The sequence below is a fragment of the Toxorhynchites rutilus genome, unplaced genomic scaffold (genome assembly GCF_029784135.1).
Source record: "Toxorhynchites rutilus septentrionalis strain SRP unplaced genomic scaffold, ASM2978413v1 HiC_scaffold_38, whole genome shotgun sequence".
Taxonomy (NCBI): domain Eukaryota; kingdom Metazoa; phylum Arthropoda; class Insecta; order Diptera; family Culicidae; genus Toxorhynchites; species Toxorhynchites rutilus.
Genome location: NW_026599960.1, coordinates 15,214 through 79,339, shown reverse-complemented (window position 1 = coordinate 79,339; position 64,126 = coordinate 15,214). Strand labels below are relative to the sequence as shown.

The 64,126-nt window shown below is 43.3% G+C and overlaps 1 protein-coding gene across 3 annotated transcripts; it reads left to right on the top strand.

The window, feature by feature from the left end:
- The first annotated feature begins 10,229 nt into the window (after window positions 1–10,229).
- On the top strand, window positions 10,230–42,752 carry LOC129782117 (integrator complex subunit 3 homolog). Of its 3 annotated transcripts, XR_008744385.1 has the most exons (12): window positions 10,230–10,249; window positions 10,317–10,737; window positions 10,786–10,960; window positions 11,019–11,173; window positions 11,310–12,116; window positions 13,513–13,670; window positions 21,212–21,356; window positions 21,458–21,589; window positions 28,137–28,281; window positions 28,383–28,514; window positions 38,268–38,444; window positions 42,454–42,752. XR_008744385.1 is itself a non-coding variant. In XM_055789528.1 (10 exons), coding segments are annotated over exons 1-10 (2,235 nt in total). In that variant the 5' UTR covers window positions 10,230–10,247; the 3' UTR covers window positions 42,517–42,752. The 3 variants fall into 3 exon arrangements, 1 of the variants encoding a protein (XP_055645503.1); XR_008744386.1 differs by lacking the exon at window positions 38,268–38,444; XM_055789528.1 differs by lacking the exons at window positions 28,137–28,281; window positions 28,383–28,514.
- Window positions 42,753–64,126: the final 21,374 nt, after the last annotated feature.

Genomic DNA, 64,126 nt, shown 5'->3' with positions numbered 1-64,126 from the left:
TTCTGGAGTTTCAGAACGGTAGGAACCCCAGTTTCGTCCATATACGCGATGCCGTAAAGTTGTATTTTTCCACCACAGCTGATAACTTTTCAAAGACTCCGTAACATTCGTCAATTGAATGACGTGGCTCGGCTTAGGCTTCCGGCTTCCTGATTGATAGCGTAGAATTCCGTCGCAGAAAATTAGTCAGCCATTTTGTCTCTCCCCAAGGAAGCTGGTTTCGGAATCCGAAACTTATCGGCACATTGGTAGGCCAAACATCGCACTTCTTTGTGGGAACATCCGAAACAGATCGCTGCCATGTGCAACATATAATGTGTTAACTCCTTTTCTTGAAACTCGGAGAACACTTTTCGTGTTGTTTTATATTCCACTTTCAGAACCTCGTTCGTGGGATTCTCGCCCACGCTCAGCAACTTCATTCGCTCGCAATATCTGGACAGAGTCGTTCGCTTTATATCGTATTCTCTTGCCGCCAAGGAAATACGAATACGGCTTCTCGAAGCTCTTCAGCAGAAGTCGATCCTCTGTTTGTTTTCCGCTTATACGTGCGCATCCTAAAACGAATCTATTGAGAGAAATGAGCAATAAAATTACAAACAAAGGTTTGTTTCATTTGTTACCTGTTGGATGTATCGTCTGGCCAAGCAGTAGTACCACTCAGGATACGGAAACAACGAGAAACGGAACAAACACAGCCGGTTTCTTGCCTATATTAATTTTGACATTTGTTTCGCTCCGTGCAAAGTATATTGAAATAATTTCCAGTTATGCTACATTACTCGATGCATTGTTGTGAGTTGTTGATATTCAATGTTTGTATTTATAATATTTAATAAAAACTTGATAGAACAAAACTACAAATATTATCATATTGCAAGTGGTTTGTGCGGTGGTTGGTATCAGGTTGTTTCGTCTCGATTACACAGGTAGAAGAGTAGAGTATATGCTTCCTATGTTTGTTTAAAGCTTGCGTAATGAAATGCGGCATACCTGAAAATGTTATATACGTTGCTCTCAAAAGAGCAATTTCTACAACCGTGCTATTCGTATGACCAACTAGGCCCGCTGTTATGACCAACTAGCCCCTCTATATATGGAAAAGAAAATTTATCAATTTTCAATAAAAAAAATTGAACAGCGATTTCCATTAACACTAATTCTTACAATAAACCTTTGTTTTACGTTTGAACGGAACCGCTGCGGAACATTTTTTCATCCTGTTGGCGTAGTTGACGGTTAACGTAGGACTCTCCTTGGTTTAGTGATCGTTTGTTTGAAGATGCATCTGAATCAATTCCCAATGAATGGATGAATGAATATTTGGCGCAATGCGAAAACGAGACCGGTACGCTGGAGACACAAGGCTTTGAGCCTCAATACCTATTTCTCAACGGAACGAAGTGATATGATTATCACTTCATTCGAAAGATAAAATGTCTACGAGTCTACGAGCTTTGAACGAAAACTGGTAGAGTCGAATCAACTGAAGCCGTTTTAAGTCTCTATATTCCAAGACAACAAACAATTATTGAGATCACAAAAATCTATAAATATGGGTATCTGCTTCATCTCAGTCATGATTAATATGTGTGATGCAAGACACGGTAAAGCAAAGCAAAATAGACGTTCGCTTTGTGCACGACGTCTGCGATCAAAATGTATGTAGCGAAGGCAAGATATTCAGCAGAAGAAGCAATCACGCAAACTGGGGCAACATTTATTCTCCCCTTTCTCATGTCACTAACTCTCAATTTCTTTCCCCCCTTCGCGTGTGATATAATTTGTATACCATTTCCAATAGTCAAAATATCTGTCACTTCCGTGATAATTTGTATACCATTTCCAAAAGTCAAAATATCTGTCACTTCCAAACAGTCTAAATATATTTTGCACTAACTCTGCTCTTCCTCAAAACACCCACTTTCCGTTTGACAAACTGTTGAGTAAACATCACGGCGATCGTCGAGCGGGAATGAATTGTCTTTGTCAGGATTCATCTTATACTCATAACAAGTTTCCGAAAAACGTAATTTCACATTGCATGTACTTAATTGAAGAAATTACAAAAATAATGTATCGGGTTTTTCAATAGATGGCTACAAAAGTTTTTTTTTTTAAATAAAACAAAAACGGTTGGATATCAATGAAATTCGTTATTCATGTGAAAGTACATATGATGCCATTATGTATGGAGCTCGATTTTTTTTTTGCATGGCCACCACGGGCACGCTTGCAGAAGTCCAGATGCTGAACCCAATTTTCGACGATTTTCAAGCATAATTCGGCCGATACTGCTGCAATTTCACTTTCGATATTCGTACGAAGCTCATCAATCGTCACTGGCTTGTTGGCAAAGACCATAGACTTGACGTAGGAAATAGTGTAACGGCTTCAAATCGCACGACCGAGGCGACCAATTGACTGGGCCATTTCGAACTTGGTTTTCAATGAATCGATTGTTAAATTCGCTGTGTTGCTTGTGGCGCCTGTTGACACCACATATTGTCCAAGTTTGTTCAAGTCCAGTTCGGGTCAAAAATATTCGGTTTTTTTTATTCTTTATTTTTTAGACATTCAGCCTCCTGGGCTGGTTCGTCTCAGCAAAAACGGCCGAATCCATGCAGCGATGTGCGTTTACTATAATTTATTTTAAATGCACATACGGATAAGCAATTAAAAATAAAACAATAAACAAAAAACAGATTTCGTCACGAAAGTTCCACGCATTTGAGCTTTTTTTTCTCTTGTCGTTTGACGAGGATGTCCGCTTACCATGGCCCCAGGCCACAGGTGGGGAATCCGCGCCGCTCGAAGATGCCGACTGTTCTTGTTCCGCTTATCGTGAAGGGAAAGGAACAAGGATCTTCGATTTGATCATAAGTTTTTGTTTAAATTCAAAAAAACAGATCGGCATCTTTCAAAAAACAGAGCAGTGCAGCAGTTCGTGAAGGGTCGTCGCCGAGCACATCACGAATGCTCCCGCTGATCCCGTGAAGTTCCGGAGGTTCTCGTACTTTGGGCTAATACAGACGATGTGTTCGACTGAATTGCGAACCTCGCACAAGTCACAAAGGGCATCCTCTGTCCTCTGTTGAAGTTATGAGACATGTTGCAGTGGCCCGTTTTAACCTGGATAAGATTCGTTGCTCTCTCATCGTTTTGACGTCTTCGAATCTGGTGATGGATTCTTTGATTCTCCGGAGGAACAGCGTCGCTTCAACGGACCATTTTTCCGCCCAAAAACTTTTGAAGGTGTTGGCGATCCATAGTCTGATGTCGTCTAGCGGTACTTTGCGCGTTAAAAATTGCCCAAGGTAACCGATTCCGGCAAAACGGTCGGCCGCTTCATTGCCCCTATGTCCGGGGACCCAAATGAGGACTGTATCCGGCAGCAGATACCTACTGATAGCTTGTATCCATAAGTGCCTAGTGATGGTCGCGCCAACAGCATCGATGACGCTAGCCGAGTCGGTAACTATCAGGATCGGTTTGCTTGACGGCATAGTGTCAGCTTTAAAGATTCCGGCAGCTTCGGCCGAGAACACCTGGCAAATGTCGACGAGCTTCTTGCTGTCAATAAGAGAGTTATTATGACCGCTTACCCCAAAACCAACTTCTTGCATCCCTTTGGAACCGTCCGTGTAGCGAATTTCATAATTGTGAAATTTTCTTGAGACAAGTTCGACAAAAGTTTGCTTCAGACCCACAGAGCTCGTCCCAGCTCGGAAGTTGTTCCTGATTGTATCATCCACTCGGACCACCGGCAACCTCCAGTCGTTAGTCCCAAACCAAAGCTGTTAAGCTATCGGTGGAAGGTTTGAGTGTGTCACCTGCTGCAAGATTTCGTTCGTTAAAATAATCAGGTGTGTCTCCTTATCTCCGCTGGTTTTAGCGAGGAAGCTCGCCGTTCTGGAGACTATCGCTGCGTCCACAAAAATGTTCTCCACAAAAAGGTTCTCCTATTTCGGCGCATACCGAGGCTGCTGGTGTTGATGGTAGCAGACCAGAGATAATTATCTCTGGCCAGGCATGTCACTTCGAGACCGTAGGTGAGGCGGCTATTGAGGATGGCTTTGGCCACCCGTAAACGGATCGTTCGGTTGTTACTCCGATGAGGTTTGGAGATGGTTTTTAAGAGGTTTAACCGGGTGGCACAGCTTTTCTTCACCTCGTCGAAATGGTGCTGGAAGTTCAGGTTGTAGTCAACCACCACTCCCAGAATCCTCAATGCTCTACGGCGGGGAAAGCGGTCGTTGTAGAGTTTGACTCCCGAATTGTGACTTCATACCACCATGTGACCACTCTTTTGCGCCGAAAGCCGAAAACCTCGTCCGACAGCCCATTTACCGTAGCTGCCTGGATCTTGATGCGTGGTGCCCTGTGCGTGTTCCCCACCACTACCAAAAGGATGTTGTCCGCGTACGCGAATACGAATACTCCCTTCGGTATAACCCGGAACAGGCTGTTCATCGCTATACACCAGTTTCTTCATGAAGGCGCCTGGAGCTGGGGTTCCCAACTTTTACCTTGAAGGTCCGGTTTGTTGCAAAGTTTTCAACAAAGTACAGCAGGTTTCCGTCTACCCCCCAGTCGCCAGTGTTTTAAGAACTAGTGGAATCCAGGTTCGGTCGTACGCCTTCTCTAGATCCAGGGCTACCATCTCCAGATGCTGTCGATTTTTTCTGGCCTCAGCTACTACCTCTCCAAGGGATGCGAAATACGTGTTTGTGCCCATCCCCGGTTGAAAGGCAAATTGTCGGCAGTCCAACTTCCTGTTTTCGGTCAAGTAGGTGACGAGCCGTTGGTTTGCCATCCTCTCTAGGGTCTTGGACGTACAGGAGGTCAAGGATATTGGTCGGTATCCTTTCACGGAGCAGCTGTTCTGGCCGACTTTGGGAATGGGGATCACAATACTATGTCTCCATTCCGCGGGGAAGTCGTGCCAGAGGCCATTAAAGATGGCAAGGAGGGTGGACGGAGACAGCTGCTTGATCATCTTATAACCGATGTGATCGGGACCAGTGGACTCCCCTTTGGTGGAGCGCAGCGCGACGATTAGTTCTTCATGTTCGCGGTGTCGACTGGATCGCTGTAGACCGTGCCATTCGCTTGCAGGATAGGGGTTTGGAATCTTCTTTTCCCATTCAGCGCGTTAATACGTCTACATAGGTCCGCAGAGGACTGGCTTTCGTTGATGGATTCCAGGAAGCCGGTTCAACTGTCTAGTTTGGCCTTTCTCACTAGTCGCCTCACGCTTATGAGCTGCGCTCGATATCTGTTCATTGCAGTTTCTTTCTCCGGGCCATCGTGCCGGATTCGTTTTACAGCACGCAAGAACTTCCTCCGTTTCTTGATTTCTTTTTTGATGTCCTCAGACCTCCAGTGCAGCGCTCTCTTGCCAGGGTTGGGCTTTGTTTTAGGGATGGCGGATTCTGCTACCTCGGTGATGATTTCGTTGAGCTTCTGCATGGTGGTCGGGTTGTCTCGGGCGATCTGGTGGCTGGAGGAAGCCCTGTAGAAATCCCAGTCAGCTTTGTCGAAGATCCACTTTGATCTTCGGGTGGATTGAGGCGGCGGTGTGTTGAGGATGATTGAAATCGGATAATGGTCACTTCCATGTAGTCTGCTTTGTTCCACCCCAATTTACCTACCAAATCAATGCTGGCTGTGGAAATGAGCTCCAACGATTCGAAAAAATCACTGATGATTTCCCCCCTTACATCCGTTGCTTGCATCCCTCAGTTGTGGTGATGAGCATTGAAGTCCCCCAGAACGATTTTAGGATCCTCCAAGTTTTCAAATACCTCCAGCAGCTTGCGTCTCAAATTCGGGATCTTGCCACATGGTAGATAAACGGAGACAATAACTACCGGAATTGAAGATTCTATTCTGACCGCAATTATCGGTAGGTCGGTGTTGATTTGAATGCGCTTATGGGGGATGCTCCTCTTGACGCCTAAGGCTACGGAATGTTGTAATACGGAACCCAGCTTTGTGTAACAGTGGTATTTACCACCGAGGATCTTCTGGACGTTCGTTGGAGACACTCTGTTTATTTCTTGAAGAGCGATGACTAAAGGACACAGTTCCCGGTCTAGGATCTCCAGCTCCCCAAGGTTATTATACAGACCATTGACATTCCACTGCAGGGCCAGGTTTGTTGATCTTGTGACTGTTGGACCTCGCTGGCGGTTGATGACGTGGTGGTTTGTCGGTGGAATCAAACTGTTGGCAGAGACCAGACTCGATGGGGCACCCTGGGTGGCCTGAAATATCCTGGAGTTCAACGGAGGTGAAGATGACAGGGGACCGGAGGACCCGGCTATAGCTGGTAGAGAGTCTCCAAGTCTTTGTCTCCATGTGTCGTAGGTGGCAGCATTGGATTGTGCTTCGACGGGCATGGACGGAACACCCGCGCTCAGAGTTGCCGAACGAGAGGGGTAAGGACGGATATCTCCCAGTGACCGTCCCCCCGACCCGACGGCGGAAAAAAAATCAGCGGCTTGGCCCTTGATGGAGGCTGTTGGGGATGGTGATGTCGAACGAGACAGAGGAAGGCAGCAGCCGGGTGGAATGGTTCCGACCGAAAGACGCCCGCATGACCCGACGGAAAGAAAAGGTAGCTCGGCTTTTCTGGGGCAACCGACTGTGGTGGTTGGTTCTTCGCAATGGCGCCAGGCAGGGTCTCAACGATACAGTTGCAGGACGATAGAAATCCCGGGTGGTTCGTCGGGGAACGAGCGTTTCCGCCCATGTGCGTCCCGAGATCACGTACGATTCCCACGTAGTCCGTCGGGGGAACGATCGTTTCCGCCCTTGTGCGTCCAGAGATTATATACGTCTCCCAAATTATCCGCCAGGGAACGGGCGATGTCGCCCTTGTGTGTCCTGAGATCTTGTTTTCCCGCGTGGCCCGTCGGGGAACGAGCGTTTCCGCTTTTATGCGTCCCGAGATCTCGTTCCACTATCGCGTGGTCCATCGGGGAACGAGCATTTCTGCCCTTGTGCGTCCCGATTTCTCGTACAACGGAAGCCACTTTCCCTTGGCGCCGGGGGTTATCCGCCAGTACCGGTGGGGCTGTAACGTCCGCACTAACGGTGTCTCGGCTGCAGAGGGCTATTGTGGAGTTCCGATTTTCTGCATCGTTTATCTGGTTCTTCGTCCTTGAGCTGCAGAGGTGTTTCAGTAGTTCCGGTGAGGGTGTAACGTCCGCACCACTGGTGCCCTGCATACCCAAGGTGCTGCTACTCGCATCATCCTCAGGTCGCGGCAAGGGATGCCGGAGGTTGTCCGAATATTCCGGTTGGGCTGTAGCGCATCTGCGGGGCCCGGACTATCCCTTCCGAAGAGGAGGCGAAAATAATGATGGATATCCAGGTGGAATAAACCTGCTTTCAAAATCAAAATTATGAATGAAAATTTACTTTAACGTATCGAATATTTATTTTATGTCATGAAATAAGAGGTATTTTTTCCGATAGCGCAGGGACATATTGAACGAAAACTGTGTCTAATGATGAGTTTATATTATAATAATTATTATTTGTGGAACAAACAGGAAATGCATCGACAAATAGTTAAGTGAGTGTCAGAACTACATGTGTTATGGCGGGTTTACATTAGGGAGATCTATAGCTATAGATGGATTTATTCACGCGAAAATAGATGTAAACGGGTGAGAATATATATGATACACTTCTTCGAGGTATATATAAGCACTATGATTAGAATGAATACAGGCATATGTAAACGCTGGTGAATTTCTCACTGGTGTACGGTGGGTTTACCGTAAGATTTCAAAACGTGTGCGAAACTTCTGTGTTCAGTGATGGTGTCTTCATATGAGTTGTTGGAATGGCTGGGCTGAGCAGGAGGCTTCATGAGCTAAGTTGTCTCTCTTTCTCCTCTTTCTAAGGCGGCGGTGACACTGAATGCAGAAAAGTGGTCGTACGAATTGTATGCAATAGTGAAAGTTGACATCCACTCTTCGTACAATCAAATTTTCGTGCGTACTCCGATCCTAAATAACATTAGCCTAATGCTATCCTTTCTAAACTTTGCGATGTCTGTGTGTATCGTAATGGCTGGTTTACATTAGGGAGATCTATAGGTATAGATGGATTTATTCACGTGAAAATAGGTGTAAACGGGTGAGAATAAATACGATACATTTATTCGAGGTATATATAATTTGAATAAATTCAGCATATGTAAACGCTTGTGAATTTCTCACTGGTGAGAAATCACTAAATTTGGATGCAGTTCTACTTCAGGTGAATAAATTCACCGAAAATATGAATATATTCATTATAGAAGTTCACGCTAGTCTAAACGGTTGATGCGATTTCTACAAATCTCATCATATTTCTTCACATGGATATATCACTAGGCTAAACCCACCCTAACTGAAAATATCAATGTTTTGACATAGGACTACGTCTTTCATTTCTATACTGGGGTGCAAGTTCAGTTTCGAAAACGAAAGCGTTACGCCGGAGAACGAGATTTTGAGCGTTAATAGCTCCTAAACAACTGAACAAAATGGTATGATAAACACTTCATTAGAAAGATAAAGCGTCTACGTCTACATATGTTTGTTACATTTTGATCCAGAAACTTGTTTCAATAGCCCTAAAATTGCTTTCAAAACAGGCTATTGAAATCACACCAATCGGTATATAAGCGAGTGCCGCTCGGAAATCCACACAATTACGATTGCGCAACGATAGAGGTACGATCGCTGGAATGGATGGATGTTTCTCTAACACAGACTTCAAAAACATGGAGCCTGGGCAAAACGACATTGCAAAATAGAGGCAAGCTGCGGGTACTTTTGTACTCGTTTGCGTTTTTGGAAATCGGAATGTTTCCCTAATACTTCAAAACCATGGAGCCAGGGATATTGGCATAGCAAATTAGATGTAAACTACGAGTACTTTTGTACTCGCTGCATTTTTGCAAACCGGAATGTATTTCCCCAATAAAGATGCCGAAACTAAGAAGTTCGGAAAATCGGCACTGCAGATACATTCAAGTCGGCGATTTTTACATTTTTACAGTCCGGAATTTGTTTTGCTACGGTCTACAAAAGTGGGTACAAATGCAACGCTTTGGCTCGATTATTCAATACTGCATTAGAAGATAGCCCTTCATGTCGCCAGCTCATTGAACTTCTACGCATACCGTTTGATGATTAGTCAAAATTTTGATAACTATTTGCTGCGATAACTACTAACATAATGCATGGCTTAAATTGAGATTTGTTTGCAATTGAATTCGTAAATCACATTCATTCAGTATTTCAACCTGCGCAGCGGCGATATCGTACCCAATGAGGAACATCCGAGGTGGGATTATTGCTAATTGAAGAAATACAATTGATAACTAAGCCGACGGCAGTCCTACGGTCAACCTTGCGGTTATATCATAGGTATAACCCATCCATAGTTTTTGCGTTTCTGACGCACAGATGTGTACTTTCAAACGTCCCACCATCATATTCGTAGTGAATGAACCAGGGTCCTGCTACCGTCTATCTCGTTTGATTTGTAGATATGGAGCTATTCGCCCGTGTAAAAAATTGAAGTAGCTCGGATGCTTTCTCCCGAATCGGCTCGCAATCATTTTAACCGATTCTACATAATTGACAGTTGCTGGCAACATCGCGATTGGAGTCCGATACGTGATGCGCGTGATGAATAACGCTATATATTACAGGTCCAATTGGTTTAGAGAAGTTTTATCGGTTACCTTCTCAGGTTTCCCAGGATTTCGATGAAAAGTACTTATCACAGTAGAATATATAGATGATCCAATTAATTCTACAGGTTTTCCTTATCGATATACATAAATCTACGCGACAGTGACAAATGAGATTTTTTGTTTTCAGTGAATCCTGATTTTTAAATCCCCCCACTAACAACCATCCCCTCCTTGATAAACGCTAAGGAACCATGCTATTGAGGCGGCCCTTCTGGCCATCGGGCGGCGAATATCATACTAACATTCCTTCCCTTCCCCTGGTGACTGTAAGGACGTGGCCGGCGTCGTTATTGACTATTTAAAGTTGGAATCACTGAAACTTGCACAATGAGAAAGATTTGCTACTCCCAAGCGTCATTCAATGTGTTCTTTGTGGAATTTCGCTGGTTCAAATCAATCACGGAGAGCAAATACGAATTGTACAGTCTACCCAAGCTTAAGCTCAAGCTCACACTGTATATAACAAATGAAGTAAATTATTATGTAAGCACAAAACACATAGGTAGGTCCCTTGAAATACATATGCCTCTTCTTTTTGGTTTTTTTTCAGGTATCAAGATTGGTTTCAAGAAAAATACTTCACAACTCCAGAGTCTCACAGTCTGCGTTCAGATTTGATAAGATTCATAATAGGAGCTATTCATCCTACTAACGATATGCTTTGTTCAGACATTATTCCACGATGGGCTGTCATCGGTTGGTTATTGACCTCATGTACAAATGCAGTAGCTCAGGCTAATGCTAAACTTGCTTTGTTTTACGACTGGTTGTTTTTCGATCCACTTAAGGATAACATAATGAATATTGAACCGGGCATCCTAGTTATGTACCATTCTATTAAAAATCACCCGTTGGTTAGCTGTACTTTACTTGATTTCCTGTGCAGAATAATGAAAAATTTCTATCCCAGAGGAGAAGACAAAGTACGCGCTGGAATTTATAATTCATTACGAATTATTCTCGAGAAACAGGTATAGAAATAACAATATGTTTACAGACAATATATCTCGATATTTCAGGTTATACCAAACCTTTTACCATTGTTGGAGTCTGTTAAATTAGATCGTGAATTGAAAACAATGCTACGAGAAAATTTTCGAGAGTTTTTCGCATTCACACCTGCTTCTCCTAATTCATTCAGCGCGGCGAACCCTGTAAAAATAGTTACAGATGAAGAGCAAAATTTTCCAAGTGGTAAATCGATATATTGATAACAAATATTTTCCTACGTTAATCGTTCTTCAACCCACAGATTCTAGCAAGGATTTTTGGAATATTTGTCCAGAGTATGTAAGCTATAATGCGACAGTAGAGTTACAAAAATTCAGTGATGACGAGGATGATAACACTAGAATAATGAATACAAAGGATGAACCGTCTGATGACGACGACTTACCACTTTCTAAAGTAAGTGTAAATAAATCACATCAGAAGAAATGTTTTAAAGCAATGATTATTGCTGAACATGAGCATGGGATGAAATCTCCGTTGTTCGAGTTTTTGTTTGGATTTATTAAATTAAATACACCAACCTTTTTTTTAGGTAATGAGAATGGAAAAACCAGTCATCCAATCGCTTCCCGAGGATTTGTTACAATTCATAGATGCCTTCGTTTTATCACAAAAATCTGATGACTTTGAATCAATTCTAATGTCACTCAATGCGCCGTCATGCCTCCTCAGCGTGGAACAAGAGCTGTATATTCATGAAAGAATCATATCTACGCTAAAACAAACATTAGATGATTGTTCAATATATCCGGAATCTAAATCTGACGAATGCCTTTCAGAAAGTATTAGTCATCCGTTATGTTGTCTTTTCAAAGTGCTGTATCACACGGAGGAAAAATGTAAAAGATATGTGATAAATTTATTAATAGCTACATGTAATCAGATACCAAGCATCGGCTATTTATTACTACATTTCCTCAAAGTTTATGCGAAATTACAAGCACGGCGGAAGGAAAACTCAACTTCTACATTGAAAGGCAGCGTTTATAAATATTTCTGTACACTTATCAACTCTGAATTCGAGTGTCAATTGAAGCAGGACCTCACCATGTTGGAAAAAACAGATTCGGAAATGTTCTTTTGGATACTGCCGGACTTATTCAAAGAGTACAGAGGTGTAATGATAAACAACACGGATATTTTTGAATTATTCATAGGAGCCGTTGATGCAACAAATTTACGTGATGTTATATTCAGTGTGACTCAAGGAAAGCTCGTTATATTAAACAACGATAACATAATTGGTGTGATTCGAAAAAGTCTCGAATTCGAGACGTTTGAGCAATTTTGCTTCTGGCAACTTATACAAGCTCACGATGTTCCACTAGAATCTTTTCAGGTAAATATGACCATTATGTGTTACAAAGTTCTTTATAGTCCTTAACTCATTCCGTGCCGTGGCAATTTTTGAAAATTTTCCATCCAGGTCGCGTGTGGCGTATACGACCCACTCTTCAAAGATGAAAAAAATCGTTGAGACGATAACTTTCATTTTTTCAATAATACAAAACTATTATTAGCAGGAAAAAAAATATTTAATATGCATGCAGACAATGTTTGACTTACAATATTTTTTTTTAATAATTCTTTGTTTTTCAATGTGACCTGAACGGAAAGTGCAGAGTGTATCGTATACACTCCACATGGCACGAAACGTAGATTTATAGATTTATTTTATTCTCGATTTCAAAAAAGGTTCCTATAATAGACATTTTTGAGGTTCGAACCAAAGGCCGTAGATGGTTATATACACTTTTTTGATCCATTTTTACGAGTATTTGATTTAAAAAAACATATTTTTTAAATAGCCTGGTCGATATTTTTAAGACAAATTGACGATATTTAACCCTTTGCTCCCGTGGCCGAGTGGTTAGCGTCAAACCTAACATGCCGGGGGTTCGGGTTCGATTCCCGTTCTGTAGCCAGGTTGAAATCACCGACAACAAATATATCATCATTACCATTCATCGTCGATAAGACCCAAAAAATCGAATTGATGTGTTGATCTACTCAAAATCGCGAAGTCGGTCCGGATGAAGATATACCACACAAATTAACATCTTTTTTGTTGGTTGGGTCAAATGTTTTGAGGTAAATCTCGACGTTTCATGCAATTTCAAAACATTTGGCGTAACAATATTTTTAAACCCTGATTTCATGTACCCCCAATTCCCTCAGCAGATACAATTTTTACTAATTGAAAGTTTTCTATCTGCACCAGTAACACCAGCTATGTGTATGATAATGGCTTACCTTCCCTACTGAAACATTTTGAAAATATCCGAGATATTTATGAGAAGTCGTTCTCGTCATTTATATTACATAATTGTCGAACTAGTATTCCTTCCAAGAACGTGGTCAAGGCAGTTCTCAACTGTTGGGGAGAGCATGTCTTTTTCTAAGAGAAATTATTTGACTTCAATTATGTATCTGTTCAGAAACGGACGGATAGTACGTACCGCCTAGGGTATTGTGCAACCTACTCGATGCTTAAGCCAATTAAAAGTCATCAATGTTTGTTTGGAAGTAAAAAATAAAAAATTATAATTTTTAATATATATTTTGTCCTCCTGGTAGAAGGAGATTATGTTGGAAATAAGAAAGATCTTCCAGAAATTTTCTTGAGGTTATGTAACAAAAATCGGATTATATTCTAATGGTTTTCTTCAAATTGAAGTTTCAAAACTGATTTGATTGGAAAATGTGATTAACATTCATGATGTATTTATTTTTAGGATATTCTTCCTGAACTGGACCCGACGTTGCATGCGGAAGCGTTAACGTACATTCTATTGTTATTAAAAAATGAAAAGCCATCAACAAGTTTGATGAAATGTCTACTTAGTCGAGATTCCAGATGTAAAGCAGATGCATTTGTCATTTCAGTACTCAGGTTAGTTCAGTTTGTTTCACATACATATAATGATTTTATATAAAGATATATTGCATACTAATAGTCATACTGAGTCATACGTTCGAGGCCTTTTTCGTTTGCGCGAATTAGCAACTCGAAACGATTTCAGTCGAATAACGCAACCATTTTACAAGTACTTAAAAAAATATAAACAAACGTACACAAATAATAATATCTTACCAGTTTATTTGTATGTTATGTTGTATTTCGTAAGCAGCAAACTTTGATAAATATAACTCTTTGTAATTAGGCACTTCAAATAGCAGATCGCCACAGCAGCGCCGCTCGGATGCAAATGGTTAAACTGTTATTTGAGATAGATTGTACAAACCCTTTTTTTGAATTCAAATGTAAGTTGACGATTAAAACCCTTTCGTTATGAGCGTTGTCTATAGACGACATCCGTGCGACTTCGTGTGTGTATGAGTGTCGTCTATAGACGACATCCACGCGACGAGCTGTGTGTACGAGCGTCGTCTTCAGACAACATGAAATTCATACTGCTCTTCGATCACACTTGAAATTAGACTAGTTGCTGAGATTTGGCGACATTGAGACAAGAGCGCAACATGAAAAATACAAAGAAAATAATCGTAAATTATTGACGAAGGCTGCCTATATATACCACGAAAGTCTCAACTAAATAACTTTCTTCACCCGTTAAAAATATAAAAAAATAAGTTCAAAAGTTTGATCTACAAACACAGAGAAGTTCACAGCAAAGAATAGAACTTAAATATCCCGCCATCGTCGTCACATTACATACGAGGGCGGTCCGATAAGTCGGGTTGCTCAATGCACTATGGTCCAGGAGGTGCATTTAAGTGGAAATTAGCATCTAGAGCTCGACAGTGATTCTCTAGACAAAAACTGTCTTCGACAAAGTTGTTATATATAATAGAGCGCTCATTTTTATGTTATTAAAAATAGGGTGACCAAAATTGTCGATGAAATAAAGAATCTAACTTTCTTATCTTGATAGATAGAGGTAAACACAAACAAAAATGTGTCTTCTTTGAACCTCCATGTTGAGTGGCTATAAGACTGAACTGAAGTGATGCTGCTTTAAAGTCTATACTATAGCATTTAAAAATTACAACTTGTTCATTTATATGCCAAAACTCATAATTTCAAATTTAATTTACTCAAATACAAAAAATAACACTCTTTTGAAAGTTACACCTTATGTAGAATCAAATGTGCTCTTCAAAATGCCATCAATAATTTTTTATTATGTTTGCCCCAAAAAGAACGACTAGCAAATGAAAAAGTAGTTTTTGTCTAGATAATCACTGTCGAGCTCTAGATGCTAATTTCCACTTAAATGCACCTCCTGGACCATAGTTCAATGGTGTCAGTATCGCAAGAGAGATTACTTTCGTGTAGTATATTCTCGTAAACGACTACTGTCAAAATTCAGCCGAATCGCACTCGTAGTTTTGTTTTGACCGTGTGTGAAAGAGTGCGGGTCCGCGGATTTTAGAAAAATGGAAAAAGAGCAATAGCAGTCGATTCTTGATTTTGGAAGGGAAATCGCGCAGCAAAATCAAAGAGCGCTTGGATGCTGTATACGGTCACTCTTCTCCTTAAATGGCTACCGTCAGAAATTGGTTTAACGAGTTTCAACGTAGTCGCACGTCGATTTTTGGCAATTTTCTAGACTAAAACTGTCTTCGACAATGTTGTTAGTAGCTATCCGGTATCCTGCTTATCCGGCCAATATTCGATATCCAGCCGGATACCAGATATTAGAAAATGTAATTAATTTCTCATTAACACAAGATAAACCATAACAAAATCGCTAATAAACATCATTCATACATAATTCAAAGTCATGTTTGATTACTAAAACGTCAGATTTTTTTTCCCAAAATTGAATTAACATTATTTCTAGCAAATCTTGTCAATATACTCTTTAAAATTGCCACCAAATGATTGCGTGATCGCGATCGATTCGAAATGTTTGCACATAACAGTCGATTTTGTTTGCAATGAAATATTTTCTCTGAACGCGATACTGACTATTATTTTTGTTTGCCATTTCGTTCAAACAGTATATAAAGATGTCGTAAGCTGCTCGTGTAAGGTATCGTCTCTTTAGTTTCAAAAACTTCTAAATAGTCTGATATAATAAGGTCCAGAGAGGTTGCATTAAGTAATTTGTATTTTTTTCCAAGTAGTTGAAATGGCTTCCTAATATAATGCTAAATATGAAATTATTGTGAAACCAGAGCAGTGGGTCCAAAGCCCCAGAAAAGTAGGATGATTGTAATGAATGTAATTATTCATAGAAGTCCCACGAATCTCCCCTAAACCAAGGTGTGACGCGACCCGTGCCGATGGATGAATGGTAGGGGGTTAAAACCTTGCCGTTAACGAAGCCTGTAGAGCACCAGGGCACCCTCCACAATGCATTATGCCGGTCACTGATGCAGCGGACCTTCTTTACCGCGAGATTCGTGGGACTAATACGAATAATCCACACCCAATTGAACGAGTGGTCGAAACCAACGTAGAACGCGAACGCTAGGAGGTTTATTGAAGACGCTATGGATTATGCTTTAATTCAAGAGCATTGGGTCAACAAAGGAAGAATACTTGATACTTATACTGGTTCATGCAACTTATTCTACGACGACAAGCATGACTCCCCAAGAACTGCTGTTCTAGTAAAAGCAAAGTCCTGAACCTAACACTGTGCATTCCGGTAATTTCTGTGAAAATACACAACTGACACGTTTCGGAAGAGGCGTCTTTGTCTGATTACAGACACATTATATTCGAATGGGATGGTGGTTTGACAGTACAGAGAGAATATCGTGTTCATACCAAGTGTTGTGTATAAACCTGAACAAGTGATAATCAGTTGGGCTCAGGTCGGGCGAGTAAGGCGGATGCTCTAATACCTCATCGCTGACGTCCTCAACATTTTCGATGACATGTGGGCGGCCTGACCGCGGCAAGTCACTGTAACTCCTATCTCTTCGGAATCTATCATATCACTTCCGGCATGTTTTGTTATTAACGACTAGCCCATAACAATTGCGAATGATACGGACGGCTTGGCTCACCGTATGTCCCAAGTCAAGGTGATATCGAATAAAGATTCTTAATTCATTTCTGGTCAAACTAGGCCGCAGACGTGTGTTCGGCCGTTCGATCTGGGCTTGCGTTTCGACAGTTCCTAGTGGCTGATTGGGCATCTGACTTGCCCTCAGCAATTCAATCCGAACGCGTAGTTCTTTGTTCGTGATAACATGCTGCCACTGAGCCATACTCAGTGGTCTTAAAGCTACCTGACACTTTCGCAATAGCTGATTCGCAGTTCTTTGTCCGAAATAACATCCTTATTACTCATTTGAATCCCACGAGACGCTGGGGAAATAATGGCCAACTGTGCCACTGCCCCGCTATAACACAGTAAGGGCAAATTACGACCGGGTATATTTTAAACTCTATCGGCCATTCATCCCTCGGCACGGCTACCTTGGAGTTTGGGTTACCCACATTATTTTTTCCGGAGCTTGAGGCTTAGTTTTGACTCCAACGCTCCTCATTTCCGGGCTTGCGACCGGCAGTAGAGTTTTCAACGATTTCATGTTTCCAATCATCAGTTGAGGCCCTCTACTGGCTGAGTTAACACTTTGATACGGGTTCGAAGCGAAACACATATGCACCCGTCATGCGCTATTACTATCGGGATAAGAGGGGTAAGAACTTTTGCAACACACCGATACAAGAATAAGATTCAACAACTCGAATCAACTTCAAAGGAATTAAATGATACGATAGTTTCTGTCTAAAACAGTAATTGTCCATTAGAGAAAGTTTCTTCGACAAGAAACGTTCCGTGGTGGAACAAAAGGCTCGAGCGGCTTCGCAAAACAGCGCAGAAACTGTTCCACAGAGCTAAACTTAATTCGGATTGGTATCAATACATGAGCGCCCTAACCGAATATAACAGAGAATTAAGACAATCTAAACGAAAATATTGGGTAGTAACTGCGAAAGCATTGACATTACCCCAATCGTTGCAAGACTAAGCAAGCCTCTTGCGAAAGATCACTCGGACGGGCTAGATTCCCTCAAAAAGGACGACGAATCGTTCACAAAACCTCCCTCAGAATGATTAAACTTACTGATGAAAACTCACTTCCCGGGATCTACATCTGTTCATTCTGATACCAATCCTAGCTATAATCGTGAAATAAAATGCTCTCGAAGGTGTCCTGAAAGAGCAAACAAAGTTACTGGATTGGCCAGAGTAGGAAGCGCGGTGAGATCCTTTCAACCATACAAAACCGCAGGTGCAGATGGAATTTTTGCAGTCCTGATTCAAAAGGAGAATCTAAGCTAATTCCATCTCTAATCGAGATTTTTAAGTGGTATTCATTCCAAAGGCTGGGAACCGAGATAAATCACTCCCAATATCATTCAGACCAATAAGATTATCATCAATACTGTTGAAAACTATGGAGAAAGCTCTACATGAATACATAAGCTCGGCATTCATGTCCAAATGCCCTTTATCTAAATACTAGTTTGCCTATCAATTAGTCACAGTGTTACCCACGTTTGTGACGAAAATTGAAAAAACTCTTTCGGCAAAAGAAACTGCAATATGGGCGTTTCTTGATATCGAAGGGCCTTTCGACAATGCTTCATATGTATCAATGGCACATGCTATGAGAAGAAGACATTTCGATGACTGCATAGTCGAATGGATCAAAGGCATTTCCTTGGGCAGAATAGTTTTATCAAGTTAGAGCTCCGCAGTTACAGAGCAATTGTATTTCCTCGGACAGTGTCCTGTTACAAGACCAGTGAATTTGCTTAAGTCTTTCTTACTCCAGCAAGTCTTTCTAAAATTACTCAACAGCTGCTAACAGCTGTTGAGTAATTTTAATACTCGACGTAATAATTTTTTTTCGCCTGTTTAAGTTTTGCAGCCATCCAATTTGCTGTCACTTCCCGGTCTTCCCATTTTTTCAGTTCGCTTTTCAACACACAGTCGGAGAGTCCACATAATGGTTCTGGACTAGTGAATGGTGAGTTTGAGCCGTTCCTGGCAAGTTCATCTGCTCGCTCGTTGCTCTATACTGCCTCCTCTCCCTAGAGGCAGCGATGCAGTAGTTATAGCGACGAGAATTATTGTTGTTTTCATATTTTACAATGTTTTTTTTATTGTAGAACTATTGAAATTGTATATAGAATAAGTTATTAGTGAAATATTACTTAACAATAACATATTATCAAACACAGGATTTTAAATAAAACAAAAAGTAAAAAAATATTATTTTAACCCTGATACTGATATCGTTCCAAAGGTTAGTCAAGAAACGCCCTTTATTGAACCGACGAATCACCTTCATTGAGCTGATATTGATCCAACACTGGACCCATTCCCTAATGGGGCGCTGATTAGCAGGCAGTCGATGACACCAGTACCCAGTACTCTTAGTTCGTTAGATTCTCGTGCCCTGAAGATGAAAAGAAATATTGATATGTTAATGGTATTAAAAATATAAATTTAGGATTTACAGATTGTGCCTACTTACGATTGTCGATTGTCTTGTCGTGGATATTTATCAAGGAAACGATTATGTCTCCGACCAGGTATCGACTACCGAAATCTTCGACCTTGTGCAGGTGTAGTTTACTTGCCTATTCGTGCGCCCATTTAATTGTGACGCTCTGGAGTGCCCCAGAGTTCGAAGAAGAGGGTTCATACAAACTTACATTTGAAATTTTCGGCAACCATCCATGTGATTTGCTCTTGGTGAGGCAGTGGAAGTGTGTCTTCAGTAGGAATTTGGGGCTTGTTTTCTTGTAACAGAACGACTGTATTGGATTGAGGGGTAGTGATTGGTCGTATTGAATAATCGGATTCGATGTTTGTGCTCATGCTTATATTGTAGCCATCAAAAGCACACAATGGATCATCATTCCCCAACATCATTTCGGAATTGCAGTCCTGCTAAAACAAAACAAAAAACTAATTCAAACAGATTGTTAACAAAAAACTACTTTTACAAACCCTCAGCAGTCCCACAGTCCGTACCTCAAACTAAAAGTATGTCTTTCTTGACATAACAGCATACGTCTTCTCCGCTTCTCCGCCGCAAGGTGATGACAACCGCTAGTTGTTGGAACAGATATCCGGATATCAACTCCCAACTTTTTCATCATTAGCCAGGAGGAAACCATGAAACCTAGTGACGATATGACATTGATTTCAAATCAAATTCAAATTCAACACTCTCCTCCTGGAACAGATCCTGACGATTGCAAAGAGCATGTAGTCGGTTTTGACGTTCTTCATGCTCCATGTCTTCCTCCGGTTGAGAAAAGCAGTTGATTGAATCATCCTGACACATCATTATCACGCAGAGGTTATAAGTCTGTAGAAAAAACAAATGACGACTAGAGAAAGTCGTCATGGACGGCCTACAGAGCACACAATCGCTAATGTAGTGCGTAAATTCGAACAAACTTGATCCGTAGCGGATATTGTGAAACCTGTGCATCATCGTAATGTGCGTTCGGCCGAAAATATTGCTGCTGTTGCTGCTAGTGTGGAGGATGACCCGAATGTTTCGATTCCACGGCGTGCTCAGCAATTGGGCTTGTCAAACACATCATTGTGGCGAATTTTGCATTTGGACTTGCACCTACATTCATATAAAGTCCAACTGGTACAAAAATTAGAGCGTGGTGACCATGGAATGTGTCGGGTGAACGAACAGCAGCAAGATGCTGAATTTTCGCATCAAATTTTCTTTAGCGACGAGGCACATTTCGAGCTCGGTGGCTATGTGAACACCCAAACACCCACGTGCCACACAACACAACCGAACATGGCCATATTGCGAACGAAATTTGAGGGACGCATAATTTCGCGTTTTGGTGATGCCAATTCGCCGTCCAGATCATGCGATTTGAACCCGCTAGACTTTTTTTTGTGGGGTTATGCGAAAGACCGCGTCTATGCCAACTCTCCGCAAACTCTTGAACATTTGAAAGACAACATTCGTGAAGTTATGACCGACATACCGCCCCATATGTGCCGAAAAGTCATCGAACATTACCTGTTCCGGATGGACATTTGGTGGACATTTGAATGATGTTGTATTTCACACATAAACTTTAATTTGAAATAAAAGTTTAATCGAAATTCGAATAGTATGTGTGTTTTATTTCAATTTACTTTCGGAAAAGTAAATTGAAATAAGTTGTAAATTGAGATAAGTTGAAAAACCCTGTACAATTTGTTTATTGGCCCAAGAAATGATCTGTGCAAATTCCAGCTCAATCGGACATGCGTTCCCTGCTCTTTTAGCATACAAGCGTTAAAGAACTGGTAATTTTGTTTATTGGCCCAAAAAATGATCTGTGCAAAATTTCAGGTTTTCAAAGATTTTCGAGGATAATATTTATAATATTTAGAAATTTGAAATAATTTTTCAAAGTAAGTTTTAAAGTTATTGTTGTTTTATTCTAATTCTGTAATGTATAAATAGATGTTGGTGTGATGAGTACGAGAGTAAGCTGTCAGAAATAATAGCTGGTCTTTTGACATCGAGATATCCTTCGTGCTCTCCAAACAAACGTAAACGTCCTCTGAAAGCGTCTCCATCACAAAGCTGCACACCAACTTCCGAGCAGGTATGTAAATGGTGGTAGTATTAGTATAGTATTTTTGACAGGGAAAACAAAACTAGTTGCACAGAGAAATAATAACCGATTTTTTTTTATCAATTTATCAGATTCTACATCATCTGGAGCATTTCCGTCGTAGTTGTAGACATGGTAATGGAACGGGAACAGGCCTTTATGTTCAAAACGAGATGCAAAGGTCGCTGCAGCAAGCATTTGCTCATAGCACCGACAGTCAAAAGGTATGTAAATTAGACATGTTTCTGAGGTAGGTTTCTGTAGGTTTTCGGAAACATATTGGATTGTAAATTGGAAAACGGAAAATTGGCAACGTAGCTGTAACGATATTACTCACTTGAACGGTAAACAGCGTATGCAACAGAGGTGTAGGTTTGTGACAAGCAGATGAACATTTCGTATAAGTGTTAGTGACTCGATACAATGAATACAACTAGAACTACGAGCTTACAACGACACCTCGCGGAAATACCGCAGGACTTTTTTGACAGCCTAATATAATGAAAAATATCAACAAAAAAAAGACGGGTGACGGGATAATCACTGTCGAGCTCTAGATGCTAATTTCCACTTAAATGCACCTCCTGGACCATAGTTCAATGGTGTCAGTATCGCAAGAGAGATTACTTTCGTGTAGTATATTCTCGTAAACGACTACTGTCAAAATTCAGCCGAATCGCACTCGTAGTTTTGTTTTGACCGTGTGTGAAAGAGTGCGGGTCCGCGGATTTTAGAAAAATGGAAAAAGAGCAATAGCAGTCGATTCTTGATTTTGGAAGGGAAATCGCGCAGCAAAATCAAAGAGCGCTTGGATGCTGTATACGGTCACTCTTCTCCTTAAATGGCTACCGTCAGAAATTGGTTTAACGAGTTTCAACGTAGTCGCACGTCGATTTTTGGCAATTTTCTAGACTAAAACTGTCTTCGACAATGTTGTTAGTAGCTATCCGGTATCCTGCTTATCCGGCCAATATTCGATATCCAGCCGGATACCAGATATTAGAAAATGTAATTAATTTCTCATTAACACAAGATAAACCATAACAAAATCGCTAATAAACATCATTCATACATAATTCAAAGTCATGTTTGATTACTAAAACGTCAGATTTTTTTTCCCAAAATTGAATTAACATTATTTCTAGCAAATCTTGTCAATATACTCTTTAAAATTGCCACCAAATGATTGCGTGATCGCGATCGATTCGAAATGTTTGCACATAACAGTCGATTTTGTTTGCAATGAAATATTTTCTCTGAACGCGATACTGACTATTATTTTTGTTTGCCATTTCGTTCAAACAGTATATAAAGATGTCGTAAGCTGCTCGTGTAAGGTATCGTCTCTTTAGTTTCAAAAACTTCTAAATAGTCTGATATAATAAGGTCCAGAGAGGTTGCATTAAGTAATTTGTATTTTTTTCCAAGTAGTTGAAATGGCTTCCTAATATAATGCTAAATATGAAATTATTGTGAAACCAGAGCAGTGGGTCCAAAGCCCCAGAAAAGTAGGATGATTGTAATGAATGTAATTATTCATAGAAGTCCCACGAATCTCCCCTAAACCAAGGTGTGACGCGACCCGTGCCGATGGATGAATGGTAGGGGGTTAAAACCTTGCCGTTAACGAAGCCTGTAGAGCACCAGGGCACCCTCCACAATGCATTATGCCGGTCACTGATGCAGCGGACCTTCTTTACCGCGAGATTCGTGGGACTAATACGAATAATCCACACCCAATTGAACGAGTGGTCGAAACCAACGTAGAACGCGAACGCTAGGAGGTTTATTGAAGACGCTATGGATTATGCTTTAATTCAAGAGCATTGGGTCAACAAAGGAAGAATACTTGATACTTATACTGGTTCATGCAACTTATTCTACGACGACAAGCATGACTCCCCAAGAACTGCTGTTCTAGTAAAAGCAAAGTCCTGAACCTAACACTGTGCATTCCGGTAATTTCTGTGAAAATACACAACTGACACGTTTCGGAAGAGGCGTCTTTGTCTGATTACAGACACATTATATTCGAATGGGATGGTGGTTTGACAGTACAGAGAGAATATCGTGTTCATACCAAGTGTTGTGTATAAACCTGAACAAGTGATAATCAGTTGGGCTCAGGTCGGGCGAGTAAGGCGGATGCTCTAATACCTCATCGCTGACGTCCTCAACATTTTCGATGACATGTGGGCGGCCTGACCGCGGCAAGTCACTGTAACTCCTATCTCTTCGGAATCTATCATATCACTTCCGGCATGTTTTGTTATTAACGACTAGCCCATAACAATTGCGAATGATACGGACGGCTTGGCTCACCGTATGTCCCAAGTCAAGGTGATATCGAATAAAGATTCTTAATTCATTTCTGGTCAAACTAGGCCGCAGACGTGTGTTCGGCCGTTCGATCTGGGCTTGCGTTTCGACAGTTCCTAGTGGCTGATTGGGCATCTGACTTGCCCTCAGCAATTCAATCCGAACGCGTAGTTCTTTGTTCGTGATAACATGCTGCCACTGAGCCATACTCAGTGGTCTTAAAGCTACCTGACACTTTCGCAATAGCTGATTCGCAGTTCTTTGTCCGAAATAACATCCTTATTACTCATTTGAATCCCACGAGACGCTGGGGAAATAATGGCCAACTGTGCCACTGCCCCGCTATAACACAGTAAGGGCAAATTACGACCGGGTATATTTTAAACTCTATCGGCCATTCATCCCTCGGCACGGCTACCTTGGAGTTTGGGTTACCCACATTATTTTTTCCGGAGCTTGAGGCTTAGTTTTGACTCCAACGCTCCTCATTTCCGGGCTTGCGACCGGCAGTAGAGTTTTCAACGATTTCATGTTTCCAATCATCAGTTGAGGCCCTCTACTGGCTGAGTTAACACTTTGATACGGGTTCGAAGCGAAACACATATGCACCCGTCATGCGCTATTACTATCGGGATAAGAGGGGTAAGAACTTTTGCAACACACCGATACAAGAATAAGATTCAACAACTCGAATCAACTTCAAAGGAATTAAATGATACGATAGTTTCTGTCTAAAACAGTAATTGTCCATTAGAGAAAGTTTCTTCGACAAGAAACGTTCCGTGGTGGAACAAAAGGCTCGAGCGGCTTCGCAAAACAGCGCAGAAACTGTTCCACAGAGCTAAACTTAATTCGGATTGGTATCAATACATGAGCGCCCTAACCGAATATAACAGAGAATTAAGACAATCTAAACGAAAATATTGGGTAGTAACTGCGAAAGCATTGACATTACCCCAATCGTTGCAAGACTAAGCAAGCCTCTTGCGAAAGATCACTCGGACGGGCTAGATTCCCTCAAAAAGGACGACGAATCGTTCACAAAACCTCCCTCAGAATGATTAAACTTACTGATGAAAACTCACTTCCCGGGATCTACATCTGTTCATTCTGATACCAATCCTAGCTATAATCGTGAAATAAAATGCTCTCGAAGGTGTCCTGAAAGAGCAAACAAAGTTACTGGATTGGCCAGAGTAGGAAGCGCGGTGAGATCCTTTCAACCATACAAAACCGCAGGTGCAGATGGAATTTTTGCAGTCCTGATTCAAAAGGAGAATCTAAGCTAATTCCATCTCTAATCGAGATTTTTAAGTGGTATTCATTCCAAAGGCTGGGAACCGAGATAAATCACTCCCAATATCATTCAGACCAATAAGATTATCATCAATACTGTTGAAAACTATGGAGAAAGCTCTACATGAATACATAAGCTCGGCATTCATGTCCAAATGCCCTTTATCTAAATACTAGTTTGCCTATCAATTAGTCACAGTGTTACCCACGTTTGTGACGAAAATTGAAAAAACTCTTTCGGCAAAAGAAACTGCAATATGGGCGTTTCTTGATATCGAAGGGCCTTTCGACAATGCTTCATATGTATCAATGGCACATGCTATGAGAAGAAGACATTTCGATGACTGCATAGTCGAATGGATCAAAGGCATTTCCTTGGGCAGAATAGTTTTATCAAGTTAGAGCTCCGCAGTTACAGAGCAATTGTATTTCCTCGGACAGTGTCCTGTTACAAGACCAGTGAATTTGCTTAAGTCTTTCTTACTCCAGCAAGTCTTTCTAAAATTACTCAACAGCTGCTAACAGCTGTTGAGTAATTTTAATACTCGACGTAATAATTTTTTTTCGCCTGTTTAAGTTTTGCAGCCATCCAATTTGCTGTCACTTCCCGGTCTTCCCATTTTTTCAGTTCGCTTTTCAACACACAGTCGGAGAGTCCACATAATGGTTCTGGACTAGTGAATGGTGAGTTTGAGCCGTTCCTGGCAAGTTCATCTGCTCGCTCGTTGCTCTATACTGCCTCCTCTCCCTAGAGGCAGCGATGCAGTAGTTATAGCGACGAGAATTATTGTTGTTTTCATATTTTACAATGTTTTTTTTATTGTAGAACTATTGAAATTGTATATAGAATAAGTTATTAGTGAAATATTACTTAACAATAACATATTATCAAACACAGGATTTTAAATAAAACAAAAAGTAAAAAAATATTATTTTAACCCTGATACTGATATCGTTCCAAAGGTTAGTCAAGAAACGCCCTTTATTGAACCGACGAATCACCTTCATTGAGCTGATATTGATCCAACACTGGACCCATTCCCTAATGGGGCGCTGATTAGCAGGCAGTCGATGACACCAGTACCCAGTACTCTTAGTTCGTTAGATTCTCGTGCCCTGAAGATGAAAAGAAATATTGATATGTTAATGGTATTAAAAATATAAATTTAGGATTTACAGATTGTGCCTACTTACGATTGTCGATTGTCTTGTCGTGGATATTTATCAAGGAAACGATTATGTCTCCGACCAGGTATCGACTACCGAAATCTTCGACCCTGTGCAGGTGTAGTTTACTTGCCTATTCGTGCGCCCATTTAATTGTGACGCTCTGGAGTGCCCCAGAGTTCGAAGAAGAGGGTTCATACAAACTTACATTTGAAATTTTCGGCAACCATCCATGTGATTTGCTCTTGGTGAGGCAGTGGAAGTGTGTCTTCAGTAGGAATTTGGGGCTTGTTTTCTTGTAACAGAACGACTGTATTGGATTGAGGGGTAGTGATTGGTCGTATTGAATAATCGGATTCGATGTTTGTGCTCATGCTTATATTGTAGCCATCAAAAGCACACAATGGATCATCATTCCCCAACATCATTTCGGAATTGCAGTCCTGCTAAAACAAAACAAAAAACTAATTCAAACAGATTGTTAACAAAAAACTACTTTTACAAACCCTCAGCAGTCCCACAGTCCGTACCTCAAACTAAAAGTATGTCTTTCTTGACATAACAGCATACGTCTTCTCCGCTTCTCCGCCGCAAGGTGATGACAACCGCTAGTTGTTGGAACAGATATCCGGATATCAACTCCCAACTTTTTCATCATTAGCCAGGAGGAAACCATGAAACCTAGTGACGATATGACATTGATTTCAAATCAAATTCAAATTCAACACTCTCCTCCTGGAACAGATCCTGACGATTGCAAAGAGCATGTAGTCGGTTTTGACGTTCTTCATGCTCCATGTCTTCCTCCGGTTGAGAAAAGCAGTTGATTGAATCATCCTGACACATCATTATCACGCAGAGGTTATAAGTCTGTAGAAAAAACAAATGACGACTAGAGAAAGTCGTCATGGACGGCCTACAGAGCACACAATCGCTAATGTAGTGCGTAAATTCGAACAAACTTGATCCGTAGCGGATATTGTGAAACCTGTGCATCATCGTAATGTGCGTTCGGCCGAAAATATTGCTGCTGTTGCTGCTAGTGTGGAGGATGACCCGAATGTTTCGATTCCACGGCGTGCTCAGCAATTGGGCTTGTCAAACACATCATTGTGGCGAATTTTGCATTTGGACTTGCACCTACATTCATATAAAGTCCAACTGGTACAAAAATTAGAGCGTGGTGACCATGGAATGTGTCGGGTGAACGAACAGCAGCAAGATGCTGAATTTTCGCATCAAATTTTCTTTAGCGACGAGGCACATTTCGAGCTCGGTGGCTATGTGAACACCCAAACACCCACGTGCCACACAACACAACCGAACATGGCCATATTGCGAACGAAATTTGAGGGACGCATAATTTCGCGTTTTGGTGATGCCAATTCGCCGTCCAGATCATGCGATTTGAACCCGCTAGACTTTTTTTTGTGGGGTTATGCGAAAGACCGCGTCTATGCCAACTCTCCGCAAACTCTTGAACATTTGAAAGACAACATTCGTGAAGTTATGACCGACATACCGCCCCATATGTGCCGAAAAGTCATCGAACATTACCTGTTCCGGATGGACATTTGGTGGACATTTGAATGATGTTGTATTTCACACATAAACTTTAATTTGAAATAAAAGTTTAATCGAAATTCGAATAGTATGTGTGTTTTATTTCAATTTACTTTCGGAAAAGTAAATTGAAATAAGTTGTAAATTGAGATAAGTTGAAAAACCCTGTACAATTTGTTTATTGGCCCAAGAAATGATCTGTGCAAATTCCAGCTCAATCGGACATGCGTTCCCTGCTCTTTTAGCATACAAGCGTTAAAGAACTGGTAATTTTGTTTATTGGCCCAAAAAATGATCTGTGCAAAATTTCAGGTTTTCAAAGATTTTCGAGGATAATATTTATAATATTTAGAAATTTGAAATAATTTTTCAAAGTAAGTTTTAAAGTTATTGTTGTTTTATTCTAATTCTGTAATGTATAAATAGATGTTGGTGTGATGAGTACGAGAGTAAGCTGTCAGAAATAATAGCTGGTCTTTTGACATCGAGATATCCTTCGTGCTCTCCAAACAAACGTAAACGTCCTCTGAAAGCGTCTCCATCACAAAGCTGCACACCAACTTCCGAGCAGGTATGTAAATGGTGGTAGTATTAGTATAGTATTTTTGACAGGGAAAACAAAACTAGTTGCACAGAGAAATAATAACCGATTTTTTTTTATCAATTTATCAGATTCTACATCATCTGGAGCATTTCCGTCGTAGTTGTAGACATGGTAATGGAACGGGAACAGGCCTTTATGTTCAAAACGAGATGCAAAGGTCGCTGCAGCAAGCATTTGCTCATAGCACCGACAGTCAAAAGGTATGTAAATTAGACATGTTTCTGAGGTAGGTTTCTGTAGGTTTTCGGAAACATATTGGATTGTAAATTGGAAAACGGAAAATTGGCAACGTAGCTGTAACGATATTACTCACTTGAACGGTAAACAGCGTATGCAACAGAGGTGTAGGTTTGTGACAAGCAGATGAACATTTCGTATAAGTGTTAGTGACTCGATACAATGAATACAACTAGAACTACGAGCTTACAACGACACCTCGCGGAAATACCGCAGGACTTTTTTGACAGCCTAATATAATGAAAAATATCAACAAAAAAAAGACGGGTGGGTAATATCGGGGACATAACCGGAGTGACGTAGGACTATACAAAGAGGACAGCTTTTGTTAAATATATATTTTAAATATATTGTTTTATTTTCTTCTCCTACGTGAATACCTACCTATCTACCTGAAAAATGGATTAGTTTACTGTTTACTCTTTATGAATATGTTGATGGTTCTGAAAAGAACCTTTGGTGTTGTGTTTTTGTTATCACTCGATATTCCCATCTTGTTCGGTTAAACCTTCCTGTTTAGCTATTGCGTTTGCCACTCGCCACAGCTTTCACAGTTGGAAAATTTCTTCCCATCCAGCTTGTGACATATTGTTCAGTAAATTACATTTAATGCGACGTGCCGGAGAAACACTTTGCCACTCACTGAAACTAATTGTTGCCTTGATGAGCGCCGAACCGAAGCTGCTCTGTTCTTGATGCGGGTTTTCTTATTGTCGTGAGCAGCTTTGCAAGCCAACTCGAGCACTCCGACGGCCGAAACTCTATAATCGCTGTTAGGTATACTGGTGCTCCGGCACCAATCCGTTCGGCCTAGTTACCCTTGCGGAGCAATCAGTGAATGCGACCAACAGGGAACTGGAGACCTGCACGGTTCGAGTGAGACTTTGCCTTTCCCTTAACTTGTCCTCCTTTGTTACGTCCACGATGCCGATGCATCGGGTTTAAGGTTTGAAAGAAAATAAGATATTTTTTTGGGGTCCGTGTGTTTTATACTCTAGCGGTACACACTCACAGGATAGAGACAAATCGGCAGACTCAGCCAGAGGGGCGAGTCCAACGAGACGAACGAACGAGCGTTAAAAGGGAGCTATGGCAAAAAATACATTCATTACGATTTGTTCGCTCGTTGGATTCACATACAGGCTAAAAAGGGTCCTTTTCAGGATCACAAAATTATCTTTAATCTAAAGAATTTATTGTTTTGTTATCACTCGATATCCCCATCTTGTTTGGCTAAACCTTCCTGTTTAGCGATTTGTTGCCACTCGCCACAGCTTTCACAGTTGGAAAATTTCTTCCCATCCAGCTTTGTGACATGTTGTACAGTAAATTACATTCAATGCGACGTGCCGAAGCGCCACTCAGTGTCGCATTGGAGGCGATTTTAACCTGTAATTGAACATTTGCGATGACAGTGGTACAGTGTCGACTTTCAATGTGGGGTCATAATTTGGATCTCTATGTTTACAAAAATGTCCAACTAAATAAGACGCATTACATGTCCGTCCAATTAGCTAAATGTCGAACTAATTGTAGATTACTGTACTTTCAATCTGGAAACAATTTAAGAATTGGTGAAAATTGAGTAATCAGGAAAGTCCCCAACTATCAATAAGCTCAGAACAACTGCCAAATTCACATACTCATCAGATCCTGGCAAACAAATTATGAAAACATCAATTTGTGTTTTATTATTATTTTGGATAATGCTTTAGAAAGCATTGAACTTTATTTCCTAAACTCTTTTTTGGAAGGTTTAATGGCCCTGAAAAGCGCCTTGTTTCATGGAATGGTTCCAATTTAGAAAACTGAGTACTCGTGGTTTTGAAAAAAACCATTTTGAACGCCCTCGATGTCGCCTTGTTCTGGATTTGCCACCAAAGCAGTTTGTATAAAGAACAAACTTTTTTCTTCTGCTACCTGATGCCGTTTTGCGATTGCGTTTGCCACTCGCCACTCGCTGCAACTGCCTGTTGTCTTGATGTCCACCGAACCGAATGTGTTCTGTTCCGAATGTGGGTTTTCTTATCGTCGCGAGCAGCTTTGCCAGCTAACTCGATCACTTCGGCGGCCGAAGCTATATAACGCCGGCTAGGTGGACTGGTACACTGGTACTAACGCGCTCGGCCTAGCTATCCTTGCGGAGAACTCCAGATCAACACGGTTCGAGCGGGATTTTGCCTTTCCCTTCACTTTTCCTCCTTACCCAGTCCAGACATGGCTGCTTGGGTAGGTTTGTTGATGTGTTGTGATGCGAACCGATGTGGTGTACGGTTTGGATGAGAATGATCGTTACGGAAGGAAGGAAGGAAGGTCTTGTATTATAGAGACTTTAAACTTTTGCAGTTCATTCGTCCTTAGCCTTGAGAAAGGCCCTTTGAAAACTCTACTCTACTTTTACTTCAGCGCTACCACCTCCACCCTCTTGCCTTGAGAAAGGCACTTGATCCCTCGCCGTCCAGCAACGATGTTGTCCAGTCGGTGTCCACATAAAGAATGATCGTTACGGCAGCGGAGCGAGGATTTTTAAGCTGACTGGCTGGCTCGAGAATTACGCATGTGTGAGACTGCCAATGTTTCGTTAATTTTTTTCTTTTTCCTTTCCAATCGTGCTTCATTCTATTTCGCTGCTGCTCTGGTTGCCCGTTTTGGTCGGTACGATTTGAGGAGCACAAAATGGACCAATCAAAAATGGGCACATAGTGCATTTTGACAATGCTTGATATTTCACAATTATTCAATTATTTATCTCAAGAAATATAAAATGTTATTCGTTATGATAGATGCGTAGATATATTTCCTATCAATTGATGCAAAAACCTTTGCGATCTATTGAGAAATGCACGAGTTATAAGCGTTCCAAATCTTGCATTTTTTCCTACTTGTTCAGTGCCTAGATTTTCATTTCACCCCCTATATCTTCCGGTTAGACGTAGTCCTACGTCAAAAACAAGAGAAAGAAAAGGAAGTTCCTAGAAATCCTTTTATATCATCTTTTTATGCCCTATCTATAAAAAGGTATTAATTCTTAGTTTATTCTTAGTTTAGTAGAATACAGAGACAAAGAATATTAGAAATATGCGAACTTTATATTCCAGAACCTTTATCATCTATTAATTACCTAGAAGGTCAGTATACATTTTTCTCTCCGATAAAAGACCCGAAAACACGCAACAACTGCATGAAATGAAAAAAAAAAGTTTGTTTCGAGCATGCCGTTATGCTATGTTCTGATTCTTACTCCAATGAAACCACAATCAATTAATACGATTTTATATTATTTTATAGCTCTTTATACTTCCATAAATTATATTCAGCTGCTTACTTTCAATTAATAACAGTGAAACATAATAAAGACGAAGAAAACATATTTTTTGGGGTTTACATATTGGATTGTAAATTGGAAAACGGAAAATTGGCAACGTAGCTGTAACGATATTACTCACTTGAACGGTAAACAGCGTATGCAACAGAGGTGTAGGTTTGTGACAAGCAGATGAACATTTCGTATAAGTGTTAGTGACTCGATACAATGAATACAACTAGAACTACGAGCTTACAACGACACCTCGCGGAAATACCGCAGGACTTTTTTGACAGCCTAATATAATGAAAAATATCAACAAAAAAAAGACGGGTGGGTAATATCGGGGACATAACCGGAGTGACGTAGGACTATACAAAGAGGACAGCTTTTGTTAAATATATATTTTAAATATATTGTTTTATTTTCTTCTCCTACGTGAATACCTACCTATCTACCTGAAAAATGGATTAGTTTACTGTTTACTCTTTATGAATATGTTGATGGTTCTGAAAAGAACCTTTGGTGTTGTGTTTTTGTTATCACTCGATATTCCCATCTTGTTCGGTTAAACCTTCCTGTTTAGCTATTGCGTTTGCCACTCGCCACAGCTTTCACAGTTGGAAAATTTCTTCCCATCCAGCTTGTGACATATTGTTCAGTAAATTACATTTAATGCGACGTGCCGGAGAAACACTTTGCCACTCACTGAAACTAATTGTTGCCTTGATGAGCGCCGAACCGAAGCTGCTCTGTTCTTGATGCGGGTTTTCTTATTGTCGTGAGCAGCTTTGCAAGCCAACTCGAGCACTCCGACGGCCGAAACTCTATAATCGCTGTTAGGTATACTGGTGCTCCGGCACCAATCCGTTCGGCCTAGTTACCCTTGCGAGCCAACAGTGAATGCGACCAACAGGGAACTGGAGACCTGCACGGTTCGAGTGAGACTTTGCCTTTCCCTTAACTTGTCCTCCTTTGTTACGTCCACGATGCCGATGCATCGGGTTTAAGGTTTGAAAGAAAATAAGATATTTTTTTGGGGTCCGTGTGTTTTATACTCTAGCGGTACACACTCACAGGATAGAGACAAATCGGCAGACTCAGCCAGAGGGGCGAGTCCAACGAGACGAACGAACGAGCGTTAAAAGGGAGCTATGGCAAAAAATACATTCATTACGATTTGTTCGCTCGTTGGATTCACATACAGGCTAAAAAGGGTCCTTTTCAGGATCACAAAATTATCTTTAATCTAAAGAGTTTATTGTTTTGTTATCACTCGATATCCCCATCTTGTTTGGCTAAACCTTCCTGTTTAGCGATTTGTTGCCACTCGCCACAGCTTTCACAGTTGGAAAATTTCTTCCCATCCAGCTTTGTGACATGTTGTACAGTAAATTACATTCAATGCGACGTGCCGAAGCGCCACTCAGTGTCGCATTGGAGGCGATTTTAACCTGTAATTGAACATTTGCGATGACAGTGGTACAGTGTCGACTTTCAATGTGGGGTCATAATTTGGATCTCTATGTTTACAAAAATGTCCAACTAAATAAGACGCATTACATGTCCGTCCAATTAGCTAAATGTCGAACTAATTGTAGATTACTGTACTTTCAATCTGGAAACAATTTAAGAATTGGTGAAAATTGAGTAATCAGGAAAGTCCCCAACTATCAATAAGCTCAGAACAACTGCCAAATTCACATACTCATCAGATCCTGGCAAACAAATTATGAAAACATCAATTTGTGTTTTATTATTATTTTGGATAATGTTTTAGAAAGCATTGAACTTTATTTCCTAAACTCTTTTTTGGAAGGTTTAATGGACCTGAAAAGCGCCTTGTTTCATGGAATGGTTCCAATTTAGAAAACTGAGTACTCGTGGTTTTGAAAAAAACCATTTTGAACGCCCTCGATGTCGCCTTGTTCTGGATTTGCCACCAAAGCAGTTTGTATAAAGAACAAACTTTTTTCTTCTGCTACCTGATGCCGTTTTGCGATTGCGTTTGCCACTCGCCACTCGCTGCAACTGCCTGTTGTCTTGATGTCCACCGAACCGAATGTGTTCTGTTCCGAATGTGGGTTTTCTTATCGTCGCGAGCAGCTTTGCCAGCTAACTCGATCACTTCGGCGGCCGAAGCTATATAACGCCGGCTAGGTGGACTGGTACACTGGTACTAACGCGCTCGGCCTAGCTATCCTTGCGGAGAACTCCAGATCAACACGGTTCGAGCGGGATTTTGCCTTTCCCTTCACTTTTCCTCCTTACCCAGTCCAGACATGGCTGCTTGGGTAGGTTTGTTGATGTGTTGTGATGCGAACCGATGTGGTGTACGGTTTGGATGAGAATGATCGTTACGGAAGGAAGGAAGGAAGGTCTTGTATTATAGAGACTTTAAACTTTTGCAGTTCATTCGTCCTTAGCCTTGAGAAAGGCCCTTTGAAAACTCTACTCTACTTTTACTTCAGCGCTACCACCTCCACCCTCTTGCCTTGAGAAAGGCACTTGATCCCTCGCCGTCCAGCAACGATGTTGTCCAGTCGGTGTCCACATAAAGAATGATCGTTACGGCAGCGGAGCGAGGATTTTTAAGCTGACTGGCTGGCTCGAGAATTACGCATGTGTGAGACTGCCAATGTTTCGTTAATTTTTTTCTTTTTCCTTTCCAATCGTGCTTCATTCTATTTCGCTGCTGCTCTGGTTGCCCGTTTTGGTCGGTACGATTTGAGGAGCACAAAATGGACCAATCAAAAATGGGCACATAGTGCATTTTGACAATGCTTGATATTTCACAATTATTCAATTATTTATCTCAAGAAATATAAAATGTTATTCGTTATGATAGATGCGTAGATATATTTCCTATCAATTGATGCAAAAACCTTTGCGATCTATTGAGAAATGCACGAGTTATAAGCGTTCCAAATCTTGCATTTTTTCCTACTTGTTCAGTGCCTAGATTTTCATTTCACCCCCTATATCTTCCGGTTAGACGTAGTCCTACGTCAAAAACAAGAGAAAGAAAAGGAAGTTCCTAGAAATCCTTTTATATCATCTTTTTATGCCCTATCTATAAAAAGGTATTAATTCTTAGTTTATTCTTAGTTTAGTAGAATACAGAGACAAAGAATATTAGAAATATGCGAACTTTATATTCCAGAACCTTTATCATCTTTACCTTAGAAGGTCAGTATACATTTTTCTCTCCGATAAAAGACCCGAAAACACGCAACAACTGCATGAAATGAAAAAAAAAAGTTTGTTTCGAGCATGCCGTTATGCTATGTTCTGATTCTTACTCCAATGAAACCACAATCAATTAATACGATTTTATATTATTTAATAGCTCTTTATACTTCCATAAATTATATTCAGCTGCTTACTTTCAATTAATAACAGTGAAACATAATAAAGACGAAGAAAACATATTTTTTGGGGTTTTTTCATTTAAACATACGCTCTTCTTAAAATAAATGCCAATAAAGCCTGAAGAATACACAATGGCAAAATACAGAGAAGTTCAATTTTCGGTCTGTGACACCGTGCGCGAGTGTACGTGTTATGATTTTGCACGCGAGTACAGAAGGGTTAAAAAAATCTTCTTTTACTTAATACAAACTTTTAACATATTTTTCGTGTTGCACAACCAAAACACGAACAGTTTTCAAGGTGGAATTAAACATCACAACTGATTTCATTGGACGTTATGGGTACAAAAATAATTAACCTGTTTACGGTAAATAAATATTATAAATCAGCCATTCCATGCATAACCGATATAGTAGTTCTCAGATAAAAAGTGCTAATTTTGTTCTTCATCACAAAACATTAGACCCGTATTTTTATTTTTTTCGTTAGGGTGAACTTTTCCATTTTATGGTGTTTCAAAAAATCAATTATTTCAACTTTTTTTTTCAAAAATGCCTTTTTTTTAATTCATCACTTTTGAACCACGTTTTAGATAGTCAACATACCAAATTAAAACCAATGAGCTAGCCTCATGAAGCAGCAAAAAAGTGGATTTTGTTTCGTAATTATTGATTGTAGTCGTCTTTTGTTGTTTTTATGGCTTTGAAAATATAGTATCTCTGATATCGATTATGTTATGTAAAAATCTTCAGCTTTCAAGGAAAAATATTTTTTAAAATATAGAAAAACAACTACAACCAATAATTAGGAAAACAAAATCCATGGTTAGAGGCGAATGAACTGAAAGCCAAAAAGAAGAAGAAGAAGAAAATCCATGGTTCACGCATGTTCAGTATTTTTTAACAAAAGCTCATTGGCTTTAATTTGATATGTCGATCATCTAAATCGGTTCAGTGATTCAAAAGTTATTTTTGAAAAAAAGTCATTTTTGGGAAAAAGTTGAAAAAAAAATATTTTTCGCATAGCCCTATAACGAAAAAATAACAAAGTACGTATCTAATATGCAATAATATTAATATTGCAATAAAGAACAAAACTACCACTTTTGACGTAGGACTATGTCTTTCATTTCTATACCGGGGTGTAAAATCAAAGTTTCGAAAACGAAAGCGTTACGCCGGAGACCGAGATTTTGAGCGTCAATAGCTCTTAAACAACTGACCGAAATGGTATGATAAACACTTCATTCGAAAGATAAAATGTGTACGCGGTATATACTTGTTACTTTTTCATCCAAAAACTTGTTTCAATTGCCTTAAAATTGCTTTCAAAACAGGCTATTGAAATCACCAATCGGTATATAAGCGAGCACCGCTCGGAAATCCACTCAGACCTGACCTGACCTGACCTGACCTGACCTGACCTGACCTGACCTGACCTGACCTGACCTGACCTGACCTGACCTGACCTGACCTGACCTGACCTGACCTGACCTGACCTGACCTGACCTGACCTGACCTGACCTGACCTGACCTGACCTGACCTGACCTGACCTGACCTGACCTGACCTGACCTGACCTGACCTGACCTGACCTGACCTGACCTGATCTGATCTGACCTGACCTGACCTGACCTGACCTGATCTGACCTGACCTGACCTGACCTGACCTGACCTGACCTGACCTGACCTGATCTGACCTGACCTGACCTGACCTGACCTGATCTGACCTGACCTGACCTGACCTGACCTGACCTGACCTGACCTGACCTGACCTGATCTGATCTGACCTGACCTGACCTGACCTGACCTGACCTGATCTGACCTGACCTGACCTGACCTGACCTGATCTGACCTGACCTGACCTGACCTGACCTGACCTGACCTGACCTGACCTGACCTGACCTGACCTGACCTGACCTGACCTGACCTGACCTGACCTGACCTGACCTGACCTGACCTGACCTGACCTGACCTGACCTGACCTGACCTGACCTGACCTGACCTGACCTGACCTGACCTGACCTGACCTGACCTGACCTGACCTGACCTGACCTGACCTGACCTGACCTGATCTGATCTGACCTGACCTGACCTGACCTGACCTGACCTGATCTGACCTGACCTGACCTGATCTGATCTGACCTGACCTGACCTGACCTGACCTGACCTGACCTGACCTGACCTGACCTGATCTGATCTGACCTGACCTGACCTGACCTGACCTGACCTGACCTGACCTGATCTGACCTGACCTGACCTGACCTGACCTGACCTGACCTGACCTGACCTGACCTGACCTGACCTGACCTGACCTGACCTGACCTGACCTGACCTGACCTGACCTGACCTGACCTGACCTGACCTGACCTGACCTGACCTGACCTGACCTGACCTGACCTGACCTGACCTGACCTGACCTGACCTGACCTGACCTGACCTGACCTGACCTGACCTGACCTGACCTGACCTGACCTGACCTGACCTGACCTGACCTGACCTGACCTGACCTGACCTGACCTGACCTGACCTGACCTGACCTGACCTGACCTGACCTGACCTGACCTGACCTGACCTGACCTGACCTTATGTTTTCTAACCATATAACACTGCGACCAAATACATTTGCTTTTGTGATTTTTAAATCAAGTGTCTTTCGGGATGTTTACCCAACAATTTCTCAAAAGAGAAATGGGTGTTCTGAGAAAGGATGAGCGAACGCAAAAATAATGTAGACTAATTTGATGCAGCAGATATTTTGTCTATTGGAAATGTAATACAAATCATATCACAATACAAGCAATGTTTATGCATTATACGTAACGCTCTCGTTTTCGAAGTCCCCCAAATATTCATTTATTCATTCATTCAGAATTGATTCAAATGCAACTACAAACAAATGATCACTGAATCAACGATAGTCCTACGTCACCCTTGCGGTTATACCACAGATATAACCTACTTCCTGTTTTTTTGTATGGAATGGCTGTATATATAGATAATATATATACCTGCTTAAATGTATCTTTAATTTTTTTATAGAAATACTTCGCAGATCTGTTTGCATTGGCTGCTGAGGATGAAACGATAGGTACAATAGGACGAAGAAGTACTAGTAGTCGAGGCAGGAAGGTTGTGGCAAATAAAAAAGACCCATCTCCGTTTAACAATAATGCAAAGAAGACTCAAGACACTTACGCTAGCGATGACTCTACAGATGTAAGTACACAACATTAACCCTCTCATTACGACAGTGTGCTCCGCCAAAGCTCCGCCGAAAAGTTGTCGCGCTCGTGTGATCGAAGAGCAGTATGAATTTCATGTCGTCTAAAAACGACGCTCGTACACACAGCTCGTTGCGCGGATGTCGTCTGCAGACCACACTCGTAACGAAAGGGTTAATGGTTCATAATGAAATTACGCTATATTACCAAGTAATCAGTTTCCTGTTATGATTTATATTTTAAATAATATTGAGTAATCTTCTTTGAGACATATGTATTTCCATTCCATGAAAAGACGGGTGGGTAATATCGGGGACATAACCGGAGTGACGTAGGACTATACTGTCCCCTTTGTTAAATATATATTTTAAATATATTGTTTTATTTTCTTCTCCTACGTGAATACCTACCTATCTACCTGAAAAATGGATTAGTTTACTGTTTACTCTTTATGAATATGTTGATGGTTCTGAAAAGAACCTTTAGTGTTGTGTTTTTGTTATCACTCGATATTCCCATCTTGTTCGGTTAAACCTTCCTGTTTAGCTATTGCGTTTGCCACTCGCCACAGCTTTCACAGTTGGAAAATTTCTTCACATCCAGCTTGTGACACATTGTTCAGTAAATTACATTTAATGCGACGTGCCGGAGAAACACTTTGCCACTCACTGAAACTAATTGTTGCCTTGATGAGCGCCGAACCGAAGCTGCTCTGTTCTTGATGCGGGTTTTCTTATTGTCGTGAGCAGCTTTGCAAGCCAACTCGAGCACTCCGACGGCCGAAACTCTATAATCGCTGTTAGGTATACTGGTGCTCCGGCACCAATCCGTTCGGCCTAGTTACCCTTATTTTTTTATTTGTATGGAAAAAAACAATCAACCATTACTTTGGAAGTCATTCTCAACTAACGAAAAAAGATATTTTTACCCTTCAAAAAAGTTTGAAAACTTTGCCTTTGAGGGTTCCGAATTGTCATAATTTGAAACATAAAATAATTAAGAGATTTGTGAAATTTAAAGCATGTTCCAATAGTTCGAAAAAAAACCGGAAGCGTAAATATGATAGCCGAAGTATGCTTAATTAAAACGATTGACAAATAAAATATTGTTATATATATTTAAAATACCAACATGTCTTTCAGTTCAAATCCAATATTTTTGTAAGCTATATACAGTCAACTCTCCCTTACTCAATATTCAGTATCTCGATGCTCTCCCTAAATAGACCTGTGCGCCGCCGCCGCTGATCCTTTTTCATGCGCTGCCGCGATCGGTTATTTTGAACCGGCGCACTGCCAAGTCAATTTTGCCACGCCGATGACGATTTTTCGATATTTTCTGATCTATTTTTCATGCATTTGCTATTCTTGTTGCATATAACGTTTAATAACACAACCTTTTTGAAACCAATTGAAAATTCTTGAAAAAAATATTTTTAAACTATATGGCATTGTTGTACACCGTCGCCGCCGCATTACAAAAATGGTGCGTAGACCGCCGCCGTCACAGCCGATAATATGACCGGCGCACAGGTCTATCCCTAACTCAATGGAAATCCATATTACTTTGACCACTTTTTCTATACACATTCCTGAAATTTACCTCCTTAACTCGATGGTCCAGAGAAACCAGTACTATAGTTAAAAAAATTCCCACCAATGAAGAAAATCAATAGATTGCTCTCAAAGCAATTTTAAGCTATTGAAACATGTTTTTGGATCAATAAGTAACAAGCATAAAACGCGTAGACATTTTATTTTTTGAATGAAGCGATTATCATACCATTTCGTTTATCAGACAAAGAGGTTTTAACGCTCAAAATCGAGTTCCTCCAATGTGATTCTCTCGTTTTCGAAACTTTGAATTCATACCCTAGTATAGAATTAAAGACGTAGTCCAACGTCAGAATCATTTTCAACATAAAATGTCTTGAAAATAAATGTCATGTTTAAATTTTCTACAGAGTACAATACTCCCCCTTGGTTCACCGTGACTGGTTCGCGCTGACATAAGGGTGATCACAACAAACGCGAGCTGGCTCCTCTCTCTCAGTTTTTCACCACCTCGGCTGAAGATGCTTACTCCATAGAGAATTTTTGGTATTAACCAAGCATTTATTATCCGTAAAAGAGATTTCCTATGTCCCAAAGCTAGATTGCCAGAAATCGCCTTCAATAGATTCAATCTATTGCGGGCATCTTTTTTGACCATCTGAGCATGTGGTTTAAAACTCAGTCTCTTATCAAAAGTTACTCCCAGTATATTACGAGCGTCGTCTAAGATGACATCCGCGCGACGACCTGTGTGTACGAGTGTCGTCTATAGACGACATCCGCGCGATGAGAAATAGAAATTTTTGGAAGAATATGAGATAGAACCGGAATTAAATAAGTCGACCGAGGTACAGCAATGCGAGAAATTCCTACGTCACATTTACAAACGAGATTCAACAGACGAAGCAGTCAATAATGAAACGATGTTTGAAGTTATTCCAGAAATCAAGATCAAATTGTGCGATTCAATACAGTTTTTGTGAATGATACACTCAAAATTAATAGCTTGAATCTAAATCCTACCAGTGATGAAACACGATTCGTTAATAATCGATCTCCGTGGCAATCCACTTATCAATATAAGAAACAAAGCGACGCATATTTCCGGATGCTGCCAAGTTCTTAGATTCTATAATTCCAGTTCCACCTACATGTTAATCCGGAAACTGTCAAGGGATAAATCATGGAAGAAAATAAGCAAAGATAAGCAAATCATCTTCGATTTCAAAACATGCAACCTATATCTTGATCATTTGCCAATGTTTAACAAGGAAATTTCAACAAGGAAAAAACAATCATCATGTGTCGGTAATCCCAGTCCCTTACCGCTCACATTACGATCTGCTGCATCGGTAATTGGTGCTAATTCAAAAACAGCAATGGAAGCCTCATATCAGCAGTCCCGTTGTGAACAGTCCAACTGTGAACATTCGAACAATAGGAACGCCGAAAAAGGCGGCATGTGTTGTGTATCGATAGAAATGGAATACTCGGCATGTGTTGTGTATCGATAGAATTGGAATATTCTTAGGCCTAAATAGCTACTGTGTTATACATAAAAAAAAACAAATGTTTATCGATGGATAGGAATCTTGGACCTAAAAAATATTCAACAATAGTTATCTTAACATAAGAATGTATACGAATAAATTCGGCTCTGTGACAGCTGAATTGCTAAATGAGCCTAATAAACGGATGGGATAAAAAAAAGGAAATTTCCGTACCAAGAAGGAAAAAGAAAATACACCCATACCTCGCAAAGCGAAAAGCCGTATAAGGAATCAATTATTCTAATATAAATTTATACAAATTCAATCAGGTCAGTTCCAAATTTGTAAAATATGTAACATGGTTTATCGTTAAAAATGTATTTTATCTTTTTATTTTTATTTCATTTTAATCAAAAATTAAATTCATTTAAATCAAAAATACATACAAAACATAAACATAAAACATACAACATACATACATAAAAACCAACAACAATCTATAAACAAAAATGAAACAACTTCATGTTACATGGAATATGTGTATGTATACATACCTAATTTGTGTGTTGTTTAGGTTATTGTTTCGCAAATATTTTTTTCACTTATGTACAAAAGTGATTGTTGTACCAATCCTTAATTTTTTTGCCGTTATAACGAAACATTTTAGGCGTAAATCGAAAACGTGCCTGAATTGAAGAGGGCCGTTATAGCTAAATGCCGTATAAAGAGCGGCCGTATAGCGAGGTATGGGTGTACATACGAAATACCATAAAATGCTACCCACATTCGCGCGCTGGAATATGGGGTTTCGTGATCACAATTTTTTATTTTTTTATGATTCGATTATCCGGAGTGAAAAAAAAATCAATACTAAAAATGTAATTTCTCATATATTAAAATCAAATTTTAAATAACAATAATTACTAATTACTTTTTTATTATTTTGCAAATTTTTTTTCAGGATGACTGGTCGAAACACAAAACTGGGAAACGACGTAAGAAGGCCTTTAGTGACTCAGACTGATTGCATTCTACTTTATATTTTCAATGATAATCTGTGTAACAATATAAAAACAAAAATACTGGTTAACCAGAGTTAACGGTCTCTTTCGTGAGCGATATTTTTAGAGTCTCCCTCAGTGTGTAACAATTATTTTGTTTTTTTTTTTAAATTTTTATCACGAAAAAATCGCATTCATTTATATTTTATGTTATTCATTCGGAATAAACGAGCTTGAGCTTGAGCTTGGGTAGACTGTACAGTTCGTAGTTGCTCTCCATGATTGACCTGAACCAACCAAATTGCACAAAGAACACACAGAATGACGCTTGGGACTAGCAAATCATTCTCGTTAGGCAATTTTCGGTGATTCGAGCTTTAAATGGCCAATAAACAAGCCAATGACGCCAATAACGAGCTTTAAAACACGTCCTCTTCTACATTGAAACCGATATATTCGATAATAACCCGCCGGCGGATGATTACATTCACATACAATCATATGCTATATACTACAGACGAACACGTAACCAAAACTGATCTAACTAACACGTCAAAGCACTATGAATTCCGAAGTCAATTGTTAATGGCATATGAAAATAGATTCGCTTTAAAAAAAAATCACAGGAGGGTTGTGTCCGAGACACGACCGCATAATTGACGTAGGATTCCGTTAGGTTATCTGTTGATTTTGGATATGTTTGAAGAATTACATCGTTAAACTCTTCGATAATGATTTGGTGTATCTGAAAAGGGTCGTTTTGTTTGGTTATTGGGTATTGTTTGTTCATTCCACCAGTGTTTAACGGGTGATGATGACAGAAGGATGATAAACAGTCGTTGGATGGTGCGTATCAGATAAAGGATACCGAAATGGAACGAGATATGATGACGAGCCCTCTGTGATCCTAGACAAGATGCCTCTTGTGATATGTATGGATGAAATAAAGAAAAAAATTTCACCAATGTAATATAAGATAATTATTAATACCGAACACAATTATCAATTTTTCTCATCAGTAAAAACATGTTACTTTAATATAGCGAAAATATATTTGTAATGGGAATTGTTTATTCAACCCAATGCGAATTTTAATTGGACTAACAACACCTAATACTATATGTATATCATATGGGAAATCACTATTTCTTCTCTTTTACAATTTTTCTCGCCGTTAAACTTCCCTTGGGTGAAAATGAACACAACATAACAGACAGCTTAAACCAAACGATAAATCGTTCCATATATCAAGTCATTTTTAACCCCTTCCCGTATTATTTAATACGTCACAGATCAATTGATTTCAATACTCTGCTCTGTTCTAGTGCCCTATGTTATGCAAGTACACCACGAGTGAGACTCGATGTTGTGCGGGGAAGGGTTAACGGTTATCGTATACAATTTTACACTTACACTTGTGCTAAATTTTTCACAAGCACGATCGGACATTGATATGGAATTTCACGAAGCAATCAACATTATAGTTCCAAATTTAAATTTTAGTTGCTAGTATTAATCGTATCACTCTCCTTACTTTTTACGACCGAGGACGATGGGAGAGCAAAAGTGTTGGATCGAGGTGCTTCGGGTGTGATGTCAATCACATGTTTTCGACCAAGGACGATGGGAGAGCAAAAGTTTTGGATCGAGGTGCTTCGGGTGTGATGTCAATCACATGTTTTCGACCGAGGACGATGGGAGAACAAAATTTTGTCACGAGGTGCTTCGGGTGTGATGTCAATCACATGTTTTCGACCGAGGACGATGGGAGAGCAAAATTTTGTATCGAGGTGCTTCGGTTGTGTTGCCAATCAGGTGTTCTCGACCGAGGACGATGGGAGAGCAAAAGTTTTGGATCGAAGTGCTTCGGGTGTGATGTCAATCACATGTTTTCGACCGAGGACGATGGGAGAGCAAAATTTTGTCTCGAGGTGCTTCGGTTGTGTTGCCAATCAGGTGTTCTCGACCGAGGACGATGGGAGAGCAAAAGTTTTGGATCGAGGTGCTTCGGGTGTGATGTCAATCACATGTTTTCGACCGAGGACGATGGGAGAGCAAAAGTTTTGGATCGAGGTGCTTCGGGTGTGATGTCAATCACATGTTTTCGACGGAGGACGATGGGAGAGCAAAAGTTTTGGATCGAGGTGCTTCGGGTGTGTTGCCAATCAGGTGTTCTCGACCGAGGACGATGGGAGAGCAAAAGTTTTGGATCGAGGTGCTTCGGGTGTGATGTCAATCACATGTTTTCGACCAAGGACGATGGGAGAGCAAAAGTGTTGGATCGAGGTGCTTCGGGTGTGTTGCCAATCAGGTGTTCTCGACCGGGGATGATGGAAGAGCAAAAGTTTTGGATCGAGGTGCTTCGGGTGTGATGTCAATTACATGTTTTCGACCGAGGACGATGGGAGAGCAAAAGTTTTGGATCGAGGTGCTTCGGGTGTGATGTCAATCACATGTTTTCGACCGAGGACGATGGGAGAGCAAAAGCTTTGGACCGAGGTGCTTCGGGTGTGATGTCAATCACATGTTTTCGACCGAGGACGATAGGACGAATTTTGTCTCGAGGTGCTTCGGTTGTGTTGCCAATCAGGTGTTCTCGACCGAGGACGATGGGAGAGCAAAAGTTTTGGATCGAAGTGCTTCGGGTGTGATGTCAATCACATGTTTTCGACCGAGGACGATGGGAGAGCAAAATTTTGTCTCGAGGTGCTTCGGTTGTGTTGCCAATCAGGTGTTCTCGACCGAGGACGATGGGAGAGCAAAAGTTTTGGATCGAGGTGCTTCGGGTGTGATGTCAATCACATGTTTTCGACCGAGGACGATGGGAGAGCAAAAGCTTTGGACCGAGGTGCTTCGGGTGTGATGTCAATCACCTGTTTTCGACCAAGGACGATGGGAGAGCAAAATTTTGTCTCGAGGTGCTTCGGTTGTGTTGCCAATCAGGTGTTCTCGACCGAGGACGATGGGAGAGCAAAAGTTTTGGATCGAGGTGCTTCGGGTGTGATGTCAATCACATGTTTTCGACCGAGGACGATGAGAGAGCAAAAGTTTTGGATCGAGGTGCTTCGGGTGTGATGTCAATCACATGTTTTCGACCAAGGACGATGGGATTGCTAAAGTTTTGGATCGAGGTGCTTCGGGTGTGATGTCAATCACATGTTCTCGACCGAACACGATGGGAGAGCAAAAGTTTTGGATCGAGGTGCTTCGGGTGTGATGTCAATCACATGTTTTCGACCGAGGACGATGAGAGAGCAAAAGTTTTGGATCGAGGTGCTTCGGGTGTGATGTCAATCACATGTTTTCGACCAAGGACGATGGGATTGCTAAAGTTTTGGATCGAGGTGCTTCGGGTGTGATGTCAATCACATGTTCTCGACCGAACACGATGGGAGAGCAAAATTTTGTCACGAGGTGCTTCGGTTGTGTTGCCAATCAGGTGTTCTCGACCGAGGACGTCCCCCGCACAGCGCACACAACACAACAGCGCAACAGTTTGTTTAATTTGTCACTGCGCGAGCCAACGCCCGCAGTACGCAGTATGTGCATCGGTCCGGCACTGGTATTAAGTCCAATTCGATAACACAATAACACCAAGGCAACATCGAGGGTAAGAATGCGCGTGTCAAGTGTGATGAAAAGTCTCCCCCACACAGCGCACACAACACAACAGCGCAACGGTTTGTTGAATTTCTCACTTCGCAAGCCAGCACTCGCAGTACGAAATGTGTATAACGCTGACCCGTCGGCAATAACACCAAGACCCGGAAAGCGTCCACGTCGCGGAATGCAAAGTGTCAAGTGTTGGAAAAGTCCCCCGCACAGCGCACACAACACAACAGCGCAACAGTCCGGCACTGATATTAAGTCCAATTCGATAACACAATAACACCAAGGCAACATCGAGGGTAAGAATGCGCGTGTCAAGTGTGATGAAAAGTCTCCCCCACACAGCGCACACAACACAACAGCGCAACAGTTTGTTTAATTTCTCACTGCGCTTGCCAGCACTCGCAGTACGCAGTGTGTGCATCGGCCCGGCACTGGTATTAAGTCCAATTCGATAATATAATAACACCAAGCCAACATCAAGCACAGCACAGCACAACAGTTTGTTTTATTTCTCACCCGCAGTACGCAGTGTGTATAACATCGACAACGACGCGTACATGACTATTGAAAAAAAAAAAAACAACACATTCACACATTGGTCACACATCATCATCTTTACCTACGGGAAAACTGAAACTGTTGGAAAAAAGTTCAACTATTGAAAAAATGTCAACTATTGAAACAAGTAACCAACTATTGAAACAACCAACACCTTAGGCACGGCCCAAGTACAAGTACGAGTTCAATAGTAGGGTTACCCCCCATCGGAATATGACCGACACCCGGCACAGGTACCGATTGCGGTGCGTGAACATTTCCCGACCCAGCATGGTGTCTCGGCTAGTGGTACAAGTCTATCCAAGGCACCCCTATAACGATGCCCCCAGTGCGGTATATACCCATGCCGAGGCAACGTTGGTATGACCATGTTTTACACTATTGTGGGGAAAGTTGGTGAGTGAAAAGTTTGAGGCATAACTTGCGAAGCTTGTATGGATGTTCGGTAGTACGATGCCGTACGGGTGGGGTCAAGTTACTGTCGGTAGGGTCGAACGTCTATCGAATCCAGTGAGTCGGATGGCCATCCATCGGAAGGGGGTAACCCCGACGGGTGAGCGTCATACGATTCCGGTGAGCTTCGCATGTCGAACCACCCCCCTGGTGGTGGTAAGATGTGCGTACTCCAGTGTGTGGTGTCGGGTCGTGCGTTGTGAGCGTCGAAGGGGCATAAGGCGATTGTCGCTCTCTCGTGTGCCATGCGAACCCTGTGCAGTACGGTGTGTCGAACATTGAAATACCTCCCATGTAAGACGATGGACGATGGGAGAGCATAAGTTTTGGATCGAGGTGCTTCGGGTGTGATGTCAATCACATGTTTTCGACCGAGGACGATGGGAGAGCAAAAGTTTTGGATCGAGGTGCTTCGGGTGTGTTGCCAATCAGGTGTTCTCGACCGAGGACGATGGGAGAGCAAAAGTTTTGGATCGAGGAGCTTCGGGTGTGATGCCAATCACATGTTTTCGACCAAGGACGATGGGAGAGCAAAAGTTTTGGATCGAGGTGCTTCGGGTGTGATGTCAATCACATGTTTTCGACCGAGGACGATGGGAGAACAAAATTTTGTCTCGAGGTGCTTCGGTTGTGTTGCCAATCAGGTGTTCTCGACCGAGGACGATGGGAGAGCAAAAGTTTTGGATCGAGGTGCTTCGGGTGTGATGTCAATCACATGTTTTCGACCGAGGACGATGGGAGAGCAAAAGCTTTGGACCGAGGTGCTTCGGGTGTGATGTCAATCACCTGTTTTCGACCAAGGACGATGGGAGAGCAAAATTTTGTCTCGAGGTGCTTCGGTTGTGTTGCCAATCAGGTGTTCTCGACCGAGGACGATGGGAGAGCAAAAGTTTTGGATCGAGGTGCTTCGGGTGTGTTGCCAATCAGGTGTTCTCGACCGAGGACGATGGGAGAGCAAAAGTTTTGGATCGAGGAGCTTCGGGTGTGATGCCAATCACATGTTTTCGACCAAGGACGATGGGAGAGCAAAAGTTTTGGATCGAGGTGCTTCGGGTGTGATGTCAATCACATGTTTTCGACCGAGGACGATGGGAGAACAAAATTTTGTCTCGAGGTGCTTCGGTTGTGTTGCCAATCAGGTGTTCTCGACCGAGGACGATGGGAGAGCAAAAGTTTTGGATCGAGGTGCTTCGGGTGTGATGTCAATCACATGTTTTCGACCGAGGACGATGGGAGAGCAAAAGCTTTGGACCGAGGTGCTTCGGTTGTGTTGCCAATCAGGTGTTCTCGACCGAGGACGATGGGAGAGCAAAAGTTTTGGATCGAGGTGCTTCGGGTGTGTTGCCAATCAGGTGTTCTCGACCGAGGACGATGGGAGAGCAAAAGTTTTGGATCGAGGAGCTTCGGGTGTGATGCCAATCACATGTTTTCGACCAAGGACGATGGGAGAGCAAAAGTTTTGGATCGAGGTGCTTCGGGTGTGATGTCAATCACATGTTTTCGACCGAGGACGATGGGAGAACAAAATTTTGTCTCGAGGTGCTTCGGTTGTGTTGCCAATCAGGTGTTCTCGACCGAGGACGATGGGAGAGCAAAAGTTTTGGATCGAGGTGCTTCGGGTGTGATGTCAATCACATGTTTTCGACCGAGGACGATGGGAGAGCAAAAGCTTTGGACCGAGGTGCTTCGGGTGTGATGTCAATCACCTGTTTTCGACCAAGGACGATGGGAGAGCAAAATTTTGTCTCGAGGTGCTTCGGTTGTGTTGCCAATCAGGTGTTCTCGACCGAGGACGATGGGAGAGCAAAAGTTTTGGATCGAGGTGCTTCGGGTGTGATGTCAATCACATGTTTTCGACCGAGGACGATGAGAGAGCAAAAGTTTTGGATCGAGGTGCTTCGGGTGTGATGTCAATCACATGTTTTCGACCAAGGACGATGGGATTGCTAAAGTTTTGGATCGAGGTGCTTCGGGTGTGATGTCAATCACATGTTCTCGACCGAACACGATGGGAGAGCAAAAGTTTTGGATCGAGGTGCTTCGGGTGTGATGTCAATCACATGTTTTCGACCGAGGACGATGAGAGAGCAAAAGTTTTGGATCGAGGTGCTTCGGGTGTGATGTCAATCACATGTTTTCGACCAAGGACGATGGGATTGCTAAAGTTTTGGATCGAGGTGCTTCGGGTGTGATGTCAATCACATGTTCTCGACCGAACACGATGGGAGAGCAAAATTTTGTCACGAGGTGCTTCGGTTGTGTTGCCAATCAGGTGTTCTCGACCGAGGACGTCCCCCGCACAGCGCACACAACACAACAGCGCAACAGTTTGTTTAATTTGTCACTGCGCGAGCCAACGCCCGCAGTACGCAGTATGTGCATCGGTCCGGCACTGGTATTAAGTCCAATTCGATAACACAATAACACCAAGGCAACATCGAGGGTAAGAATGCGCGTGTCAAGTGTGATGAAAAGTCTCCCCCACACAGCGCACAAAACACAACAGCGCAACGGTTTGTTGAATTTCTCACTTCGCAAGCCAGCACTCGCAGTACGAAATGTGTATAACGCTGACCCGTCGGCAATAACACCAAGACCCGGAAAGCGTCCACGTCCCGGAATGCAAAGTGTCAAGTGTTGGAAAAGTCCCCCGCACAGCGCACACAACACAACAGCGCAACAGTCCGGCACTGATATTAAGTCCAATTCGATAACACAATAACACCAAGGCAACATCGAGGGTAAGAATGCGCGTGTCAAGTGTGATGAAAAGTCTCCCCCACACAGCGCACACAACACAACAGCGCAACAGTTTGTTTAATTTCTCACTGCGCTTGCCAGCACTCGCAGTACGCAGTGTGTGCATCGGCCCGGCACTGGTATTAAGTCCAATTCGATAATATAATAACACCAAGCCAACATCAAGCACAGCACAGCACAACAGTTTGTTTTATTTCTCACCCGCAGTACGCAGTGTGTATAACATCGACAACGACGCGTACATGACTATTGAAAAAAAAAAAACAACACATTCACACATTGGTCACACATCATCATCTTTACCTACGGGAAAACTGAAACTGTTGGAAAAAAGTTCAACTATTGAAAAAATGTCAACTATTGAAACAAGTAACCAACTATTGAAACAACCAACACCTTAGGCACGGCCCAAGTACAAGTACGAGTTCAATAGTAGGGTTACCCCCCATCGGAATATGACCGACACCCGGCACAGGTACCGATTGCGGTGCGTGAACATTTCCCGACCCAGCATGGTGTCTCGGCTAGTAAACTGTCTTGTTTACTCGGGTGCGGTATATACCCATGCCGGCCCCCAGTGCGGTATATACCCATGCCGAGGCAACGTTGGTATGACCATGTTTTACACTATTGTGGGGAAAGTTGGTGAGTGAAAAGTTTGAGGCATAACTTGCGAAGCTTGTATGGATGTTCGGTAGTACGATGCCGTACGGGTGGGGTCAAGTTACTGTCGGTAGGGTCGAACTCTATCGAATCCAGTGAGTCGGATGGCCATCCATCGGAAGGGGGTAACCCCGACGGGTGAGCGTCATACGATTCCGGTGAGCTTCGCATGTCGAACCACCCCCCTGGTGGTGGTAAGATGTGCGTACTCCAGTGTGTGGTGTCGGGTCGTGCGTTGTGAGCGTCGAAGGGGCATAAGGCGATTGTCGCTCTCTCGTGTGCCATGCGAACCCTGTGCAGTACGGTGTGTCGAACATTGAAATACCTCCCATGTAAGACGATGGACGATGGGAGAGCATAAGTTTTGGATCGAGGTGCTTCGGGTGTGATGTCAATCACATGTTTTCGACCGAGGACGATGGGAGAGCAAAAGTTTTGGATCGAGGTGCTTCGGGTGTGTTGCCAATCAGGTGTTCTCGACCGAGGACGATGGGAGAGCAAAAGTTTTGGATCGAGGAGCTTCGGGTGTGATGCCAATCACATGTTTTCGACCAAGGACGATGGGAGAGCAAAAGTTTTGGATCGAGGTGCTTCGGGTGTGATGTCAATCACATGTTTTCGACCAAGGACGATGGGAGAACAAAATTTTGTCTCGAGGTGCTTCGGTTGTGTTGCCAATCAGGTGTTCTCGACCGAGGACGATGGGAGAGCAAAAGTTTTGGATCGAGGTGCTTCGGGTGTGATGTCAATCACATGTTTTCGACCGAGGACGATGGGAGAGCAAAAGCTTTGGACCGAGGTGCTTCGGGTGTGATGTCAATCACCTGTTTTCGACCAAGGACGATGGGAGAGCAAAATTTTGTCTCGAGGTGCTTCGGTTGTGTTGCCAATCAGGTGTTCTCGACCGAGGACGATGGGAGAGCAAAAGTTTTGGATCGAGGTGCTTCGGGTGTGATGTCAATCACATGTTTTCGACCGAGGACGATGAGAGAGCAAAAGTTTTGGATCGAGGTGCTTCGGGTGTGATGTCAATCACATGTTTTCGACCAAGGACGATGGGATTGCTAAAGTTTTGGATCGAGGTGCTTCGGGTGTGATGTCAATCACATGTTCTCGACCGAACACGATGGGAGAGCAAAAGTTTTGGATCGAGGTGCTTCGGGTGTGATGCCAATCACATGTTTTCGACCAAGGACGATGGGAGAGCAAAAGTTTTGGATCGAGGTGCTTCGGGTGTGATGTCAATCACATGTTTTCGACCGAGGACGATGGGAGAACAAAATTTTGTCACGAGGTGCTTTGGTTGTGTTGCCAATCAGGTGTTCTCGACCGAGGACGATGGGAGAGCAAAAGTGTTGGATCGAGGTGCTTCGGGTGTGATGTCAATCACATGTTTTCGACCGAGGACGATGGGAGAGCAAAATTTTGTCACGAGGTGCTTCGGTTGTGTTGCCAATCAGGTGTTCTCGACCGAGGACGTCCCCCGCACAGCGCACACAACACAACAGCGCAACAGTTTGTTTAATTTGTCACTGCGCGAGCCAACGCCCGCAGTACGCAGTATGTGCATCGGTCCGGCACTGGTATTAAGTCCAATTCGATAACACAATAACACCAAGGCAACATCGAGGGTAAGAATGCGCGTGTCAAGTGTGATGAAAAGTCTCCCCCACACAGCGCACACAACACAACAGCGCAACGGTTTGTTGAATTTCTCACTGCGCAAGCCAGCACTCGCAGTACGAAATGTGTATAACGCTGACCCGTCGGCAATAACACCAAGACCCGGAAAGCGTCCACGTCCCGGAATGCAAAGTGTCAAGTGTTGGAAAAGTCCCCCGCACAGCGCACACAACACAACAGCGCAACAGTCCGGCACTGATATTAAGTCCAATTCGATAACACAATAACACCAAGGCAACATCGAGGGTAAGAATGCGCGTGTCAAGTGTGATGAAAAGTCTCCCCCACACAGCGCACACAACACAACAGCGCAACAGTTTGTTTAATTTCTCACTGCGCTTGCCAGCACTCGCAGTACGCAGTGTGTGCATCGGCCCGGCACTGGTATTAAGTCCAATTCGATAATATAATAACACCAAGCCAACATCAAGCACAGCACAGCACAACAGTTTGTTTTATTTCTCACCCGCAGTACGCAGTGTGTATAACATCGACAACGACGCGTACATGACTATTGAAAAAAAAAAAACAACACATTCACACATTGGTCACACATCATCATCTTTACCTACGGGAAAACTGAAACTGTTGGAAAAAAGTTCAACTATTGAAAAAATGTCAACTATTGAAACAAGTAACCAACTATTGAAACAACCAACACCTTAGGCACGGCCCAAGTACAAGTACGAGTTCAATAGTAGGGTTACCCCCCATCGGAATATGACCGACACCCGGCACTGGTACCGATTGCGGTGCGTGAACATTTCCCGACCCAGCATGGTGTCTCGGCTAGTGGTACAAGTCTATCCAAGGCACCCCTATAACGATGCCCCCAGTGCGGTATATACCCATGCCGAGGCAACGTTGGTATGACCATGTTTTACACTATTGTGGGGAAAGTTGGTGAGTGAAAAGTTTGAGGCATAACTTGCGAAGCTTGTATGGATGTTCGGTAGTACGATGCCGTACGGGTGGGGTCAAGTTACTGTCGGTAGGGTCGAACGTCTATCGAATCCAGTGAGTCGGATGGCCATCCATCGGAAGGGGGTAACCCCGACGGGTGAGCGTCATACGATTCCGGTGAGCTTCGCATGTCGAACCACCCCCCTGGTGGTGGTAAGATGTGCGTACTCCAGTGTGTGGTGTCGGGTCGTGCGTTGTGAGCGTCGAAGGGGCATAAGGCGATTGTCGCTCTCTCGTGTGCCATGCGAACCCTGTGCAGTACGGTGTGTCGAACATTGAAATACCTCCCATGTAAGACGATGGACGATGGGAGAGCATAAGTTTTGGATCGAGGTGCTTCGGGTGTGATGTCAATCACATGTTTTCGACCGAGGACGATGGGAGAGCAAAAGTTTTGGATCGAGGTGCTTCGGGTGTGTTGCCAATCAGGTGTTCTCGACCGAGGACGATGGGAGAGCAAAAGTTTTGGATCGAGGAGCTTCGGGTGTGATGCCAATCACATGTTTTCGACCAAGGACGATGGGAGAGCAAAAGTTTTGGATCGAGGTGCTTCGGGTGTGATGTCAATCACATGTTTTCGACCGAGGACGATGGGAGAACAAAATTTTGTCTCGAGGTGCTTCGGTTGTGTTGCCAATCAGGTGTTCTCGACCGAGGACGATGGGAGAGCAAAAGTTTTGGATCGAGGTGCTTCGGGTGTGATGTCAATCACATGTTTTCGACCGAGGACGATGGGAGAGCAAAATCTTTGGACCGAGGTGCTTCGGGTGTGATGTCAATCACCTGTTTTCGACCAAGGACGATGGGAGAGCAAAATTTTGTCTCGAGGTGCTTCGGTTGTGTTGCCAATCAGGTGTTCTCGACCGAGGACGATGGGAGAGCAAAAGTTTTGGATCGAGGTGCTTCGGGTGTGATGTCAATCACATGTTTTCGACCAAGGACGATGGGATTGCTAAAGTTTTGGATCGAGGTGCTTCGGGTGTGATGTCAATCACATGTTCTCGACCGAACACGATGGGAGAGCAAAAGTTTTGGATCGAGGTGCTTCGGGTGTGATGCCAATCACATGTTTTCGACCAAGGACGATGGGAGAGCAAAAGTTTTGGATCGAGGTGCTTCGGGTGTGATGTCAATCACATGTTTTCGACCGAGGACGATGGGAGAACAAAATTTTGTCACGAGGTGCTTTGGTTGTGTTGCCAATCAGGTGTTCTCGACCGAGGACGATGGGAGAGCAAAAGTGTTGGATCGAGGTGCTTCGGGTGTGATGTCAATCACATGTTTTCGACCGAGGACGATGGGAGAGCAAAATTTTGTCACGAGGTGCTTCGGTTGTGTTGCCAATCAGGTGTTCTCGACCGAGGACGTCCCCCGCACAGCGCACACAACACAACAGCGCAACAGTTTGTTTAATTTGTCACTGCGCGAGCCAACGCCCGCAGTACGCAGTATGTGCATCGGTCCGGCACTGGTATTAAGTCCAATTCGATAACACAATAACACCAAGGCAACATCGAGGGTAAGAATGCGCGTGTCAAGTGTGATGAAAAGTCTCCCCCACACAGCGCACACAACACAACAGCGCAACGGTTTGTTGAATTTCTCACTGCGCAAGCCAGCACTCGCAGTACGAAATGTGTATAACGCTGACCCGTCGGCAATAACACCAAGACCCGGAAAGCGTCCACGTCCCGGAATGCAAAGTGTCAAGTGTTGGAAAAGTCCCCCGCACAGCGCACACAACACAACAGCGCAACAGTCCGGCACTGATATTAAGTCCAATTCGATAACACAATAACACCAAGGCAACATCGAGGGTAAGAATGCGCGTGTCAAGTGTGATGAAAAGTCTCCCCCACACAGCGCACACAACACAACAGCGCAACAGTTTGTTTAATTTCTCACTGCGCTTGCCAGCACTCGCAGTACGCAGTGTGTGCATCGGCCCGGCACTGGTATTAAGTCCAATTCGATAATATAATAACACCAAGCCAACATCAAGCACAGCACAGCACAACAGTTTGTTTTATTTCTCACCCGCAGTACGCAGTGTGTATAACATTGACAACGACGCGTACATGACTATTGAAAAAAAAAAAAAACAACACATTCACACATTGGTCACACATCATCATCTTTACCTACGGGAAAACTGAAACTGTTGGAAAAAAGTTCAACTATTGAAAAAATGTCAACTATTGAAACAAGTAACCAACTATTGAAACAACCAACACCTTAGGCACGGCCCAAGTACAAGTACGAGTTCAATAGTAGGGTTACCCCCCATCGGAATATGACCGACACCCGGCACTGGTACCGATTGCGGTGCGTGAACATTTCCCGACCCAGCATGGTGTCTCGGCTAGTGGTACAAGTCTATCCAAGGCACCCCTATAACGATGCCCCCAGTGCGGTATATACCCATGCCGAGGCAACGTTGGTATGACCATGTTTTACACTATTGTGGGGAAAGTTGGTGAGTGAAAAGTTTGAGGCATAACTTGCGAAGCTTGTATGGATGTTCGGTAGTACGATGCCGTACGGGTGGGGTCAAGTTACTGTCGGTAGGGTCGAACGTCTATCGAATCCAGTGAGTCGGATGGCCATCCATCGGAAGGGGGTAACCCCGACGGGTGAGCGTCATACGATTCCGGTGAGCTTCGCATGTCGAACCACCCCCCTGGTGGTGGTAAGATGTGCGTACTCCAGTGTGTGGTGTCGGGTCGTGCGTTGTGAGCGTCGAAGGGGCATAAGGCGATTGTCGCTCTCCCAGTGCGGTATATACCCATGCCGAGGCAACGTTGGTATGACCATGTTTTACACTATTGTGGGGAAAGTTGGTGAGTGAAAAGTTTGAGGCATAACTTGCGAAGCTTGTATGGATGTTCGGTAGTACGATGCCGTACGGGTGGGGTCAAGTTACTGTCGGTAGGGTCGAACGTCTATCGAATCCAGTGAGTCGGATGGCCATCCATCGGAAGGGGGTAACCCCGACGGGTGAGCGTCATACGATTCCGGTGAGCTTCGCATGTCGAACCACCCCCCTGGTGGTGGTAAGATGTGCGTACTCCAGTGTGTGGTGTCGGGTCGTGCGTTGTGAGCGTCGAAGGGGCATAAGGCGATTGTCGCTCTCTCGTGTGCCATGCGAACCCTGTGCAGTACGGTGTGTCGAACATTGAAATACCTCCCATGTAAGACGATGGACGATGGGAGAGCATAAGTTTTGGATCGAGGTGCTTCGGGTGTGATGTCAATCACATGTTTTCGACCGAGGACGATGAGAGAGCAAAAGTTTTGGATCGAGGTGCTTCGGGTGTGATGTCAATCACCTGTTTTCGACCAAGGACGATGGGAGAGCAAAATTTTGTCTCGAGGTGCTTCGGTTGTGTTGCCAATCAGGTGTTCTCGACCGAGGACGATGGGAGAGCAAAAGTTTTGGATCGAGGTGCTTCGGGTGTGATGTCAATCACATGTTTTCGACCGAGGACGATGAGAGAGCAAAAGTTTTGGATCGAGGTGCTTCGGGTGTGATGTCAATCACATGTTTTCGACCAAGGACGATGGGATTGCTAAAGTTTTGGATCGAGGTGCTTCGGGTGTGATGTCAATCACATGTTCTCGACCGAACACGATGGGAGAGCAAAAGTTTTGGATCGAGGTGCTTCGGGTGTGATGCCAATCACATGTTTTCGACCAAGGACGATGGGAGAGCAAAAGTTTTGGATCGAGGTGCTTCGGGTGTGATGTCAATCACATGTTTTCGACCGAGGACGATGGGAGAACAAAATTTTGTCACGAGGTGCTTTGGTTGTGTTGCCAATCAGGTGTTCTCGACCGAGGACGATGGGAGAGCAAAAGTGTTGGATCGAGGTGCTTCGGGTGTGATGTCAATCACATGTTTTCGACCGAGGACGATGGGAGAGCAAAATTTTGTCACGAGGTGCTTCGGTTGTGTTGCCAATCAGGTGTTCTCGACCGAGGACGTCCCCCGCACAGCGCACACAACACAACAGCGCAACAGTTTGTTTAATTTGTCACTGCGCGAGCCAACGCCCGCAGTACGCAGTATGTGCATCGGTCCGGCACTGGTATTAAGTCCAATTCGATAACACAATAACACCAAGGCAACATCGAGGGTAAGAATGCGCGTGTCAAGTGTGATAAAAAGTCTCCCCCACACAGCGCACACAACACAACAGCGCAACGGTTTGTTGAATTTCTCACTGCGCAAGCCAGCACTCGCAGTACGAAATGTGTATAACGCTGACCCGTCGGCAATAACACCAAGACCCGGAAAGCGTCCACGTCCCGGAATGCAAAGTGTCAAGTGTTGGAAAAGTCCCCCGCACAGCGCACACAACACAACAGCGCAACAGTCCGGCACTGATATTAAGTCCAATTCGATAACACAATAACACCAAGGCAACATCGAGGGTAAGAATGCGCGTGTCAAGTGTGATGAAAAGTCTCCCCCACACAGCGCACACAACACAACAGCGCAACAGTTTGTTTAATTTCTCACTGCGCTTGCCAGCACTCGCAGTACGCAGTGTGTGCATCGGCCCGGCACTGGTATTAAGTCCAATTCGATAATATAATAACACCAAGCCAACATCAAGCACAGCACAGCACAACAGTTTGTTTTATTTCTCACCCGCAGTACGCAGTGTGTATAACATCGAAAACGACGCGTACATGACTATTGAAGAAAAAAAACAACACATTCACACATTGGTCACACATCATCATCTTTACCTACGGGAAAACTGAAACTGTTGGAAAAAAGTTCAACTATTGAAAAAATGTCAACTATTGAAACAAGTAACCAACTATTGAAACAACCAACACCTTAGGCACGGCCCAAGTACAAGTACGAGTTCAATAGTAGGGTTACCCCCCATCGGAATATGACCGACACCCGGCACTGGTACCGATTGCGGTGCGTGAACATTTCCCGACCCAGCATGGTGTCTCGGCTAGTGGTACAAGTCTATCCAAGGCACCCCTATAACGATGCCCCCAGTGCGGTATATACCCATGCCGAGGCAACGTTGGTATGACCATGTTTTACACTATTGTGGGGAAAGTTGGTGAGTGAAAAGTTTGAGGCATAACTTGCGAAGCTTGTATGGATGTTCGGTAGTACGATGCCGTACGGGTGGGGTCAAGTTACTGTCGGTAGGGTCGAACGTCTATCGAATCCAGTGAGTCGGATGGCCATCCATCGGAAGGGGGTAACCCCGACGGGTGAGCGTCATACGATTCCGGTGAGCTTCGCATGTCGAACCACCCCCCTGGTGGTGGTAAGATGTGCGTACTCCAGTGTGTGGTGTCGGGTCGTGCGTTGTGAGCGTCGAAGGGGCATAAGGCGATTGTCGCTCTCTCGTGTGCCATGCGAACCCTGTGCAGTACGGTGTGTCGAACATTGAAATACCTCCCATGTAAGACGATGGACGATGGGAGAGCATAAGTTTTGGATCGAGGTGCTTCGGGTGTGATGTCAATCACATGTTTTCGACCGAGGACGATGGGAGAGCAAAAGTTTTGGATCGAGGTGCTTCGGGTGTGTTGCCAATCAGGTGTTCTCGACCGAGGACGATGGGAGAGCAAAAGTTTTGGATCGAGGAGCTTCGGGTGTGATGCCAATCACATGTTTTCGACCAAGGACGATGGGAGAGCAAAAGTTTTGGATCGAGGTGCTTCGGGTGTGATGTCAATCACATGTTTTCGACCGAGGACGATGGGAGAACAAAATTTTGTCTCGAGGTGCTTCGGTTGTGTTGCCAATCAGGTGTTCTCGACCGAGGACGATGGGAGAGCAAAAGTTTTGGATCGAGGTGCTTCGGGTGTGATGTCAATCACATGTTTTCGACCGAGGACGATGGGAGAGCAAAATCTTTGGACCGAGGTGCTTCGGGTGTGATGTCAATCACCTGTTTTCGACCAAGGACGATGGGAGAGCAAAATTTTGTCTCGAGGTGCTTCGGTTGTGTTGCCAATCAGGTGTTCTCGACCGAGGACGATGGGAGAGCAAAAGTTTTGGATCGAGGTGCTTCGGGTGTGATGTCAATCACATGTTTTCGACCGAGGACGATGAGAGAGCAAAAGTTTTGGATCGAGGTGCTTCGGGTGTGATGTCAATCACATGTTTTCGACCAAGGACGATGGGATTGCTAAAGTTTTGGATCGAGGTGCTTCGGGTGTGATGTCAATCACATGTTCTCGACCGAACACGATGGGAGAGCAAAAGTTTTGGATCGAGGTGCTTCGGGTGTGATGCCAATCACATGTTTTCGACCAAGGACGATGGGAGAGCAAAAGTTTTGGATCGAGGTGCTTCGGGTGTGATGTCAATCACATGTTTTCGACCGAGGACGATGGGAGAACAAAATTTTGTCACGAGGTGCTTTGGTTGTGTTGCCAATCAGGTGTTCTCGACCGAGGACGATGGGAGAGCAAAAGTGTTGGATCGAGGTGCTTCGGGTGTGATGTCAATCACATGTTTTCGACCGAGGACGATGGGAGAGCAAAATTTTGTCACGAGGTGCTTCGGTTGTGTTGCCAATCAGGTGTTCTCGACCGAGGACGTCCCCCGCACAGCGCACACAACACAACAGCGCAACAGTTTGTTTAATTTGTCACTGCGCGAGCCAACGCCCGCAGTACGCAGTATGTGCATCGGTCCGGCACTGGTATTAAGTCCAATTCGATAACACAATAACACCAAGGCAACATCGAGGGTAAGAATGCGCGTGTCAAGTGTGATGAAAAGTCTCCCCCACACAGCGCACACAACACAACAGCGCAACGGTTTGTTGAATTTCTCACTGCGCAAGCCAGCACTCGCAGTACGAAATGTGTATAACGCTGACCCGTCGGCAATAACACCAAGACCCGGAAAGCGTCCACGTCCCGGAATGCAAAGTGTCAAGTGTTGGAAAAGTCCCCCGCACAGCGCACACAACACAACAGCGCAACAGTCCGGCACTGATATTAAGTCCAATTCGATAACACAATAACACCAAGGCAACATCGAGGGTAAGAATGCGCGTGTCAAGTGTGATGAAAAGTCTCCCCCACACAGCGCACACAACACAACAGCGCAACAGTTTGTTTAATTTCTCACTGCGCTTGCCAGCACTCGCAGTACGCAGTGTGTGCATCGGCCCGGCACTGGTATTAAGTCCAATTCGATAATATAATAACACCAAGCCAACATCAAGCACAGCACAGCACAACAGTTTGTTTTATTTCTCACCCGCAGTACGCAGTGTGTATAACATTGACAACGACGCGTACATGACTATTGAAAAAAAAAAAAAACAACACATTCACACATTGGTCACACATCATCATCTTTACCTACGGGAAAACTGAAACTGTTGGAAAAAAGTTCAACTATTGAAAAAATGTCAACTATTGAAACAAGTAACCAACTATTGAAACAACCAACACCTTAGGCACGGCCCAAGTACAAGTACGAGTTCAATAGTAGGGTTACCCCCCATCGGAATATGACCGACACCCGGCACTGGTACCGATTGCGGTGCGTGAACATTTCCCGACCCAGCATGGTGTCTCGGCTAGTGGTACAAGTCTATCCAAGGCACCCCTATAACGATGCCCCCAGTGCGGTATATACCCATGCCGAGGCAACGTTGGTATGACCATGTTTTACACTATTGTGGGGAAAGTTGGTGAGTGAAAAGTTTGAGGCATAACTTGCGAAGCTTGTATGGATGTTCGGTAGTACGATGCCGTACGGGTGGGGTCAAGTTACTGTCGGTAGGGTCGAACGTCTATCGAATCCAGTGAGTCGGATGGCCATCCATCGGAAGGGGGTAACCCCGACGGGTGAGCGTCATACGATTCCGGTGAGCTTCGCATGTCGAACCACCCCCCTGGTGGTGGTAAGATGTGCGTACTCCAGTGTGTGGTGTCGGGTCGTGCGTTGTGAGCGTCGAAGGGGCATAAGGCGATTGTCGCTCTCTCGTGTGCCATGCGAACCCTGTGCAGTACGGTGTGTCGAACATTGAAATACCTCCCATGTAAGACGATGGACGATGGGAGAGCATAAGTTTTGGATCGAGGTGCTTCGGGTGTGATGTCAATCACATGTTTTCGACCGAGGACGATGGGAGAGCAAAAGTTTTGGATCGAGGTGCTTCGGGTGTGTTGCCAATCAGGTGTTCTCGACCGAGGACGATGGGAGAGCAAAAGTTTTGGATCGAGGAGCTTCGGGTGTGATGCCAATCACATGTTTTCGACCAAGGACGATGGGAGAGCAAAAGTTTTGGATCGAGGTGCTTCGGGTGTGATGTCAATCACATGTTTTCGACCGAGGACGATGGGAGAACAAAATTTTGTCTCGAGGTGCTTCGGTTGTGTTGCCAATCAGGTGTTCTCGACCGAGGACGATGGGAGAGCAAAAGTTTTGGATCGAGGTGCTTCGGGTGTGATGTCAATCACATGTTTTCGACCGAGGACGATGGGAGAGCAAAATCTTTGGACCGAGGTGCTTCGGGTGTGATGTCAATCACCTGTTTTCGACCAAGGACGATGGGAGAGCAAAATTTTGTCTCGAGGTGCTTCGGTTGTGTTGCCAATCAGGTGTTCTCGACCGAGGACGATGGGAGAGCAAAAGTTTTGGATCGAGGTGCTTCGGGTGTGATGTCAATCACATGTTTTCGACCGAGGACGATGAGAGAGCAAAAGTTTTGGATCGAGGTGCTTCGGGTGTGATGTCAATCACATGTTTTCGACCAAGGACGATGGGATTGCTAAAGTTTTGGATCGAGGTGCTTCGGGTGTGATGTCAATCACATGTTCTCGACCGAACACGATGGGAGAGCAAAAGTTTTGGATCGAGGTGCTTCGGGTGTGATGCAAATCACATGTTTTCGACCAAGGACGATGGGAGAGCAAAAGTTTTGGATCGAGGTGCTTCGGGTGTGATGTCAATCACATGTTTTCGACCGAGGACGATGGGAGAACAAAATTTTGTCACGAGGTGCTTTGGTTGTGTTGCCAATCAGGTGTTCTCGACCGAGGACGATGGGAGAGCAAAAGTGTTGGATCGAGGTGCTTCGGGTGTGATGTCAATCACATGTTTTCGAGCGAGGACGATGGGAGAGCAAAATTTTGTCACGAGGTGCTTCGGTTGTGTTGCCAATCAGGTGTTCTCGACCGAGGACGTCCCCCGCACAGCGCACACAACACAACAGCGCAACAGTTTGTTTAATTTGTCACTGCGCGAGCCAACGCCCGCAGTACGCAGTATGTGCATCGGTCCGGCACTGGTATTAAGTCCAATTCGATAACACAATAACACCAAGGCAACATCGAGGGTAAGAATGCGCGTGTCAAGTGTGATGAAAAGTCTCCCCCACACAGCGCACACAACACAACAGCGCAACGGTTTGTTGAATTTCTCACTGCGCAAGCCAGCACTCGCAGTACGAAATGTGTATAACGCTGACCCGTCGGCAATAACACCAAGACCCGGAAAGCGTCCACGTCCCGGAATGCAAAGTGTCAAGTGTTGGAAAAGTCCCCCGCACAGCGCACACAACACAACAGCGCAACAGTCCGGCACTGATATTAAGTCCAATTCGATAACACAATAACACCAAGGCAACATCGAGGGTAAGAATGCGCGTGTCAAGTGTGATGAAAAGTCTCCCCCACACAGCGCACACAACACAACAGCGCAACAGTTTGTTTAATTTCTCACTGCGCTTGCCAGCACTCGCAGTACGCAGTGTGTGCATCGGCCCGGCACTGGTATTAAGTCCAATTCGATAATATAATAACACCAAGCCAACATCAAGCACAGCACAGCACAACAGTTTGTTTTATTTCTCACCCGCAGTACGCAGTGTGTATAACATTGACAACGACGCGTACATGACTATTGAAAAAAAAAAAAAACAACACATTCACACATTGGTCACACATCATCATCTTTACCTACGGGAAAACTGAAACTGTTGGAAAAAAGTTCAACTATTGAAAAAATGTCAACTATTGAAACAAGTAACCAACTATTGAAACAACCAACACCTTAGGCACGGCCCAAGTACAAGTACGAGTTCAATAGTAGGGTTACCCCCCATCGGAATATGACCGACACCCGGCACTGGTACCGATTGCGGTGCGTGAACATTTCCCGACCCAGCATGGTGTCTCGGCTAGTGGTACAAGTCTATCCAAGGCACCCCTATAACGATGCCCCCAGTGCGGTATATACCCATGCCGAGGCAACGTTGGTATGACCATGTTTTACACTATTGTGGGGAAAGTTGGTGAGTGAAAAGTTTGAGGCATAACTTGCGAAGCTTGTATGGATGTTCGGTAGTACGATGCCGTACGGGTGGGGTCAAGTTACTGTCGGTAGGGTCGAACGTCTATCGAATCCAGTGAGTCGGATGGCCATCCATCGGAAGGGGGTAACCCCGACGGGTGAGCGTCATACGATTCCGGTGAGCTTCGCATGTCGAACCACCCCCCTGGTGGTGGTAAGATGTGCGTACTCCAGTGTGTGGTGTCGGGTCGTGCGTTGTGAGCGTCGAAGGGGCATAAGGCGATTGTCGCTCTCCCAGTGCGGTATATACCCATGCCGAGGCAACGTTGGTATGACCATGTTTTACACTATTGTGGGGAAAGTTGGTGAGTGAAAAGTTTGAGGCATAACTTGCGAAGCTTGTATGGATGTTCGGTAGTACGATGCCGTACGGGTGGGGTCAAGTTACTGTCGGTAGGGTCGAACGTCTATCGAATCCAGTGAGTCGGATGGCCATCCATCGGAAGGGGGTAACCCCGACGGGTGAGCGTCATACGATTCCGGTGAGCTTCGCATGTCGAACCACCCCCCTGGTGGTGGTAAGATGTGCGTACTCCAGTGTGTGGTGTCGGGTCGTGCGTTGTGAGCGTCGAAGGGGC

Excerpts from the sequence above, each read along its gene's own strand:
- LOC129782117 (XM_055789528.1), top strand. Across the intron at positions 21,590-38,267 it reads ATAGCACCGACAGTCAAAAG|AAATACTTCGCAGATCTGTT; the intron begins GTATGTAAATTA and ends ATTTTTTTATAG. Across the intron at positions 38,445-42,453 it reads CTAGCGATGACTCTACAGAT|GATGACTGGTCGAAACACAA; the intron begins GTAAGTACACAA and ends ATTTTTTTTCAG.